This window comes from Quercus lobata, chromosome 9 (assembly GCF_001633185.2).
Source record: "Quercus lobata isolate SW786 chromosome 9, ValleyOak3.0 Primary Assembly, whole genome shotgun sequence".
Lineage (NCBI taxonomy): Eukaryota > Viridiplantae > Streptophyta > Magnoliopsida > Fagales > Fagaceae > Quercus > Quercus lobata.
Window position 1 is genome coordinate 47177298 of NC_044912.1, and position 72089 is coordinate 47249386.

General features: G+C 33.4%; 1 protein-coding gene across 1 annotated transcript; it reads right to left on the reverse strand.

The window, feature by feature from the left end:
• Window positions 1–24463: 24463 nt before the first annotated feature.
• LOC115962226 (UPF0481 protein At3g47200-like) lies at window positions 24464–29887 on the reverse strand. The gene is made up of 2 exons (XM_031081126.1): window positions 29729–29887; window positions 24464–25992 (listed from the first exon to the last, which is right to left on the reverse strand). The coding sequence occupies exons 1-2, from the start codon at window positions 29744–29746 to the stop codon at window positions 24682–24684; spliced, it is 1329 nt and encodes a 442-aa protein (XP_030936986.1). The 5' UTR covers window positions 29747–29887; the 3' UTR covers window positions 24464–24681.
• Window positions 29888–72089: the final 42202 nt, after the last annotated feature.

A 72089-nucleotide genomic window follows, 5' to 3' on the forward strand; every position in this document is an offset into this window, starting at 1 on the left:
TCTAAAAGACTTAGCAAAAAAGACTGTTGGGTTTGAAATAAAAGTGGTAAAAACTTTGAGAAGACTTACAGGTTCAAAGGAAGGACCTCGGACAAAGTACGATTATTTGTAGTCGCCAAGAAAATAACAAAAATAGAGAAAGGTAGGTTTAATGTATGAACTTTGGAACCACGTAATCATCGAAGGCAAGGTACAGGGTTAATTTGAGAACGCTTTTATAGTCATGTGAGGATTGTGAGCTGTAAAGTTCCCGCTCACAAAACAAGGGAGGCCCTCTGCCGTTTGATTTAAATCTCACCGTCAAATGTGGGAGACAAGGGCGTTGCCAAAATTTAATGCTGCCAAAATCGGGATGCTGAAGCGTCAGGGGTATGCCCCAAAACACGCATGGCTACGGGCTTATGACGTCAAAATCCACCTTCTCTCCCGAGGAGTCGAAAAGTAGGATTTTGAGGGGCTATTATGGGGGTCAGCCAATCAACAGGCCCATTAAGGTCAGGATCGTTGGGCCTGTGGCCCATCCGAGGATACATATCCGTTCGAGGAGGCCAAGTCAGGTCGTGAGGGTAATTACTGAAGGAGGGTGGTAGTCAATATCACGAAAGTAGAGTTCCGTGTTCGTCCGAGGATGCCATACTCCTCGGCAGTATGCATCCGAGGACGATTAGGATGTGGTCTTGTTACAACCAGACCTTGGAATTACGCCACCACTGAAGATGGAATAACAGACCAAGGGTAAGAGAGAAAAAGCATACAAATATCTATAACTACAGCTGCCTCCGCATTAATTATCTCTCAACCAACTCTCTGGCCGCATTAATGTGGATGTGATACCTGAACAGTAAGGAGGCAGCCTTACAGCTGCCCATAGGAAGTTCCAGGAGGTGCTAGATGGGACGGAAAGAAATCTCCCGAACTCAACCTACACGTGTGTGGTGAGTATGGAACACAGAGAGTGGTATATAAACTGAAAAAAGAACAAGCAAGAGGGGGGGGGGGATCGGAACGTAAGAGAAAGAAAAAAAAGCATAGACTGAGGAAGAAGAATGAAAAAAGAAAAAGAACTGTATCGATTACCAAAAGAAAACGATTGTTGTGCCAGCTCTGAGCCTTCAATATACGTGAGGGTGAATCTTTTCATTCCACAAAAGTTAATCTAGTTCTTAACACCCACGCTCTACAAATTATATTGTTTGGGCCTATTTACGTACGATCCTAGTATCGCTTTGGGTCATTCCAAATCATGTCCTTACAACTATATATATAGTTTAAATAAAAAAAAAAATAATAATTAAAATTTTACTAAACTAAAATGTAAATAGTTTTTGATATATATGTGTGTGTGTGTGTGTACAAACACACTAGTGCACACGTGCCACCTCTTGAGTAAGAAAATTAAGACAAAATTTTTATTTGAAGAAGTACGAAATTATGTACATAAAAAAATGTATGTCATACAAAGTTAATCTCATTTGTATAAAAATTTTGATACCTATTTGCTAAAGGCAATATCCACTCATTAAAAACTTTTGAGAATGATAACGAATATCATCTTCCAACAATAAGAAACTGAGTTTTGCTAAAACTTTGTCAAAATATTTAAATTTTCATAATGAATGATGTTATATGCTACAATTAAAACTCTTCATCAAATACCTTCAACCATACACAATTAAATTTTTTTTCATTCATATGTTCTTCTTTATCATTTTACATGAGTCTAGGTGCAGTCTTTAACTTAATTAGTTTTTATGAACACCCACTTTAGGCAAGAAAAAAATATATAACAAAATGCATGTGTCATCAAATTTTTCATTAGATAAATTATAAGTTGCTAAAATTTAAATCGAGAAAATCAATGTTCTCTAGGTATATTACCATTCAAACTTTTTAAGCATTACTGCCATTTAAAACTCAAAATATGTGAATAAAATTTTTGGAAAGTTAAAATTTAGTGGGAGTATTTTAGCCACTACACATTGCAATATTTTAAGAATCATAAGCTTTCATTAGAGTTTAATTGAGAGAATAACAATATAACATATTTGCTTTATTCCAAAATATTAAAGAGGAAATTGCTTGATTTTAAAGTTTTAAAGAGAAATTGTGAACTACCCTAAACATAAAGGATGAAAATTATAAATGATGAAAATTATTTTAAGCCTAAGTGTGTGAAACGGTGTGTTTTTACTTAAAATGGTGGTTGAACAAAAATTCAACCCAAGAAAACTGTACGTAAAAAAACTGTATGTGAAACTGTGAATTTGGCTCAACAAAAATTGACTAATAAAAAAGAAAATTTTAGAAACACAAATAATGACACAACATTTTCATAATACTTTTACAACTTTATTATGTTTTACTTTGATTTGTAAAGAATTGACATTTCAACAATTGTGAAAATATTGTGACGACAACAAGATTTCTTAATATTTTCACAAGAGAAATACTATGTATACAACATTTTCATTACAAATCATAAGTCGTAGATTATTACAAGTTATTATTAGTACCTAAGATTTATTATTAGTGGGTAAAAAAGTAATTTCATTGATAAGTTTAAATTAGAATAACAATTTACTTCCCAAGATTTATTATAAAAATATTATGAATGTAACACTTTTTTCTTTTTTTATAATACCTTTATTTTTTGTTGTGATTGGATTCTAGTATGATATTTTATTATTTTATAAAAATTAACATCTCATGTTCTCAACATTTACGAAAATATTGTAAAAAATTGTTGTAATAATATTTTATTATTATTATATATGCAAGTTCAGCGTAACTGTTGATAATGGATATTGAAAAAAACCGAAGTAATGTAGCGCAAGCACTATAATAAAATAAAAAAGAAAAAGAAAAAAAGAATGGATCACTGTAGATAAAACCAGTACTATAGAGAAGGAAAACAGTGGATCTAAGAGCATCCACATTAGTGGATGTATAGTCTTCTAAAATACAAAAACCTACTCATTTTACACATTTTGGCCAAAAAACCTCCCCCATCAGCTCATGTAAACCTGTGTAAAATCATCTAAAAATTTCCATGAGCTACAGTAACCGTGCATATATACACGGTTACTGTAGCTCGTCTATACATTATTATAATAATTTCTAATTTCGCTCGTTTTTTTCTCTCTCTTCTCCATCTGCACAACCAACACCACCATCATCATCAACTGCTTCTTCCTCTTATACACACACTCCCACAATCAAAATCAAAAATCAACCACAAAAATAAAAAATCAACCATAAAATCAACAACAAAATCACCCAGAAACACCACAAAACCAAACACACCCACACACGGACACACCAACGGAGACAGAGAGAGTGGATCGGAGTTCTTCTCGCCAGATCGGCGTGCTTGGATCGGCGTTCTTCTCGCCGTGCTTGGATCGGAGACAGAGAGAGTGGATCGGCGCTTGTGGCGGATCGGCGTGCTTGGATCGGCGTTCTTCTCGTCGTGCTTGGATCGGAGACAGAGAGAGTGGATCAAAAGTTCTTCTCGGCGCCATGCTCCCTGCTTGGATCGGAGACAGAGAGAGTGGATCGGAGTTCTTCTCGGCGCCGTGCTCCCTGCTTGGATCGAAAGTTCAGAATGTTTGGATTAGAGAGGAGTGAAAATCTTGGAATAGAGAGGAGTTTCACAGAAACTCTAGAACAGTCTCGTGAGTGGAGAGTGGAGAGAGAAAGAAATCAGAAAGAAAATTGGTATGGAGAGATAGAAGAGAAAGCGCCGGTATGGAGAGGGAGAGACCGGGTAGAGAGAAAGAAATCAGAAAATGGGTATGGAGAGATAGAAGAGAGAGAGAAAGATATCAGAAAATGGGTAAATATGATAGAGAGAGAGAGAGAGAGAAAGCGTGTATAAAAAAACGGGTAAAAGGGTTAGGTGAAAAATAATAAAATAATTAAGGAAATTGATTATTTAAATAAGAGAAGTGATAGAATAGATGAATTGATGTGGGTGTTTTGTAAAAATGATAGTGTAAAATAGAAAAAGTAGGTTTTTGGTGTAAAATAGACGGAATATTTTAGACGAGCTGATGTGAATGCTCTAATGGTGGGGTAAATATAAAAGAAAAACAGAAGAAGAAAGAGACATGTCGGAAGGTGCTATTTACAAACACCAATCCATCCTTATTTACAAAAATACCAATTTGGCTTTACGTTTTTTTGGCTAAGCAATTTGTCTTTACCCTTTTAAAACCAATTACATTAGATTCATATTTTAAAAATAATTATAAAAAAAGAAAGACAGAAAATTCAGCAGATAATTGTTGTATGGAAACAGCTTATGAAGATTTCAGTATAAAAAAGAGATGATTTTCGGCAAGATAAATAACGAGAAATTAAATAAATAGGTAGATAGACATGGAACTTAAATAAGGAGGAAATATCATATTATTAAAGCATACCTCAGTTGACATATTGTTTGCGTAGCACTACTGCACTAGCAGCCAAGGGAAAGGTTGGAGTTCCGGACCGAGATGCAATCTGTGGGAAAAGAAACAAAGGAAAAAGATGAGAGAGGGCTTTTGAGATTGTGAGATACTATAAAGTATAAAGACCACTGCAACTATTACGTCATTCCGCGACCTTTCGTCACATCTTCTCCGTGACCTTTCGTCACATCTTATCCTCTCTTTTTTTTATCTTCTCCGTGACCTTTCGTCACAGCTTATCCTCTCTCTTTTTTATTTATTTTTTTTAACCAACTTCACCCAGCCAGCACTCTGAACTCTTAAGGTTAGGTATAGCTAATATGATCCACTTCTAGATCTTGCTAATAACACGATGAAGGTATAGTTTTTTGTTGAAATTTTTTTACTGAAACTATTTTAAAGTATACTTATCATTTGAAAAAGTGAAATTTTTTTTTTTGAAAAGTGATACATAAAAATTAAAAGCAAAAAACTGAGCTTATAAGCTAATGTATTGTTTACAATTAACATTGTTCCCCTCTTTTTAATTTTAATTTTTAATAATTTTATAATTTGAAGTATTTGAACTAATTAAGTTACATAACTCTTAATTTAATTTGAAAAACAAATAGTCTTGTATTGATAATATGATTGAAAAATAGATACTTTAAAAATTAAATTAAATTACAAACCTTTAGACATAAAAGGAGGAAGTAGGCAAATAATTGATAATAGCAAAATAAATTAAGTTTTTAGGAATCTATTATGAATGTGAGGAGTTCATATGATGAAGAGTTTTTTTTAGGAGAACATAACTGTTTTAATATGAAAACCTAGCAATATCAGCTAAGATAACAAGAAGTAAAGGTGGTGGAACATCCTCCATCTACACAATAAAATCTAAAATACATAAAGCATGTCGAGCTAAATTATGAGTAACCTTATTATCTTCTCTCTTAACATGAGTGTAATGTAATTGATTAAAAAACCTAGCATTAAGTCTAATATCCTCAATTAACAAGCCATTTGAAGACAAGAAAATAGTGTCATTGAAGAGGGCATTCACCAAGACTGGTGAATTGGACTCAAGGACAACACGAGTAAATCCCATGTCCAAGGCAAATTGTAGTATTGTTGATGCTATCATTGCTTCAATCTCCAATGGGGTATAGGCCTGAGGTAATTGCTTAGAGAGTGAACCCAATACCGAGCCAAGGTTTTCTCAAATCACCACCCCAATGCCCGATTTTTTCTTGTCGGCAAAAATGGCTCCATCACAGTTTATCTTCACCACTCCCTGCATTGGATGCTGCCACCGAGACCATGTTGAAGAGGGAGCAGAACTCATAGGTGGTGCCTTAAACTCAGCAAGGTGCTCTTTTACCAGTGAAGCAATCGAGTGTGGGCTGCTGCTGGGTTTGTTCAATCGAATCTGATTTCGTTGGGTCCAAACTAACCATGCCATGACCGAGAATAACTCCAGGTGATGCTGGTTTGTGATGAGCCATGATAGAAGCTCCTTGAAGTCAATGAAGGTATTTGTTCGACGGCAGTTCCAAAGTGAGTTATCTTCCCATACCACATCCAGTTCGGTACAGGACCAGAGAGCATGGATTGTTGATTTGGGTGCAAGCTTACACCGGTCACAAACTGAATTGTCGCTTATGGTTCGGCGCAGCAAGTTTTCTTTAGTTGGCAATGAGTTTCGACAGGTCCTCCATTTCAGATTTTTAATCTTGTTTGGACCTGCAAAGACCAGATTCCTCGCCCAAGTGATCTATCCCACTCCAATTGTTCTTCATTGATCTCGGCTTCCTCCTCAGCTTTCAAGAACCGGTATCCGGACTTACTTGTGTATGACCTGTTATGAGTGAAAGGCCAAAATAAGCTATCCTCTACTTCTTGCCGTGACAATAGTATGGTTTTGACTAAATCTGCCTCTTCAGGAATAAAGATGCCATCAATCAATTCATGATTCCGTTGTCTTGTTGTTTCGTCTATGAGAACATCAACCTTAGCACCTGCCATAGAATCAATAATAGGGGATAGTACCTGTGGTGATTTTTTCCTTGGTAGCCAAAAATTCTGCCAAATGCTCACTGATTTTCCATTCCCAATCCTCCATCAGCGTCCTTTAAGCTACACATCCCTCCCATGTAATATGCTAGTCCATGCGTGAGAACCTGCATGTGAATTTTTAGCTTCTATTATTGAGCAAGTTGGGAAGGAGTGAGCTTTGAAGACTTTATAAAACAAGGAGTCTAAATTATGCAGAAGCCTCCAAGCTTGTTTTGCCAATAAGGAATCATTGAACCTGACCATATCTCTAAATCCCATGCCTCCCTCCCCTTTAGCTTTTGTTAGTTCATCCCATCTTGGATTGTATAAAATTGAATTCTTCAAGATCCAAATTCCAGCTTTTTATTTATTTATTTTATATATTATAATTTCTAGCATAATTTAAGTATATATGTGTGTGGCTATTTTCTGGAGATTTGAACTCCAGCCCTTGCCCCTCACACCCCATAAGCATTTATAATTGTGGAGTGATCACCGCACCAAGGATGCGCAGTGGTCCATATTCCTCTTTTTAATTTGAAAATTTGATTATTCAAGATTTAGATTCTATTTATTCTCTCTCATATTTATTCTGGAAAAATGCCCTGACACTCTCTAGACTATGGGATTGTTGTCATGACACTCCATGAACTTTTATTTCAGCCAACTTAATCCCCCAACTTCACACCTTAGCCAAATCACTATATCTGCTAGTCTCCGGTTAATAAACTAACATTTAACTCACATGTAATGCAAAAAAAAAAAAAAAAAAAAAAAAAAAGCCAGGCCCAGATGAACCAATTGAGAGGAAAGAGAAACTTAGGACTCAGTTTTAAGAGAGAGAGAGAGAGAGGATCAAACGAAACCTGCTGTCTGTGGTCTTGCCGGAGCTAATGTCCCATCACCGATTGCACCACTCGTGATTTCAACTGTGCAGTTCGTTTTCTGTCGTTCAACTGCACAAAATCACTAGGTTCAACTATATATTGTTTAAATTGATAGTTTAAGGTTCTTTTAAATGACTGTTGTGGTGAGAAATCTTTGTTTCTTTTGCGTTGAAGTGATTATATTGGACTTCAAATTATTGCAGCATCATGGAGCTTCTTGTAGGTTATTATCTTAATATATATTATTTGATTTGCTTCAACAAGCCATTCAAATCTGGGACCTTAATAAATTTAAGCTTTTTAATGTTTTCATAATTCGGTGATATAATTTACTTTTGTTTCTAAATATGTATGTCTTGTTGTGAAAGGGATGACACTTTTTAGACTTAAACCATTGCCGTTCAAAGTCGGATAGTCACAGAATGCCTTTCAACGAAGAAATTGATAAGATATGCAAGAATTTGATAAGAGTCTTGGAAAGTTTTATGCATGATCCTCTAGACCAAGACCTAAGGCTAAGGACCTCTATCATAAAAAGGCCCCAAAATTTGTAGAATGCTAGTTTTTTTTTTAAGTAATGTTAGTGACACAAATTTTTTCACAAATACTGTTATTAGATTAATGTCACTTTCATATGAAGTCACTATTAACACCATATTTGTTAGCATTGATTAATACAACTACTAATAAGTGTTTTTTTTTTTTTTTTAAATGGATGCATTACTTATATAATTTTATACATTGTTATAGTTGTTTTTGCATAAAAAATTTTTCAAAATAAAAAATGGTAAAAAAAATTGAAAAAAAAAATGTTAGCAAAATTTAAATAAAAAAATTTAATTAGTAATTTTAAATCTCAAATGCATGAAAAATGGTTTTTAAATACAAAATTAAAATCTAGAAAGTTAATTACAGTAAATGTTATTTAATTGATATTAAATATTTTAAAAAATAACTTGAATCGCCTTAGGCCTCAATCTAGATCAAGCTGCCTTAGTTTTATGTCATGTTACCCACCTCGTCTTTCTCTTGTAAGCCATGTTGGAGCATTTTAATATTAAATAATTAAAATGAATGAATGTTATAACATAAATGTAAAGATGTGGGAGTGAATATGGAAGATAAGGAGTTAGTGAAAATGTTTAATCCTACATTGAAAAGGAGAGAGTTTATTTTATTCTTTTTAATTGTGGTGATTAATGGGCTAACATGAATTATCTTAGAAATTGGGCTAGATACGTGCGAAAGGGGGAGGTGAAAGGTAGAGGTAATAAATTGGGTAGTGATTTATCCAATACCGTTTAGTCTTTGAATACATTAAATATCAATGTGAATGCTCCTAGATTGGTCTTTGAACACACTAAATAATACAATTGATTCTTTGTTTTTATTAGTTTTTGCTATTTTCCAAATGTAGGTAAGAACTTTTTGAAGCCTCCTTAATGAGTGTACAAGGATACCTATCAACATAAATCTATCTCAATTTAAGGTCACACCATTTTCTGACCATCCAAATAACAACAACATACAACAAAGGTGAAAGTTCGGATTTGTGCAAATACACACGTGCTTGTTTAGGCCCCCAAATTAAAATTACAGCTAGATAGCTTTTACTCTAACTTATACTAAGTGCGGAACAAGAGTAAAGAAGCGCAAACAACCGTTATCACTACCCTAAGCCATATTCATCAATTATCAACAATAAAAGGAAAGCTTAAGAGTAGGGAAGCGAGATGCAAACACAAGATAACACATCAAAGAGGAAACCGAAGAACTCGGCGAAAAACCTCTCCGCGACCCTCCAAGTCGAAATCGATTCACTAGAGAATAAAGTTGGAGTACATGAATAACAAAAGACCCTCCAAGCCTAGTCTACCCCATATACTTGAGCCCCCCAAGCTTCTGCTACTAATTGGCTTCTCGAAACCTTGTCTTCTTCACCTTTCAGAAATCCCACAATTCAGCCCGATTGCATCCATCAATGAATGGCTCCTTCCAATGTTTCCTAACAACACCAAAATCTCACTTGATACTCAGAATGGATGTGGTAAGTGTTTGGGCTATCAACCTCTCAACGATATAGAGATGGAAAGGTAGGTGTTAAGGAAAATCACAAAAAAATGTGTAGATGATTGTGAGTATAACATCTTTAACTCTCAAGTGTATTTTCTAAGGTTTTCTTTCTAAAAAGCACTCCTTACAATTTGTGGGTAATTATGGTATATATAGTGTGGATAAAGACTTGGTAGAGCAAAACACAACTTTTTTGACAAACAGAAAGTTTCGCGAGTATTTCGTGGGTTGGCCTTAACCGCGAGACACTCGCAAAAACCTCTAAGCTAGCATGACTCTTCATCTTCCAGGCATGTGCTCTACACGTGGCTCTTTCGTGAGTAAGTTTCTCATAAGACACTCATGAAATTCACTTGTTCATCCTTTGAAGCTTGAGGTCTTTACACTCTCTCACACTCATCCCTTACAATTAAAAATTCACATACATACAGGGAAATATGATTGAAGAAATTACAATCAAAGTTGGCATGAAATTAAAACCAACATAAAATAGTTGTAAATTACAACTTTACAATAGGAATCAATAAATTTGGACAAGGATTTTCATTTCTCTTTGACTTTTTTTTTTTTTCCTTAAATTTTTATATTATAAAAGTCATATTTTGGTGACTATTTTTGTAATTACAACTTATCATCTTAATAAGTAACAAAAAATTAAAATTTTGTTTCTGGTGTTTCTTTACTAGCATAGGAATAAGGATAATAGCTAAAGGAAAAGGTTTCTCTTTAAAATGCTTCTCCTCTCCATTCATGCAATTAATAAGGCTAAATAGCTTGCCAATTAGCTATTATGTTGAACTTGGACGTTCTAAAGTTATATTGTGTATTGAGAGTCTTTCCTAAGAAAGAAGCTGAGTTTTGAAAATCAATTCTTAATTTAGGTGAGCCTCATGGGAGTATCTGAATTGTAGTGGCAAACCAAATACTTGAACTTCCAAAATTAGTGGTGACCATAAAGTGCTATTGCCTACTCAATAATTTGTAATCAAAAATAAAAATTTGGAAATGTACAAATCAGGCATGGTATTCTTGGCATACATGGTGCATGATGTACAAATCAAAATTTCCCAGAATCTGTACAAAATATAACATGCTTATTTATTTATCTTGCCTAATGCATAATAAATATTTTATAGATTTTTATTATTTTTTATTGATAAGTCCTAATGCATAATATTTGTTTTTGACTTGCTAATGCAAATGTAGACCCTAGAATAAAAATTCTCATAAAATTCCTTACTCTCTTCCTGTGTAGTTTTAATAGGAAATAGAATATAAAAATTCTAGTACCACAAAAAAATACATAATTTTTGCCACTACTCTTCATGTGGTTGATTGTGATTAGAGAGGAAAAAAAAAATGGTCCACGTGAAAGGGACAAGAAGCCAGTCACAATCTATCACATAGAAAAATTGTGGTAAAAGTTGTGAATTTATTTGTGAGAATAGAATAAATCAATAGAAAATTGATCTAACAATTTTTGTCCTTTCTCCCTGCAACCAATTTGAATCTGATAAAAACCAGAACTCCCAAATAACAATTAAAGTTTCTGATAAATTTTCAAATAAAATTATTATTGTTAAACATGCAGTCTTATATAGAATTACAGAACTCAAAGGATAATTAAACGGATATAGATCATAAGCACTACGCTTATCTAATCCAATTCCAACACTAACACACTCAAAGAGACTTCCTAATGATAAGGATAAACCCTTATTCAAAACAGTAACAACTAAAAACAAAAGATACTTAATAGATTATTTTACTATTCAGCTTATTTTTTGTACTATTTATGGGTCTTTTTGTACTTTTTGGTACTATTCATGGGTCTTACTGTATTATTTCAACTAACATTTACCTTTATTTACAGTACTTTCAGCAAAAAGTTTTCAGTTTCAGCAAAATAAGCGAATCCCAATCAGACGCTTAATGTTTATAAAAATTTATAAAAAAATTTAAATTTAATCATCCTCCTTCATTGTCTTGTAAAGTAGATCACATAAAAGATTTGCAAATATTTTAACTGTATGACAATAGTAATTTTAAATGAAGAATTTTAAAATGGTTTCTTTTGAAACAATAATTAATAGAACAAATAATTTTGGTACTTAAATCATTAATTTCAATGTTTTTTTAATAGATAGTTTCATTGTTAGTTTGATAGAGACATAGAGTAATTAGGGTGTGGCTTACTTCTAGTACTTTTTTTTTTAAAAGGACATGTCCTTTTGTTTTATATATACAATAACAAGTGGTAATGAGTGTTAATCTTCATCTTTTATTTAGTTAGTAAATGATATAGCAGTTTCTCATTAAAACAAAAATAGATTCCAGTTAAAAAAAAGTACTGGAGGTAAACCAAACCTGAGTAATTAAATAGCCAGATTGAATTGTTTTGTTTTAGTAGGTAAAAGAAGGTATTTTTTGATATATTTATCTACATACTTCCTACTTCCTATTACAATTTTTGTTATTTTGATACTATGAAATTTTCTAATGTTTTATCAAAATTTATTCATTATGGAAATATATTGAAAAGGCACAATTTTTTTCTTTTAATGGGAATATGGTGTTGTTTAATAAATTTCTCATTGAAGTTTGTCTTTGTACTTGAGTTAAATTCTAGAATTCTCTGAGAATTTTGAAATCGAGAGTAACTTTAATTAGGTTGAAAGTAGTTTAAAAATATGAGAAAAGTTATCGAAGGCTTTAATGGCTTGGTATAGGAAATATTTTTATAAATTTTTTATGGGAAAAGAAAAAATAACTAATTTTTTTGACAATTTTTTTATGCAAGTGTTAACAGGACCCTTAACATATAAGCGAAATAGAAGTTTTAAAAATTGTACGGATACTTGATATAAAATTTGAGTAGATTGACAATATAATTTAAGAAAAACAAAAAATTAATGTTGATTAGCTTAATTGTTGAACTTTCACTTTAGTTATGTATAGACTAATAATATTCCTTGCAATTTTTTTTTAATTGAAAAAAAATATATAGAAGAGGGTGACCAAAATGATATCAATAGAGTAGATAAACCACATTTCACAACTGATTATCGCAAATAACTTAAAATTCATTAAAAATAATAGTAAAATATAATAGCAAGAAAGTCAATTTCGTAAATGAAAGAATTTTAATAATTAAAAATTTACTAAACTAAATGTAAATAATTTTTGAAAAAACACTATAGATACTATAAATTTTACTGCATAATATTTATTAACTGATGTAATATGGATAATGTTTCAGTTTGGCCGAAATGGCTTAAAAATCTTGTACCGATATATAATTTGGAAAGGTAAGCCCCCTATTCCACCTTCAATGAAATTTCGGCCCATTTTGGAATGTTTTGATTAATACCGGTCGAAATTAAAGATTCAGTTGGAATGAGATTTGGGGTTTGAAAGTTTTTTCATCAAACTTGAAAGAATTTTTCTGGCCCTGAAATATCAACCGTGGATCACAGTAGAAAATAACAGTATAATAGAGAAGGAAAACAATTGATCTAATGGTGGGGTAAAAAAACGGACGAAGAAAGAGACAAGAGGAGAGAGAGTTGTAGAGAGAATGGTGAGAGAGAAAAGTAGTGAAGTATATGAGAGGAGAGAGGAGAAATTGAGAGATAGTCACTTGGGGAATGGGGACAAAAAAGACAGAAAATTCAGCAAATAATTGTTGTATGAAACTGCTTATAAAGATTTATGTCTGTTTAAATTGAGGGGAAGTAGAGTCGAATTGGTTGAAAATTAACCTAATTTCTTACTAAATTTGCTATACTCTACTCTACTCTCTCTTACTTTCCTCCATCCCCTAAATCCAAACAAGTCATTAGTATTTAAAAAAAAATAAAAAAGATTTTCGGGCAAGATAAATAACTAGAAATTAAATAAATAGGTAGATAGACATGGAACTTAAATAACGAGGAAATATTATATTATGAAAGCATACCTCAATTCTTTTTGACATATTGTTTGTGTAGCTAGCATTAGCACTAGCAGCCGAAGGCGTGATAGGACCGAAATGCGATTTGCGAAGAAAAAAAAAAAAAAAAAAAAAAAAAAAAAAAAAAAAAAAAAAAAGAGATTAACAGAAACCGTGAGATTGTGAGATTCTATAATAAAATATAAAGACCACTGCAATATGTACACAGGAGAAGAATGGGTAATAGTTGCAGCTATAGGTCCACTTAAAAAAAAAAAAAAAAAAAAACTTTTTTGTTGTTTAAAGCTAACATTGTCCTCACACCACCACCCCCCCCCCTTTTTTTTATTTTTATTTTTTAATAATTTGATAATTTGGAGTATTTGATTTGATTTGATTTTTTTTTTTTTTTTTTTTTTTTGGGTTAAAAGGATTTGCATTAAACAAAGACCAAGTAAAAAAAGGGGTTTCATGCACAGGCCAGCTAAATCAAACTCTAAAACATTTGCTATATCCACAAGGGGACTTTCAAATAAACTAATTTCTTTCTCTCCCATCCTAGCTAATTTATCAGCACTTCTATTAACTTCTCGTAAATAGTGGCTAAACTGAATTTGGGGAGTTAAAAGCCTATCATCCACCATAGAAGATATATAATTATTAGTGCAGCTCAAAGAAGACAAGACATCAATAATAGATATAGCATCTAATTAAGTTACATCTATTATGTAGAGCCCAATGTTTAAACTATGTATATCAATTAGAAGCAATGAGAAATGCTTACTAATTAAGTACATAATTCTTGATTTAATTTGAAAAAAAATAGTCTTGCATTGATGATATGATTGAAAAATAGATACTCTCTCTCTCTCTCTCTCTCTCTCTCTCTCTCTCTCTCTATATATATATATATATATAAAGCCAAAACTCAGAGAAAATCAAATTTGAATCTAATTGTACGCCATGGGAGTTATTTAATTTTAAATTTTTGTGCCAAGTAAATTATTGAGTGTAAAAATCGAAAAGTTCAAATCCAATTAAATTCTAAATTGGAGTACAATTCTATGCTGCGTATCCACCTAAAGATGTAAACTAGTACTATGTATAATTTCAACATCTTTTATAAAAAAAATGTATAATGCGAGGGTACATACTAGTAAAATTAACTTAAATTATAAACCTTTAAACTTAAAAGGAGGCAATAGGCAAATAATTGATAATAGCAAAATAAATTAAGTTTTTGGGAATCAGTTATCAAATGGAATAAATTATGAATGTGAGTTCATATGTTGGAAGAGTTGGATTGCGTAAAATTCAATTCTTCATGATCCAAATTCCACTTTTTCTTTTTCTTTCAAAGCAAATCTAAATAAGGAACATTTATATTCCCATTTTTAATTTGGAATTTTTTTTTTGGAGGAACAAACACACACAAGGGAGAGGGAATACTCTCTTAAGCAATGTGGGACAATTACCCATTCTTTTTTTAGAAAGTTTTATGCATGATTCTCTCTAGACCAAGACCTAAGGCTAAAAGCATTAGCATCAGGTGTGCCAAATGCCAAATATTTGACATTTGGCGCACCAAACACCAAAAAAACTCTCACATGAGATGTTTCAAAATATTTGGCATGGATGAACAGTATCGTTCCAAATTTAGAATGATGCAGATAAAAATGCTAAAAAAAACTATAATTCATTTTCTCTCTCCTCTTTATGACTTTTTTCTTCCTCACTCTTTTATCTTCTATCACTCTCTCTTTGTTTTTTCTCCTTTCTTCTTCTTTCATCTCAGCCTCTCTCTTTCTTTCTTTTTTCCTATCACTCTCTCTCTCTCTCTCTCTTTTGTCTTTCTTCTTAGACCGTCTCTCACTTTCTTTCTTTCTTCTCTTTTCTTCTTTCTACTCTCTCTCTCTAAGTGTCCCTCGACGAAGACTCACCACTATCTCTCTCTCTCTCTCTCTCTCTCCTCGTCGTGGAGATCGATCGTTGTCATTGTGATTATGGGTAGGGGTGACAATTCATGTTCATATATCGGGTTTGTGTTGTGTCAACTTATGAGTATCTAACTGTATGAGTTAACACTAATTCGACATGTTTATTAAATGGGTCAAGATTCATCAGCTCTAACACAACTCATTTATTAAACGAGCCAGTCGATACGACTTATTTATCAGATTTTATCAAAATGAAAAAAAAAAATTATGGAAAAACAAACAAATATTTGTAATATAAAATTTAGAATTAAAAAGTAACTGCATCACAAATAATCATTCAAAACTAAAGCATATCTTAATATCACAAATAATCAATCATAATATGTCAAAAAAAAAAAAAATACAGCAACTAGTAAGTTCATATACCTAGGGTTTGAAGGGTATATTGGTAAAATGTTATTTAATTAAACAGGTAAATCAGGTCAAATGGGTTCCATCGGTTGAACACTAACCCAACTAGTTTATTAAATGGGTCATACACGTTAACTTGAATATGACACAAATTCATTAAGCCTCAACCCAAAACTTGCTTATTTCGTGTCGTGTCAGGTTCATGTTTCGTATCCAATTTTGCTACCCTTAATTGTGGGTGGTGGTGGATCACATTTGATTATGGGTGAGTTGGTAGAGAAAGAGAAAATTGAATAAATAAATGAATAGAACATGAAATTAGAACATGTGATATAGAGTGTATTGTCAAATGCTATATTAAAGTAGAAAAGGTTTTTGGTGTATGAAAATAGATTTTTTTTTTTTTTTTTTTAAGAGACTTGATGCTAGTGCTCTAAGGACCTCTATCATAAAAAGGCCCCAAAATTTGTGGAATGCTAGTTTTTTTTTTTTCTTTTTTTTTTTTTCATTAAAGTAATGGTAGGGACACAAAATTTTCCACTAATTTTTCATAACTACTGTGATTAGATTAAAGTTACTTTCATATGAACTCACTATTTACAACATATTTATTAATACTAATCATAGAATTGTACATGTTGTTATAGTTGTTTTTGCATAAAAAATTTTTTCAAAATTTAAAATTAAAAAAAAAAATGTTAGCAAAACCTAAACAAAATAATTTAATTAGTAATTTTAAATCTCAAAGGCATGAAAAATGGTTTTTAAATACAACATTATACTCTAGAAAGTTAATTAAATGTTATTTCCCTCTCCCTTGTGTGTGTGTGTTTGTTTCTCTAAAAAAAAAAATCCATGGTTCTAATCCCCCCCTTCCATTGTGACTATTGAATTATCCACAAAAAAAAAAAAAAAAAAAAAAAAAAGGTTGAAATTTCTCCTTCGTAAAAAAAATCCTGCTAGCTTACTAATCTTTCCCTATTTCCAAAAGTTAAAAAATGTTGTGATCTCCCTCCTTACAGTTATTCTGATGCCTTCGTGATATTTCCCTCATAGAATGCGTAAATAATATTAGTCCTGTAGTCATGCAATAGAACCTGACGTTAGGTTTAGATGATTTGAAGCTTTTACTTGTTGGCAAATTAGTTTTAGTTACAAGATGCAATTATGTTGGTAGATAATAAGGTTAATAAGATGAATTTGTTTGATTATATGTGCTTAGAAAGGTTATCCTTTCTGTGCTTTTGATCTCTTTGAGAAGCATCGAACCCTTGTCATGTATCTTTGTTATTGGATGATGCTACTTGTGACATAGAAGGATATGTTAATGGTAGTTGTTCTCTAAAATAATAAATTTTCACTTTTTGTTAAGGTAAAATTTTGTGGAGAGATGCTGCATTGTCAATATACTGCTTATGTTTGGAGTATAAACGAGAGAAAATTTGGTTCAAATCAGCATAATGTCTAGTACCCGCATCAATTCCCCTAGGTGGGAGAGACTTGGTCTTTTGGAGTATAGCTATAGGTAGTACTCTAGGGTCAATTAGCATTGAGCAATCCTCCACCATCCAACCAGAAGGTCATTGGATGGAGTTGAGGAGGGCGCAGGCTTACGCACAAGTAATGGGTTGGGTTTTATTTCTTCTTCCTTTAAAAATGGGTTAGGTTAGGGTAATGGGTTGGGCATTTAATGTGTCAGGTTGATTGAGGGACTGATTTGGGCTGGGCTTGAGCGTTGTTTACCTTTCAAATGAGTTGATTTAAAGGCTTGTGGACATTGGGCCTTTGGGTACAAATCATGCTTTTGTCTTCTTCTTTTCTTGGGTCACTCTTGGCTACAAGGTCGAAGGTTTGATGGGTTTGATGGCAATGGTGGGGCTCACGGCAGGGGCTTGGGCTATGGATTTCGTAGATGGTGGCAGGATGGGTTCTTGATGGAGGTTGAGCTCTAGTGATGGGTTGGAGCAAGGTGATAACTGTGGATTTTGTGCAATTTGAGTCATAGTTTTAGGTGTTGGCTGACTGTGGGGTGAGAGTTTGTGGTGTTTTGATCACTGTGGGTGGTTGGATTTGGGCAGATTGGGTGATTCAAGGTTTGTGGGTATGGATGCAAATTGGTTAATATTGTTGGTGCCAGTGATGGTGTCTTGGATAATGGTGTGGAAAAACAAGATTGTGATGGATTGAGGTTTGCTCTGATACTAAATCTGATGCAGCTGGTAGATACACAAATAGAAAATAAAGGGAAACAAGGGAAATGGGCACAAACTCTAGGCTTCAACTACCAAGGACTGCTTGGAATCACCACCAAGCTATAGAGGAAACTCAACTGAGTATTTTTTATCCATTGAATCATTCAAAATTCAACGTCCCAAATATTTACTGGAACATCTTTTAATAGGGTTTTCAAGCTTACATCAACAAGGAACGTTATAATCATGCCATGAATACAATCCCATAAAATCCTCGATCAAAATAAAATCAAAATTATTCAAATTTCAAATAAGCACAAATTTGGTTTAAATCAGCATAATATTTGGTGTCCGCACTACGGAACCTCTTTTGTTCATATATCATCTTCATTTGAGGCCTTTTTTTTCTTGTTTCTGTACATCTTGAAATCTTTAACATTGTTAAAATGAAAAATTTTCTGATTACCAAACTATTATTTTCTTTAATGAAGGCCTTTTTGAAGCATTATTAATGCTGTTTATGTTTAGATTTCTATAAAAGATAATGATATCTTTGAATGAGTATTAATTAGTCATCTACTGAATAAGATGCTCAAAGTTCTAGATGCTTGAAGAAAAGAAGGCATCTACAGAATAATATTGGTCAATGTTGTTAAAAGCGCCTTGGTGCAAGTGTGCAGAGGGTGAAACTCTAGGAGTGAAGCACTTGTGTTGCCTGAATGAAGCACGTAAGGTGCACTGGGAAAGTTCAACTTTCAAAGTATATGAATCAATTACAATTAACCGTTGGATCATAAAATTAGTTATTGGATTATAAAGAACACTATTCTTAGGCTGTGCTAACTACAAACAAAAAAATTTCTTATTATATATATCAAAACCTACAGGATAAGATTTAGAAGAAAATAAAAGTTTGTTGGTTAGCAGATAACTCTTTAAAGTGATTTACTTGCAAACCTCAAGGGATTTTTTTTGTATTATTACCCAAAATATATTGCTATTTTATCATTTTTTTTTTTTTTTGAAAGGACTATTTTATCTTTGAATTAAATGTTATGAATATTTCTCTAGACTTTAGATTATATATTAAAAAATGTACACTTTAATTGAATCAGGCATGCCCCTGCGCTTTGCATTTTCTGTCTAGGCTTTAGGAGGCATTTGCATTTAAATGCACCTGGAACTTTTAACACTGAGAATGGCTGGAAGTCAATGATTTCAAATTTGTAGATTCTGAAAGCTTGGAAAAGCCGTGGCTCACTCTTGAGATATTAATTTGTTTTGTGAAAAAGGTTAGCGAAGTCCTGCAGACCCTGGAACAATGAGATGATTTTTTATAGCAGTCAATCATTTAGCTTTTCCACTATATGAATAGAAGAGCAGGAAAATCAGTGGCATTGTCTTTTCAAAGTCCCCATACACATAAGAAGATGTTAGTGCTTTGAATCTTTTAATCCACTATCATTATAAAAATTGTTGTCCTTGACAATTATGTTGGATATTTTCCCTGATAATATTTCCTAATAGATAATTGAAGAACAAAAATATTAATATTGTTTCCCTCTCTCTCTCTCTCCCCTCCAGCAAATGAATTCTGACCTTGAAATGGGTACCTTAATTGTTATGATCTCTTTGATTTGATAATTTGATTTTTCGAGCCATAAAAAATACATTATATTTTTGTTAGAAAAAAGCTTCTTTACATTTTACTATCAATATGTTTTTAGTGTTGTTGATATTTCTTTCAGGATGAGAAAGATGTAAAAATTCGAGAATTGACTGCTGAGTTACAGCGAGAGCGAAAGCAATCTGCAGCTTTTCAAGAACAACTTGATATGGTTCTAAGAGATATGGAGGAACATTCGCATCACCTATCTAGAAACATTGATGACATAGTTCAAAGTGTGAGGGAAATTGAATCAAAGAGGTTAGCCCTTTCAGATAGCTAGTGGCTGCAGTAGATGTTCAGTTTGATTTGTCTCTGTACAATTTCTTTGATTATGTATCATTTATTTTCAAGATATAAATTTTAGTTGTAGGTTTTTCTTTTTAGTCTGGCATTGTAGGTTGAACTCCTCTTATTGTATAATAAATAAGACGAATAAAATTTGGTGAGGTGTTTAGCGAGTTGGTGCTGGTTTTTTTTTTTTTTTTAATAACTCTAGTCGTAACATTTCCACAACTATTGAGATGGCAAGTTTATTATAGTAGACACTTAAATGGTGTTAGTGGTGGGTCGGTATGAGAATCAATAACAACTTACTAACTCAGCAGTTGTGAAAGATATTGTGTTTATAGCATTACTCTTTTGTTTTTGGTTTAGGTTTAATAGGTAGGATTTGAACCTAAGAAATCTACTAGGCATGCAAACTAGTTAGGTATAGGAGTGTGAGCATCTTTTGAATTTCTTGTTCCACTTTATGATCCCTGCAAACATAGAGCCAAAAAATTTAAAGGACATCAAACATCAAGATGAAGTTAGAGCCAGAACTTCAATTTGAAATTTTCCATTTTAAGCTGTATTTTCACTCTCTTTGTTGAATTCTTTTGTGTTCATATTGTTGGGGATTGGAAGTCTATGACTCACAAACGAGTTTTGCCTAAAAGGTAATACTTGTTGATCCAAACCTTAGGTACTAAAATCTTGTTAATCTTCCAATTATATAGTATTGTTATTTATTCTTCTGATATGCTAGTAAGGTTGGGCATCAATATATACAATTCGTTTTTGAATCCACAAATATATTCTTGGTGCTTTGACTGAAAGTGTCTTTAGCATGATTTGTGGCATGGCTACTGAAAATGAAATCTTCATCATTTTTTTTATTGGGGTTTCTTAGTCATTGTGATTCAAATCTATGAATTTGTACCTGATTTATTGTATTTACCAATGAGTAAAAACTGAAATGGCACATTACGACTCCAAATAGTAAAACCAGCCATATATAAATAACCAATACAATTTCAGGCCCTCAGCAGCGGTATTTTTACAAAATAAGCATATTCAAGTTTCAACCAACCATCCTTGCTGAATGTGGGGCCTTCAATAAACTTTGCACTTTGCAGTTTGGTGCTTGCTCTTCCAATTCATGGCATAGCAGAAAAACTTTGATTAGCAAATTGGCCATTAGTAGATGCTTGATAATCATATTAAGAATCTAAATGGCCGGCTGGTACTTTACATAAAAAAAAAAAAAATGATGTGATCAACTGATGCTGTATGAATTCTAATTGCGGGGTATTAAGCAGCAAATAAACTCTGTTTGGCATCACCACTTTTTATTTTTTTGAAAGTAACTTTTCAATTTATTTGTTCATATGTAACTTTTTAATACCTCACTTTTTCCGAATATAATTATTTTTTAATCAACTTTCAGCAAATTAACAAATAAACTTTCAGTAAAAATCTGCATTTGAAGGCACTTTAATCACCACCAAAAGCACATTAAACAAACAATAGAGGAATCCAGTTTCTACAGGGAAAATTTCAGATTGTATGACACCAAATGCATAACTTTTGATGCTTACTAGGGTTTATACCTACAAATTTGCGCTTAATATTTTAAGGGTAATTCTAGATTAGTATATTTTGGTCATCCTTCACTCTCCTCGTCTCCTTTATCTTCTTTCGTTTCAAACATACTAGAATCTATGATATTTTTAAAGAAATGAATAAATAATGCTTTACCCTTTAATTGATAACATTCTGACTAACTGATTGCATTTGCATTATCCTAGTAGAAGATTTATAAATGCCAACTTTTAGCCATGACCACCATTATCAGAACAATGTAAATAGTTGAGTTGGACCTTACTCAAGCTGTGAATCGCAATGTCCCTGTCCAAGCAGAAGTAGACGCGATTTGAAAATGCAGTTTACATGGCTATGCATTGCAACCTGGTCACGGTATGCATAGAGGGTGATTGCAAAACTTGTATTCAAGCCTTCTAGGGCTATCTTCGTGTGTCATTGTTCCTTGGGAGAATTGTAAGCATTATAGCTGAGATCAAAAGTTTAGTAAACTTTAATTATAATAGACCTATCTCTTTTGATTGGGTCCCAAGAGTTGCTAACAGGGCTGCCTATATATTGGCCCACTAGTATTTGCTGAATAGCATTTTTGGTTTCTTTGGCCCAAGCTCAGCTCCTCTGAATCTTCTGAATATAATTTTGGAAGATGTTGGTGTTGTTTCTCAACTCTCTTCATAATAAAATTTTTCCTTTCAGCCAAAAAAAGAAAGAAAGATGCAAACTCAAAAAAGCCACCGAATGGATAACTCCAAATTAGTTTGATGATTGTGGCAACTAGCTGGTTGGAGCATCATGCAAGAATCTTCTTTGAATCAAGACACAAAATTTGAAAGGGTGTCAAATATCATACCACGAAGAAGTGCTTTTCCCATCTCCAATTTTTAGATCTTTTAAGTGCAGTATTATGATCTTCTTCAAGACTAAGAACAAGACTTCTTCTTCTTGTCACTTGCAGATCATAAAACTCTCCTAGTTCTCTTCAATATATTGCTGAACTTGCCTAGGATGCATGGAATCATTGCGGCAGAACACTTGCTACTAGCTGAATGAAACAGTCTTGTTTTAGTTGTAATAAACCAGCTAAAGAAAAATTCTTCTTGTTACTCCAAGAGAGTGAAGAAGTATAATGGGTAGTGAGAAATTGAATGATGTATCAATGAGTCATAATTAATCCCCTTTTTTTTAGAAAATATTCCAAGGGAATTGCAATTACAATATTACTAACAATTAAGACTTGACTAGGACCTAGCTAAAGGAATCACATTCTAAAAAGAAGTGCCTTTAAGCATTGGGGACCTTGATAGAAAACATGGTGAGCATGTTACACCTTTTATTTGATAGTCACTTTTTATCTCACAAAAAAAAAAAAAAAAAAAAAAAAAAAAAAAAAAAAAAATATGCTCACAGTGCATTAGTTGGTGGTAAACACTAGTTAATAGGTCTTTTTAAAAAATAATAATAAAATTAATGAACAAAAAAGATAGGAGGAGCACCCACTAAAACTGAATTTCATAATACAATTGATTCTTTGTTTTTATTAGTTTTTGCTATTTTCTAAATGCAAGTGAGAACCTGTTGAAGCCTCCTTAGTGAGTGCATAAAGACATCCGTTTACATAAATCTGTCTCAATTTAAGGTCACACCATTTTATGACCATCCAAATAACAACAACACACAACGTAGGAATCAATAAATTAGGGACAAGGATTTTCATTTCTCTTAGATTTTTTTTTTCAAAAAAATTTTTATATTATAAAGTTCATATTTTGGTGACTATTTTTATAATTTAAACTTATCATCTTAACAAGTATCAACAAAAAAAAAAAAAAAAAAGTGTTTCTAGTGTTTCTTTACTAGCATAGGAATAAGGATTAATAGCTAAAGGAAAAGGTTTCTCCTTAAAATGCTTCTCATCTCCATTCATGCAATTAATAAAGCTAAATAGCTTGCCGATTAGCTATTATGTCGAACTTGGAAGTTCTAATTAAAGTTATAGTGTATTGAGAATCTTTGCTAAGAAAGCAGTTGAGTTCTGAAAATCAATTCTTAATTTAGGTGAGCCTCATGGGAGTATTTGAATTGCAGTGACAAATCAAATACTTGAACTTCCAAAATTAGTGGTGACCATAAAGGGTCCATTTGGATACAACTTATTTTTACTAAAACTGAAAATACTGTAGCAAAATAATTTTTAAATATGTGAATAGTACTGTGGGACCCTTTTTTAGTATTTTTAAATGCATGAACAGTGCTACTACAGTGATAATTGTCTCCTGCACAGTAAATCTATGTGATTTTACTGTTCATGCGCTGAAAAAAAAAAAAAAAAAAAAAAAAAAAAAAAAAAAAAAAAAAAAAAGGAAGGAAACGTGAAATAGAAAATGTAGACACACAATAATCTCTATCCAAACCGGCACAAACTGCTATTGCCTACTCAATAATTTGTAATCAAAAATAAAATTTTGGAAAGGTACAAATCAGCCACAATGTTCTTGGCATACATGGTGCATGATGCACAAATTAAAATTTCCCAAAATTTGTACAAAATATAACATTCTTATTTATTTATATTACCTATTGGATAATAAATATTTTATAGAATTTTTTTTTATTGATAGGACCTCATGCATAATATTTGTTTTTGACTTGCTAATGCAAATGTAGACCTCAGAATAAAAATTCTCATAAAATTCCTTACTTATATCCCTTTGCAATGGACAATACTCTCTTCCTCTGTACTTTCAATAGGAAATAGAAAACAAAAATTCTAGTACCACAAAAAAAATACACAATTTTTGCCAAAATTATCTATGTGGTTGATTGTGATTAGTGAAAAAAAAAAAAAAAAAAAATAGAGGGATGAGTCAACGTGAAAATGACAAGAAACCAGTGACAATTTTGTCCTTTCTCCCTGCAACCAATTTGAATCTGATAAAAACCAAAACTCCCAAATAACAATTAAAGTTTCTGAAAAAATTTCAGATAAAATTATTATTGAAAAACATGCAGTCTTAAATAGAATTACAGAACTCAAAGGATAATTAAACAGATATAGATCATAAGCACTATGCTTATCGGATCCAATTCCAACACTAGCACACTTAGAAGACTTCCTAATCATAAGGATAATCATAAATCAACCCCTTACTCAAAACAGTAAAAGTTGAAAACAAAAGATAAAGTGATCCACATCTAATATGGATGAGTGCCACTGCACTGCTGCATATCTATCACCAGATAGTGGACTTTAGAGAGCATACAGTTTGTGCGAGCGTGAGCAGCAGAAGGATAATAGCAGCACTGGTAGAAGCAGCTCTCCAAGGAGTGCTAAAATATTGACGCCATAACGTTGCCCTCCATTTATGCCAAGGTTTCTTATAGAATACATTTAAATCTTCACATATTTTCGAGTAATTGGGGTTCATATAATCCCATAAGATATTGGTGTTAAGATTGTTGATAGCTGATGCTGCTGCGTTGCTGTCGCCAAGGTAATTAACAAGGATTCCCTCCTTACAAAGTAAATCTACATCTTTGGAAGTATCAATAAGGAAATCCAAGATGACAAAGAAATCAGTAACATATGCGTGCCCCACATAAAGGGATTGCTCTAATGCACTAATGTTTCGAATAAGACGTATTTTCTCAGCATTTAACGTAATGCATGGGATTTCCAACACTCCATTCTTTAAATCGAACCTTAGGTCAAGGAAGCATCTATCCCCTCCATAACGTTTTGTTGCCACCTCAAACTTGACTCCCTTAAACTTGACTCCTGCCTCATGTAGCTGGGTTGCGGAGTATGGCAGTTTAGCCCCTCCAGATATTCTATTCCGTAATTGACTTACATTAAGATGAAACAATCTGACCAGATCTGTGAAGTTTTCTATTCTCGCTGCGATATTCTCTAGGGACATCTTTTGAAAGTTGTAACATTGAAAAAATTCAAGCGCAAGTTCCAATAGGGCCTCTGTCTTTAATTCAGCCGAAGAGGTTGCTTGATTGAACAGCATCTCTAAAACAGAAAAGGGAAGCTGATTTTCAAGTAATACCATGTCAAGTTTCAAAAATGGATGCATCCAATCCGGTATCATACCGTCCAATTCACTAGTTAGGTAAGATTGTTTGTAGAAGTACCCAAGAATGAACATCGCATCCACTAGGATCATTGCCACAAAATCATCACTGCTTATGTCGGACAAAATATTCTCCGCATAGTAAGAGCGAATTTCTTTTTCACAAGATCTAACGCACCCTACTAAATCCTTCAAGTCCATCTTAGTCCATCGCAAGAAAGACTCACAAAACTGTACTTTATACCTTTTCGTGGATTGTAATTTTACATTGGAGAGGTGAATAGGGCCAATTGAAAGAAGCAAAGGAGTGAAGGCTTGCTCATCCAGTTTGCGAAGGTGATCTGGAACACTGATCAAACCCAAACCCCCACCCCCAATTGAGAATTGTTGCCTCGAACTTTCAAACATTGCTTTGATGTCAAGTACCAATTTTTCATCTATATTTGCAGTTGAAGAGCCTCCTATCTGTCAAGATAAGAGCCATTAGGATCAAAAACACTAGGTGAGGACCCGTGTAAAGTACAACACGCTATAATTTGACTTCAAAGTTCATCCTATGGCACTATCTTATAATATGTTAAAATTACAAGAATAATGATCATTTTATATTTAATCATTTATAAAATTTTAATTTAATCATCCTCCTTCATTGTCCTGTAAAGCTGATCAGATAAAAGATTTGCAAAAATTTTAACTAGATGACAATAGTAATTTTGAATGAAGAATTTTAAAATGGTTTCTTTTGAAACAATATTCAATTGAACAAATAATTTTGTTACTTAAATCATTTAATTTCATTTTTTTTAATAGATAATTTCTTTGTTAGTTTGATAGAGACGTAGAGTAATTAAATAGTTAGATTGAATTGTTTCATTTTAGTAGGTAAAACAAGTTACTTTTTTATATATTTATGTACATACTTTCTACTTCCTATTACAATATTTGTTATTGTGATACTATGAAATTTTTTAATGTTTTATCAAAATTTATTCATTATGGAAATATATTGAAAAGGCACAAATTTTTTTCCTTTTAATGGGAATATGGTGTTGTTCAATAAATTTATCATAGAAGTTTGTCTTTGTACTTTAGTTAAATTCTAGAATTCTCAGAGAATTTTTAAGTCGGAAGTAACTTTAATTAGGTTGAAAGTAGTTTTAACATATGGAAAAGGTTATTTGATGTCTAAGGGCTTGGTATGGGCAATATTTTTAGAAAAATTTTATAGGAAAAGTAAAAAGTATCAAATATTTTTAACAACTTTTTATACAGGTGTTAACTGGACTCTTAACATATAAGCAAATTGAAAGTATTAAAATTTGTATGGATACTTTTTTTGACCTCGAATTTGTATGGATACTTGATATAAGATTTGAGTAGATTGACAATATAATTTAAGAAAAGCATAAAATTAACGTGGATTAGCTTAATTGTTGAACTTTCACTTTAATTATGTAGATTAATAATATTCCTTAAAGATTTTTTAATTGAAAAAAAAAAATAGAAGAGGGATACTGAAATGATATCAATAGAGTAGATAAACTATGGGTATGTTTGGATAGAACTTATTTTGCTGAAACTGAAAACTGAAAATAATGTAGAAAAATAATTTTTAAATGTGTGAATAGTGTTGTGGGACCCATTTTTAATGAAAAAGTTGATAAAAAATAAAATTTGTGGAATCCGTGAACAGTGCACAAGTGCACTATTTACAGCAGCCCGGGTCAACAGTTGCGGCTGGGAAGAATAAAAAAAAAAAAAAAAATGCAGAAGGAGGAAACATAGACTGGCAAACGCCCTATCCAAACTGCACCTACATTCGACAATTGATTATCACAAGTAACTTAAAATTCATTAAAAAAATTGTACAATATAATAGCAAGGAAGTTGATTTCGTATTAGAACCGTTTTGGATTTATAGCTATATATTTTTATATATATAGTTTAAATAAAAGAATTTTAATAATTAAAAATTTACTAAACTAAATGTAAATAGTTTTATATATATATATACTTGCTATCTCTTTTAATCTTGTCCACTCATTGTCTGCACTTTTTACATTTTATCATTTTTTCCATCTTTTTTTTTATCCCCCTCCACATGTACACTTCAAAATCTCAAATGGATTTTACTAATGTGTGCCCTTAGGGTACACATTAATTTCCATTTTTGGAAAAAAAATTTATCGATAATTGAAAAAGTAATGACAACTTTTTCAATTCCCAAAAAAATATTTCTACAAATAAAAAGCTTAATGTGTGCCCTTAGGGGCACACATTAACCGAACCCATCTCAAATTTCTTTAGTCCAATGTTATATGGATATGTTCTGTTCGGGCTAAAACAGTTGAAAAATCTCATACTGGTATAAAATTCGGAAAGGTAAGCCCCCTATTCCACCTTCAATGAATAGGGCCTTTTTTGTAAATAAGTATGGATTGGTGCTATTTACAAACACCAATCCATATTTATCTTGACGAAAATCATCTCTTTTGTTAATAAACCATAATAAGAAAATTTTAACACCACTTTCATGAAAAATATTAAAAGTTATCAACAACATTTATTATTTTATCATTCCTCCTATAAAATGCTTCTAAAAATAGCTTTTAAACCAATACTTCAAAGGCATTGATTAACATTTTTCCCTTAGAAAAATACCAATTTGGCTTTACCTATTTTTTGCTAAACAATTAGTATTTACCCTTTTAAAACCAATTATATTAGATTCATAGGGTATTTAAAAAATTATTTACTTGTACCATATATAAGAGAATTCACCTCTTTCCACTGGACTTTTGTGTGGTTCATAAATACCCCTAATTCTTAGGTGAGAAAAAATTTAACAACCCGGTAAAAATATATTTCCAACTCCACTTAAATTGCCTACAAAATAGGACGCCCCTTTCAATTTAAATACACGTTCATTTCTATAAAAAATATATATTCAAATACACACGTTAAAAATTTTTATACCTGATAATGCATTCCAATTAAATGTCTGTATTCCATTTAAATTCGAATACTAGGCCTTAACCTCCTTCACGTAAAAAAAAAAGCTCTTATCCTTATTCTTATCTCAATCTTTTCTCTATATCTCTATATAATATAGATTCCTACGATCCAACACACATGTTAATCACCTTTTCATTGAATTCAAGTTTTTAATCCCTCATCTAAACAAAAAAGAGGAATTTTTCAAAAAAAGAAAAACTTAAACAAAGACACACGTTAAAAATAAATAAACAGCTCCCTAACTTCTTTTACATAAAATAAACTTCCTCTTAATCTCCTAATTTTTAAACTTACCCACCAGTGTATCATTGTTATTTTTGGGGGGAAAAAAAAAATACCACCGAAAATCCATCCACCATTTTACATATGTACAACATTAAATGCCCCATTATCTAGCATACATTCATTTGATCACCTATTTTATTTGAATTCAAATTTCATACTCCCCCTTCTAATCCAAAAAAACAAAAATTGGTATCAGCTACTACGAGCTTTAAATACCTTACTCTATTTGTATATATTTCACGTTTCAGCTTTACTTTCTTTGCACAAAGACTTGGTTTCCTCAAGTTCTTTTTCTAATTCATCACCATCTCTTCATTTTGCTTTGATATTGTTTTAATTATACTTTGTATTTTTCTTTTGGTTGAACTAATCTCATGTTTGATTAAATCTCCTATTATTTATTGCCTTTTCATAACTTTTATCTCTCTTTTCCAGGTTCTTCCTACAACTCTGCTGATTTTCTCTAATTTTATTTTACTTTACACCATCTCTTTTTTAGGAAATTATTTACATTTATTATTATATTATTTTCTTAATAAAATATTTTTAAAAATAGACCAACCAATATCTCAAAGGCATTGATTAACATTTCACTTACAAAAATACCAATTTGGCTTCACCTTTTTTTTGCTAAACAATTTGTATTTACCCTTTTAAAACCAATTATATTAGATTCATACGGTATTTTAAATAATAATATTATTATTATTATTCAAAGATAAGACATGTTGTCTGTTAATAAAAAAAATGATAGAAAATTTAGCAAATAATTGTTGTATGGAAAGATTTAATTAGTATAAAAAAGAGATGATTTTCGGCAAGATAAATAACAAGAAATTAAATAAATAGATAGATAGACAGTTGGAACTTAACGAGGAAATATTATATTATGAAAGCATACCTCAGTTACACTTTCCATACTGTTTGTGTAGCACTAGCAGTCAAAGGGCGATAGGAGTGCGGGACCGAGATGCGATTTGTGGGAAAAGAAAAAGAAAAAGATGAGAGAGGGCATTAGAGATTGTGAGATACTATAAGGTATGGACCATAAAAGATGAGAGAGGGCATATTATTGGTCTCTGATCCCCCTCTTCCGCCTTAGTTTGCTGGTTTCATGGAAGTTTCCTTTTGATCAAATAAAAAAAAAAACACTATAACAGACCACCGCTTGTGGTCCAGCCAATAGAAAAATATCACATCAATAGAAATTTGGCCGACATCATTTAATGAGTATAGCTCATCAACAATGGTAGCACACTCTTGAAGTCCCCAACGTTAATTCTCAAAAAAATAAAAATAAAAGTTCCCAACGTTAGTCAACAGTTAACGTTAACATTAACATTATTATAAGAATAAAATATAAAAAAAGGGAGCTAGCCAGTTGTATTCTAATGGGGACTAAGGACAAAGAGAACTTTTTAAGTTTCTCACTAAACGAAATTACAATTTAACCAAGATGGGCTAACTATCTAGTTAGTAGGCGTGGTTACCAAAGTATTTTACATATTAACATCTCGAGTCTTAAAGACTCGATTTTGGGACTATAAATCGAGTCTTTGAGGCTCGGTTTGTATGTTTGGATCAGATCTGATGTAACTTATTTGCCACTTGGCATTTGCATGGAAATCGAGTCTTGGAGACTCGATTTTCACGTTTTGCCAACATGGATGATCCATGTGGAAGCCCCTAGAAATCGAGTCTTACAAACTCGGTTTCCAATAGGGCTTTTTCAAAGTTTTCGTCTCTATTCTCTCTCTCTCACTCACAGTCTCTATTCTCCCGCTCTCACTCACAGTCACACCCTCTCACTCTCACACAAACCAGAGCACTCTCACTCTCATAGAAAGCGACCCACTCTCACACTAAAAACCTGTCACCGACCCACTCTCACTGTGTCAGCCTCACTGACGCCTCCCGTCACTCACCCTCTCACTCTCTCAGCCTCACCGACCCTGGCCGTCGCTTACCCTCTCACTCTCTCAGACTCACCGAAGCCGACCGTCGCTCACCGTCTCACTCTCTCACTTACCAACCCAGTCTCATGCCTCTGTCAGTCACCCTCTCCACCATCACACAGATACCCTCGCCAAAAGAACAGAGATGTATGAAATGGTGATCACAGAGCTTTGAAGTCCTTAAGTCTACGCGGTCTCTGAAGAAGAAAAAAAAAAGGTGAGTCCCTTTATGCAAAATGCAAAGTGTGTTTCACCATGTGTATGCTGAGAAACAGTGGGAAAAATCAAAGAATCTTTTGTGAAAGTTTGTTTCTTTTTTTCTTTTCTTTTTTGGTTTCTATTTTGAATTTCTAATAGAATTGTTAAAAAAGATTGAAACTTTATTGTTTTTTGAGTTCGGATTATGTTTCTGGGTTTGTTTATATTTTGGGTTTGTTTAGGGTTTAAGGTATTGAGTTTTGGATTTAGATGGTTATTTAGATGTTAGGTATTGAGTTTCTTATGAGCAATATACAACTTTTTTGTAGAATTTTGGAATGTTGGTTACTAGCTTATGATTAGGCTTAATTCTTGACACGTCTATGAGTAATAATGGTTGTTTTGATGCCTCCTCCCCACCCCATCTTTGATTTGTCTATTGATCTGTTTCATTGAGCAAAACGTTTATGGTTGGGGTGTGCTTGGAATTTTATTGAATATGCATGACATAAATTTGATATGCATTGATGTGTTCGTAGTAAATTCCCCACAATGAGTGAGAGTTATGATTATTGGTAGAGCTAATTTTAACAAAGGTTGATTTTGAAATGGGAAAGAACAATCTAGTGTTTGTAATACATGGAAATGTTTCCTGATACATGAAAACAATGTTTGCTTCATTAATACTAATAAGTAATAGGAAATTATTATTTCTATTAAGTGAATAGTTACAATCATGACTATGAAGACTGACTATTGCTTGAAAGTTGGCTGTTGTAAATAGACAAAAAAAGGTTATTGATATCTCCAACTACTACTACTACTGTTAAGGGAAGCATAACTTGACCCACCTTGAGTCAATTCAGTCACAACAAGGCAACTAATTTCAGCATAGGTTGGGTTGGGTGAGGGCTAAAAATTTCACATATTGAGCTGTGCTCGTTAGGGATGAAAATATCAAATCATGTTGGAAAAAATCAAGTCACAAACTACTACTAATACATTAAAACATACATTCACATTCAATTGCAAATTTCATCATCAAATTGAATAAAATAATACTAAATGTGATCAAAAGAATATATTAAATGTTAATTAGTGGCGTACCTACTATTACCAAATCTAACAGTGTCTTTTTCTATAAGTTCATAATAGCGTTGAGGTTCAACGGCATTATCCTGCAAACATAAGAGAACATGTTACACAAATGCATTTCAATTTGTGTGTGGGGCATTGGGGGGTTAGAGTTCTACATGGGGGGGCTTCTGACTTCTATTATATTATTGTCCATGTTCTCTTTCTTCTTCTTCTTCTTCTTCTTCTTTTTTTTTTTTTTTTTTTTTTTTTTTTTTTTTTTTTTTTTTTTTTTTTTTTTTTTTTTTTTTTATGGTTATACTAATTAGATACGCTTAATAGAAAACTTCTCATTGAATCTCTTCATTCCTGGCAAGTTCATTTGTCCCCCATAACTTTTGAAGATTTTTTTATGAAGAAATTATGCAATTTTCTCAAAAATTGCTGATGAATTTGACTTTAACACCATCTTTTCTTGCTTGAATTGCAATATGAAAGTTGTAGTATGTTTGTAATGGAGATTATGGAGCCTATCTTGCAATTGTATATGGTACTTGATTGAATACTCTCTTTCCCAATTTCTCTTCCTTACTGCAATAATTTGAAATTACATGTAATTTGCTTTGTATAGGAAGGTGGACCCTCCAATTCAGTGCAGATGACATTCAACTCTCTTTGGCTGAAGTCAAACTTGCTTGGATAGTGCATATTGTTGCTGCCATTCTTAAGACTTACTAAATTTCTTGCTTCAGGTTAAATTTTTATTACTGATTAGGATTATAGCTTTTAGGAGAGAATTGTATATCTCATTAGACCCATTTGCTTGTCTATTCCAGTGGAGAATTGGAAGAAGTATTTGATGCAAAACTTTCAGCTCGTGTTTGGCAGATGCAAAAGTCAACCCTTTACAAAAATGCATCCCATCTTCCCAAGTAGAAACAAATGGTATCTAAAGACGTGAAGGATCAACCATATCTTCACAAGTATTTGCGTAGAATGAGTCAGCAGAAGGTCTGTAGCCAATGGTCGTATTTCTATTATGCTGGACACCAATATCATCATCTGCATCACCTTCATCATGGTACTCCATATTTTCTTCTTCAAAATTGGGAACGACTTCATGGTCATCCACATCGTTCTCAAAGTCACCTTGCTCAATTCTCTCTTTGTACTCATCCACAACCTCAACATTTTCACCATCAGTCGCAGCATGATCTTCATCTTCGTATTCGTCTTCCTCCTCTAAATGTGTCTCTTGAGGATAGAGGGTTTCACTAATATTGGCAACATGATCTTGAGATGGGAGCGTATAACCTCCCATTGTATACCTTCCCATTGTAGTGCATCCATCATCTAGGGCTGTAAATTGTAAAGCCATAGTTGTTTGTTGCACCACCTCAGTAGTGTTGTCTGCAAGCACCTCCAAACTTACATATAACTCAGCAGCATTTACTTGGGGCATTTTCTGGATCCTATTAAACATCATCTTTACATGTTTATCTTCTTTGATTGCCATATACCCATAATTTATCCGTTCATGAAGGACTTTTTATGGGTAACGATAAATAATCTTGATGTCATACCAAGTAGGGTTTAAATTCAATTCCTCCATAATTTTCCTCTTCAAATCATTCAACGTCTTCAACTTATATCGTATCATCATGTAGTAGCATTCAATACCCTCCCCTCTAAATGGTGATCTGTCAATCCCTCTAGAATTGTCAAGGGGTCCACCAAAGTATACATTTATATCAATATTTTTTAGAGATTGAGAACCTATTAGAAAGTCAAGTATAATATGTTAGTGATAGATAACTTCGAAATCTAAAGTAATAATGATAAAGCCTAATTATGCAGCACAAGATTTGGTAACTAAGTTAAAACTCTTGAAAGGAAAAACAACTCTACGGATTCAACTACTAAAGGTTAAAGGCTTAAGGTGTTGTCAAGAATTCTAATAACTTTTTTTTTTGGATCACAGCACATAGATGAGTTTTTTTTTTTTTTTTTTTGCCAATTTTTTTTTTTTATTTTTTGCTTCTATTGTAGGTAAGAGAAAGGCTTCAACATCTTCATTTCGTGACTGCCCTCTCTCACCAAAAAGTTGTTGTTATTGTGCCTTGTATAGGTTGTTTAGATTTTCTACAAATGAGAATTCACAACCTAAAAATTTACATAGTCAACATTCAACAAGAACATTTTACTCAAGTGAAAATCTTGAAGATAATATAGTTGTTCCAATTTCAAACAGTCGCATTTCACTTATTTAAAATCCAAATTGAATCAAATTATATTCGTTTTGAAGTCCTATATGCCTACTTTTCAATGAAATAATTTTCACTGCAAAATTCATTATATAAAGATGGTGAAAAAGCTATGAACAAAAAATCATCAACTTCTCATATTTTGATAGTTTTGTCATCTTTTAACAGCTTTCGAACTAGACTTAACCTTAACAAAATGATATTGATACAACACAAATTTGAACTGTTTAGGCACTAGGATTTGCCAAGATTGAATAAGAGAGTAAAAGAAGAAAATCTCTCTCCATATTTCTCTTCATGCATGTCTGTTCCATATTTCTATGTGGATGGACTATTAGTCGGTGGATTCGTGTATCTTTCTCTAATATATATATATATATATATATACTGGCTATTTAAATAAATATATTTATATATATAATTTTTGAATATATATATTTATATAAATATATATATAAATATATAGTTGTATAAATATATATATATATATTTATTTATATATATATAAATATTTAAATATAAATATAAATATACATATATATATTATCAAGAAACAAATATAAATATTTAATACAAACTAAAATATTTTATCAGGAAATGTCATGACAAATTGAATGCAAGCAACACTTTCTAAGGCAGTTATATACACTAAACAACCAACTAGAGAGTGAGGAGACCCTTACCTGACATGAGAATGTGTAAATGTACTACTGAGATTGTATGAGAGTGAGAGGGGGAGTGAGAGAGGGAGACTACAGTGAATGTTGGGCTTGTATGAGAGTTAAGAGAGGAGCAACGTTTTGCTGCTGAATGTATATGAGAGTTGTGAATGTATATGAGATATGAGAGTTGCTGAATGTATATGAGAGTTTATGAGAGTTGCTGAATGTATATGAGAGTTTATGAGAGTTGTATGACAGTTGAGAGAGTTTTGTGAGAGTTGTTGAGAGAGGAATCAGTCAAAAGAATCTCTGAACCCCGACTGACTGGACCAAAATGATGGGACCTGATGGGAAACAGAAATGACCAGCCCACATGGAAGGTCTGACCCCAATTAAAAATCGAGTTTCTAAGACTCGGTTTTCACTTTTAGTAAATTGAGTCTCAGAGACTCGAGTATTAGATGATATACATGGCATCCAGGTCCACGTGGGGTCTACGTGGAACTCGAGTCTTTGAGACTCGAGTTCCACGTGGCATCAGGTCCACGTGGTGTCTACGTGGAACTTGAGTCTTTGAGACTCGAGTTCCACGTGTACTCCACATGGACTCTATGTGGCGTTTTTGCCAACTCAAATCAAACAAACCGAGCCTCAAAGACTCGGTTTACAGGCCCAAAATCAAGTCTTTGAGGCTCGAGATGTTAAAAAAAAAAAATTCTTTCAAAACTGGACCTACTAACTAGATAGTTGGAAAATTAGGGCTAGTTATCTATTTTTCCCTTTCTCACTCTTGTGAACAAAAGCCACAAGGTCTTACTCAATGCCGACAAAAACCAAGTGCACAGTATGACCACAGACAAATGTTACATTTTTAGTAAAATCAAGTGAAAAGTTTTAGCGTAAAGAGACAAAATTTTGTTCACATAAGCATGGAAGAACCTAATTTTCAAAGTAATTGAGGTATAATTTATTTTGTCTTCTTGTGTTTTATTTCATTTTTTAAAGAATGTATTATGATTTGTTGTGATATGTTTGCTCCTAAATAAAATAGGGTAATGCTAACGAGTGTCCTTAGGGCACTCATTAATAATCTATTTTAGGAAAGTTTTGATACTATTTTTATGGGAAATGAAAAAAGCTGTCAAAATATTAATTACTTTTTTTTCATTTCCCATAAAAACTTTCTTTAAATGGATTATTAACAAGCACTCTAAGGGCACTCGTTAGTATTACCCAATAAAATATATAGAAATGTAATGAGGTATGAATTTAATGCTTTTTTTTGTGAAAAATTTAATGCTTTGTTGTGATATGTTTGCTCCCAAATAAAACATATAAAAATGTATTGAGGTATGAATTTAATGTTTTTTTTTGGTAAAAAATTTAATGATTTGTTGTGATATGTTTGTTCCCAAATAAAATATATAAAAGTTTATTGAGGTATGAATTTATTGCTTTGTTGTGATAAATTTGCTCCCAAATAAAATATATAAAGGTGTTTGCTCCCAAATAAAATATGTCTAGTGATATATGTTTTTTTTTTGTTATTATATTCTAAATTTACGTGTGTGTATATATATAAATTTATATATATATATATATATATATAATATGATAGGAATAAATAATATGTTCATCTTTATATTGGTAACTATGTTTAATTTCTAATTATATTTGTGCCTAGAAGTGGGGAAGCCTTGTAATAAAGCATACCATAGGCCTTTAAGAACACATAAAAAATTGCACACATAAGATAATTATTGTATTGTAAATTCCTTGATATTTTATTTCTAACATTTATAGTTTTCATAAAAATTATTGTAGTTATTTGCAATTCAAGTGATATTGAAGGAATTGAAGATTGTTTGTTTGTTGAACGACTAGAAAATAGTGATGACAATTTGTTGGATAAGGTGGCATATACTGAAAATGAAGCATACAATTTATACAATAATTATGCATAACGAACAGGTTTTAGTATACGAAAAGGAAAGCCTAAATATTTTAATGGGACAAAGAACGTAAGGCAACGTGAATTTCTATGTTCTAAGGAGGGTTTTAAAATAGATGAAGATCCTTGTGAAGAGAAAAATTGGAAGAAACTAGAGACTGGAACTGGCTATAAAGCATTTATTTGTTTCACAGTTGAAAATGATGTGTAGAGGATTACTGCATTTAATCCAGAGCATAATCATGAACTTGCACTACCATCAAATAGACATTTGTTAAGATCGAGTCGTCGTATTTCAAAACCTAAGGTAGGTTTAATTGATTCCATGGTGAATGCCGGTATAAATACAAAAAATACTTATTTGTATTTAATAGAAGAAGTTGGAAAAAGTGAGAATGTGGGCTTCACTGAAAAAGATTGTTATAATCATGTGAACACAAAAAAGATGTTAACAATTAGTGTTGGAGATGCTCAAAGCCTATTGAATCATTTTAAGAAAAGGCAGATAGAAGATCCCATGTTTTTTTACACGGTTCAAGTAGATCAAGAAAATCGCATGAACCATGTTAAAAAAAGAAAATTCGTCATTTATAGGAGTTTCATGACCTTTCGTCACTTTTTCTCCTATTTTTTTGTATCAACTTCATCCAGCCAGCACTCTGAACTCTGAAGTTTAGGTATAGCTGATATGGTCCACTTCTAGATCTCGCTAATAACATGATGAAGGTTAGGTATACTTTTTTGTTGAAATTTTTTACTTCTAAAGATACTTGCACCTTGAAAAAGTGAGAAAAAATAGGAAAAAAGTGAGATTTTAAAAAGCTGTACATAAAAACGAAAAACTAAATATTGGGCTTATAAGCTAATGTATTGTTTACAACTAAAGACTCAACTATTATGTCATTTATTCTCCATGACTTTTTGTCACATTTTCTCCTCTTTTTTTTTTGGGTATCAACTTCACCCAGAAAGCACTCTAAACTCTGAAGTTTAGGTATAGTTGATATGATCCACTTCTAGATCTTGCTAATAACACGATGAAGGTTAGGTATAGTTTTTTGTTGAAATGTTTTACTTCTAAAGGATACTTGCGCCTTGAAAAAGTAAGAAAAAAGTGAAGTTTTAAAAAGTTATACATAAAAACGAAAAACTAAAAACTGGGCTTATAAGCTAATGTATTTTTTACATCTAAAGACTCAACTATTACGTCATTTATTCTCTAAAGGTTAGGTATAGCTGATATGGTCCACTTCTAGATCTTTCAAATAACATGATGAAGGTTAGATATAGTTTTTTGTTGAAATTTTTTACTTCTAAAGGACACTTGCACCTTGAAAAAGTGAGGAAAAGTATGAAAAAAAATGAGGTTTTAGAAAGCTATACATAAAAACGAAAAACTAAAAACTGGGCTTATAAGCTAGTGTATTGTTTACTGCTAACATTGTCCCCCCCCCCCCCCCCCCCATTTTAATTTTAATTTTTAATAATTTGATAATTTGGAGTATTTGAATTTTGAATATATCAGTTAAAAGTAGTAAGTGCTTACTAATTAGGAGTAAGTTACATAATTGTTGATTTGATTTTTTTTTTTTTTTTAAGTCTTGTATTGATGATATGATTGAAAAATAGATACTTTAAAAATAAAATAAAATTGCAAAACTTTAAACTTAAAAGGAGGAAGTAGGCAAATAATTGATAATAGCAAAACAAATTAAGTTTATGGGAATCAATTATGAATGTGAGGAGTTCACATGATGAAGAGTTAATTACAGTAAATGTTATTTAATTGATATTAAATATTTTTAAAAATGGATAATTACAGTAAACCCACTTGAGGTTTGGCTTGTTTGTGCTTTGCCTACCTGTGGTTCAAAACTTATCACTTTGCTCACCTGTACATCAATCTGTTATCCTCCTATTACCCATCTCACCCTCAGACGATAGAAAAACACCCTTTTATGCCAAATTAGAACATAACACAGATCAAACAACACAAACTCACTCTTTTTTCCTCACGAGCCCTAGAAACGCGAAAAATCCATTCTACATTTGATATTGACATATTGTTGCAAGTGTAAACTTAGACAAGCAACGAGTTGTTTGAGGGTCTAAAATCCTGGTAAGAAATCAGTCACTGTTTGGGTTTTTAGTTTGGGCTTGTGGTTGTTTTATTGTTTTTTGAGTAATCAATCAATGGTCAATGTTACATGTAATGGAATGAGAATATTGGTTGTGTTTGTCGATATTTATGAAAAATGTGACACCTGTTCTTTGAATTTGTGTTTGTTTATGGGCATTTTGTCTATCGTGGTCATTGTGTCTCATAGTGAACCCAAGTTTCTATTGGGTTTAAATTTTAGTGTTTGCATGTGCTATTTAGTAAAACAAAATCAAAAGAAAAGCAGAAAATGTGGTCCCTTTGTGTGCATTGCATCCCAAAAGCAAAACAGAATCATGCAATTATTTATTCTTTTGTTGTTTACAATTCTTTAATTGTTAATTGTATACGTGTCAATTGGTAATTTGTTATTGCAAATGGGTGATGAGGAAGTGAAATTAGAGGTACATTATGGGGGTGCTTTTCTGTGGAACCCTAGTTTAGAATGCTTTGATGGGAAAGTTGAAATAGTGTATGGGGATCCTGATTTGCTTAGTTATTTTGAAATAAAAGGTATATGTGAGGAATTGGGGATTGATGAACTGTGTAGGGTTCATTATTTAGGTCCTGGGGGCAACTTGGAGCAAGACTTGAGGCTCATAGAAAATGATCAAAATGTGGTACCCATGTGCAAGCCTAATGAGGGAGGGCCAAGAGACACCATCATATTATATGTGGAGAGTGGTAATGGTCTACTTGCAGTTGAAGTTCCTAATGGTGCAGGGGTTGGTGTAGGAGTTGGTGCAGGGGCTGCTATAGGTGGTACAGGGGTTGGTGTAGGGGGTGGTGCCGGAGCTGCTACAGGGGGTGATGGTTTGGAGGAGGAGTTTGATTGGTTGAATGAAGGTCTGGAAGGAGAAGACTTTGTTGATGACATTTTTGGTGAGTCTTCTCCACCTCACATAGTGCCACATAAGCCTAACACTATTTCAACCACTGATACACCTCATCCAAACACTGATACACCTCAGCCAAACACAGATGTGCTTGGCCCAAGCAATGTTCCTCATCCAATCATAGATTTAGATGAAGAGTAGGCTGAACCAGCTTTAGAGGATGATATTGTAAATGTGGATAGTTCTAATGATGAGCAGGAGCCTGGCAATTTAGAGTTCAATGAGAGGACTGATATGGAAAGTGTTAGGTTGGCAAAAGGGATGAAGTTCCCAAACTCCAAGGTGTTTAGGAAGGCTTTGAGGGAGTATGTGATTCAGCATCACATTGATGTCAAGTGGAAGTTCAATGAGAAGAAGAAGATTTCTATTCATTGTAAGAACAATTGTGGATGGAGGTGCTATGCCTCAATGGTGACTGGAGAGTGCACATTTTAGATCAAGATACTTTATCCTAAGTGTACCTGCCCCCTAACATTTAAAAATAGGCAAGTTACATCAGCCTACGTGGCAAAGAGGTATTTGGAGGATTTTGGTGAGAATCCTAACTGGGAGGTCTCAGGTGTTAAGCACCATGTGATGCAAAAGATTTCAATTGATTTAAGTCTTAGTCAGGTATATAGATCAAGGAAGGCAACTAGGGGGCTGATTATTGGGAATGAAGAGGCTTAGTATAGTCTACTTAGAGATTATGCAGAAATAATATTAAGGACAGATGTAGGAAGTAGGGTGATTCTGCAAACAGATATGGAAAATGAAAATGCAGAGCCCAAGTTTAAAAGGATGTACATTAGATACAATGCTCAGAAGGTTGGCTTTCTAAGTAGTTGTAGACCCTTTGTTGGGCTGGATGGATGCCACTTGAAGAGTAGGTTTGGTGGGCAATTATTATCTGCCACTGCTAAGAATGGAAATAACAATATATTCCCAGTGGCAATGGCTATGGTTGATCAAGAGAACAAGGATAGCTGGACCTGGTTCTTGGAGCAGTTTGCAGATGACATTGGCAGGCCAGAGGAGCTCAATCTGGTTTTCATTAGTGACAGGCAGAAGGTATTATCATCTAGCTCATGTTCATGACTTCATTACATGCTTACCTTTTTACATGCTTACTTGCTGACATTGAATGCTTACTTGCTTACTTGATTGCAAGACCTTCTACTTGCAATGGAGACTCTATTCCCAATTGTGGAGCACAAGTATTGTGTGAAGCACATATACAACAACTTCAAGGTTAACTACAAGGGCATGGAGTTGGAAAGTGTACTGTGGAGGTGTGCTGGCACAACATCAGCCAGGGAATTTGAGAGAGGGATGGACCATCTTAAGAGTTTGGATGAAGAAACTTGGAAGTACCTGGCTGATATAGAGCTTGCACAGTGAACCAGATCCCACTTTTCTTCGAAAGCTTTGACAAATTGTATGGTAAACAATCTGAGTGAGAGTTTTAACTCTATGATTGTGAAGGCTAGAGACAAGCCCATCTTATCAATGCTGTAATGGATCAGAGTTAGGCTTATGAGTAGGCTGTATATAAAGAAGATTGACATAGAAAAGTATGGTGGCAAGTTATGTTTAAGCATACAAAAAAAGTTGGAGTAGTTAAAATTAGAGTGTAAGAGTTTCTGTGCAATTCCTTCTGGGAGGTTTATGTATGAGGTTGACAATGAGAGGGAAAGGCATGTGGTGGATTTGGTAAATAGGACATGCAATTGTAGAGTATGGGACTTGACAGGAATCCCCTACAAGCATGGAGATGCAGCCATTTTTGTGAATCATGAGAAACCAAAAGACTACACCCATCTATGCTACTACAAGGATGCTTATATGGAGACATCCAAGACACCCATACCTCCCATGCCTGGCCAGTCCGAGTGGATGTCAAGTGGTCAACCCAAGCCTGTTGCATCTATTGTCTATAAGCCACCAGGCAGACCACCCATGAAGAGGAAGAGAGATTCTGATGAGCCGAACCCTTATAAGGTGTCTGGAGCAAATAGGCTAGTGAGGTGTGGAATGTGTCAACAGGAAAGGCACAATACAAGGGGATGCAAGGCCAATGTCACTGGTGAGACAACATGGGAGAGGTGGCAGAGATTGCAGAAAGGGAAATCTGTAAGTTTTTACAATTTTTTTTTTATTCAAATGCAAAATGCCAATAACTGACACTATAAAAACATGCTCATATTTGGTTGCAGGGAAGTGGAAGGCCTTCTACACACAGACAAGGATCCTAGGCCCCATATTCATCACAGACCCAATCCTCAGCTCAGCCCCTACCAACACATCAGCCTTACACTATGGCCTCATCCTCATCCAACTAGGCAGTAGGGTCACAGCCACAAGCTCCAGCTCCACAGCCACAAACTCCATGGTCACAGAACCCAAGTCAATGGTACTCTTCAGACTTTAGGTACACAGTTAGAGGAGCTTCTTAGTTCTCTTCAAGCCAGCCAACACCACACACCCCTGTAGAAACATGGGACAGTTGAGCACTATCATCATAGGTACTGTAGTGTTAGGTTTGATGTTTTATTCATAAAACTGTAATACTGGTAGCTAACATGTGAATTCTTGTACTTTATAGCCTACAAGACCACCTGCTACCAGAGGAGCTGCTTCGAGAGGAAGGGGTGATGTAGCTAGGGCTCAGAAATGTAGAACAAAAGGTGGAAAGGCCAACTATGGTGGGAGAGGCAAAGGTAGGGGCAGTAAATAAAGACTAAGTCAAGACATTTTTGTTGCTATGTATAATGTATTAGGGTTATGTAGTGTTAGGGTTTTATGTAGTTTGTAGACAATGGCAGAGCAGACAATGGCAAGACATTTTTTTTATATAGTTGTTCAAAAACTTTTTGTATTTTTGTAAGTTTTGTAAACATTGGACAACTGCAATTGTTTTGGTTGTTGTACCAAATGCCTTATAATTACTGGTGGTTCATGAAAAACTATTCAATGCCACCTTAAAATATGTATACAATTTCCCAACTTAATGACAGGTGTTCAGCAGTTTGTCATATGAGTTATTATTATATGAGTTTGTTTATGTGTGCAGGGTGTATGTGTTGAATAGCACGTGTATGTGTTGAATAGCAAGTGTATGTGTGCATTTGTTGTCTTTTCTTGCAAGTTGACAGATTGTCATGCACTTTAAATTCACTTTCAACACAATTGTCTTCACATAATGCACTTTATGCACAAATCAACACAACTCACAACATCCAACAAAATACCAACACCAACAGCTCACAGCTCATAAGTAGCCAATTCACTTTAAACAAAAATACCAACAACATCTAACATAAATAACACTTTATCTTAAAAAGGCTTATATTATTAAGTGGCTTCAAGCCAATAGCATCTACCACCTTACATAGTTCTCATTATCAAAAAATTCTTTCATACAATTGAGGACCAGCTTATATTACAACCCATCAGGCAGACTCAATTTCATCATTCTAACATTCTCACTTGAGTCAAAACATGAAAACAACATAACCAAAAAAAAAAAAAAAAACCATGACAGAATTAGTGCAATTCTGCACTTTCTCTCTTGCTCTAAAGCTCTCACTGCTATCTTCTTAGCTTGAACAGAGGAAGCTCAAAACTTTCTCTCCCTCTCAATGGCTTTTGCTGCCCTGTCTTGAGCAATTTCTGCCATTTGGGCAGCTTCTGCTGCTGCCTGGGTAGCTTCTCTTTCCCTTTCATGTGCAAGTTGCAACTCACTCCGCAGTAAATCCAGCTTTTGTTGCACCAAATGGGCAGCTTCATTCCCATGCATACAAGTGGGATTATCAATCCATTTAAAGAAAGGGCACTTGGGACCAATCTGTTCATAAATTGAATTTAACACATTACATTCCAATCTCACGTGAATCAACTAGATTAAGTAAAAAGTATACTTACCTTATATCGGTTACAACCCAGAAACCTTCTCCCAAAATTATCTACTGTCAGACTTATTCTCAGCACACAAGTCTCATATGTACACATATGCCCATTTGAACCCAAGTAATTTCCACTCGAAGGAGACATCGATTATCAACTTCTTGTGAACCAGAGCTACCATCAAAACTTGAAACCCCAACTCAAAACCATAAAGCAGAAATGTCGTACCTAGTAATAATCTATCTTCGAATATTCAATGCCTCAAGACAACCCAAAGTTAGAACCTCACCCTCACACGAAAGCACGATCAGAAAAATCAAAACCCCAGCTCAGTTATAGGGATTTTTCGCGTTTCTAGGGCTCGTGAGGAAAAGATAGTGAGTTTGTGTTATTTGATCTGTGTTATGTTCTAATTTGGCATAAAAGGGTGTTTTTCTAACGTCTGAGGGTGAGGTGGGTAACGAGGGGGTAACAAATTGATGTACAGGTAGGCAAAGTAATAAGTTTTGAACCATGGGTAGGCAAAGCGCAAACGGGCCAAACCTCAAGTGGGTTTACTGTAATTATCCCTTTAAAAAATAACTTGAATCGCCTTAGGCCTTAATCTAGATCAAGCCGCCTTAGTTTTATGTCATGTTACCCACCTTGTCTTTCTCTTGTAAGCCATGTTAGCTACATCTATCTAGGGTTGTTCAATTTGAACCAAACTTCCTCAACCTAAGCCCATTCGATCCTAAATTCAACCGATTGTAAAAGATCTAGTGCAAAATGTTGAGACCTAATGATATTGGATTAAAAAAAAAAAATCATACATTGAACCATAACTGCAAAAGTAACCTTGAATAATCTTTTTTTTATCCAATACCGTTTGTCTTTGAACACATTAATAGTCTGTTTCACAATAATTAGTTTGGCCAATTTATTTTACTATTCAACTCATTTTTGCTACTATTCATAAGTGTCACTGTACTTTTTAGTACTATTTATGGGTTCTACTATACTATTTCAGCTAACTTTTATCTTTATCTACAGTACTTTCAATAACAAAATTTTCAATTTCAATAAAATAAGCAGGCTCCAGACCTATAATTGTGTAAAAGTTATTCACAATATCATTTTGCATATAGTTTTTTTTTTTTTTTACATGTTTTGATGATAAAAAGAAAAAAAAAAAAGTGAGTGGAAGATGATTATTGTGAGAAGAAAAAAAATTTAAAAATTAAGAAAATTTTATATGTCAAAAAAATTATTATTAAAAGAACATGAGTATTGAGTAGAGCTGAAAATATATATAAATAAATATATATATAAATATATATATATATATTTATTTATATCTTCCGTATGTACTTGGCAAAATATTGTAGCAACATTGATGTGATTTGAGAGGAGAGTTGTGTATATCACGTGACTAGTTTGTGTTATCTTATTCCCATGTCTAAAATATTAAGACTTATTGGCCAAAGTCTGAGTGGGTGACAGAAACTAGAGGACCACATGCAAGTGAAAGCTTCCGTTGGGTTGATTTGAGGAAGGATAGGAAAGGATGAAGGAAAATAAGAGAGAAAACATTTATTTGGATTATTTGGTTGGAGAAAAAAGGAAAAGATTTTGGCTTGGTTCAAGCGTTCTTTTCCTAAACCCACAAAAAAATCAACCCACCCATGGATAGACATATGGAAAGAAAACTAGATTGGGTTAGGACAGAGGAAAAATGACTGAGAGCATCTACCCTGTAACATGCACGGGTTGGTTGTTTAATCATGTTGTTTTGTTTTTTTCATATCAAACAGCAGTTTTATTTTATTTATTTATTTTTCTTCTGCCGGATGTTTTATTAGTTGGATTGGTTTGTAAATTTGTAGTAATTAAAAAAATTAATTTTTATAAACTATTAAAAAACTTGTTTTTTTTTTTTAATGTAATTGAGCCATGAGTGTAAATTTATACAATTGACTGTTTTTCATTTCTTCACTTTTTAATCACTCTGACTAAACACATGAAAAACTAAATTTATTAATTTTTTTCACTTTTCCAACCTCTCACTATTTTTTCTCCTCTTACTGATTTATTACATAACTTATTGAATTACTATTAATACAAAGAATAAACTTTAACCCATACAAATATGCTTATATGTTATTAAAAAATGAATTTTACTAACGTGTACCTTAACCTTAAGGCATATATTTAGCGCCAATTTAACACTAAATGTAATTGATGCATTCGCCTAAGGCCTCAATTTTTTTTTTTTTTTAAAAAAAAAACCTCAAATTTTAATTTAATTAAGCCCAAATATTAGCCAATAAATAAAATTTTATTTTTTATCAAATGAAAAACAAGAAGAAAAGAAGTGATAGAAATGTTGCATTTACAACACTTTTACAACAAATTCTAAGTAGCAAGTTGTTATATGCTGTTATTGATTGCAAAAAAATAATTTCAATGATGGGTTCTATTGTGAATGTAACACTTCTCAAAAATAAAAAAGAGCAATACACAAAAAAAATTCACAACATTTTCACAATAATTAAGTTGGCAAATTTTTACTAATTCTTACTTAAGTTCACTACTAATATTACTCTTTTACTTACCACTATCATTCTACCACATCAATAGGTGTGAAAAGTTTTGGTAAATTTTTTATATTTATAAATTTTCTATAAAAAATTTTTCTAAATAATTCGTATTAATTAATAATAATTTTACATCTAAAATAAGATAAGAAAGTTTAAATAATATTTAAGACTTTTAAAGTCATATTTAAATATATAAAGGAGCCTCAATTTCTATTTTCGCTTTAGATCCCAAATGTATTAAGCCCCCCAACATATATTTGTAAACAATTTTAGAAATTTTTTTTAAGAAAAGGTGATTAATTTTTTGACTGTATTTTTAATTTCTCTAAAAAAAATTGCAAAATTAATTATTAATATATATATCTACCATACATTAATCAGAAGATATTTATTATTAAAAAAATATGAGTAGGGACTAAAATTATATATATATATATATATATATTTATATATATATCTTCTGTATGTACCTGACAAATGATTCTAGCAACATTGATGTGACAAGAGACGAAACCTCAAAGAAGAGCAAGAAAGCTCTCCACCTATCGTACATCAAGTGACCGGCTTGTAATGGAGAAAAAAATATATCTATTTGGTATTATAAAAAGTTATTTTACCTACTTATATGCTGCGGGGATTTTAGCTTTTTACTCCTATTTTTTAAAATATTTAGCAATATACCCTTGTTTTGAAACTATATATGATCGTGCCCTTGTTTCAAAACTCAATTTTATTAAAATCGAGTTTCAATCAAAAAACTCGATTGGTAGAAAATCGATTATGGGGCGATTAAACTTTAAAAAAAAAAAATTGTATGTAACTCAAGTTCATGGAGCTTGAGTTCCATACCTATAACGGCGTTTTGGAAGACCTACAGTGGCGTTTTAAAACCCTATAATGGCATTTTCATACAATTTTATTTTATAAGTTTGATCGCCCCATGCCAAGTTTAGGGAACCCTATAGTGACATTTTCATGTAATTTTTTTTTTTTTTTATAAGTTTGATCGCCTCATACCAGGTTCAGGGAGCCCTATAGTGACGTTTTCACTCAAATTTTTTTTTTTTTTATAAGTTTGATCGCCCCATACCAGGTTCTGAGAGCCTTATAGTGGCGTTTTAAATGAAACTCGAGCTCCATGAACTTGAGTTCCATGCTTTTTTTTTTTATATATATATATATTTGATCGGGCATAACTCGATTTTAAACCAATCAAGTTTTTCATTGAAACTCGATTTTGAGAAAATTGAGTTTCAAAACAGAGGCATATTGCCAAATATTTTAAAAAATAGGGGTAAAAGGCTAGAATCTCCCACATACTGCAGCAGTGGATTTATTTTAGCTTTCAACACAATAAAATAATATAAACATTACAATAAAATATTATATCTACTACAATAAAATAATATATTCACACAAACATAGCAACCCACACCCAACACAGCACAAACATCCACCACCACCACGAGTCCACGGCAGAGAAAAGAAAAAAAACAAAGAAAAAAAAAAACCCAAATCCTCAATCTTTTTCCTCAATCCAAACCAAACAAAATCATCAACCGGAGACAAACCCAGTACAAATCGAAGACAAACCCACGCGTCGATGCTGCCCATGTTGTCAACATCCTTGCCGATGATTTGGTTTCCGATTATGCTACATCTCTCTCTCAACTTCGATCTCATCACTCTACCCGTGGGTCTGAGGCGGATGGCGGATCGGCCGCGTGGGTCTGAGGCGGATGGCAGTGTGGGTCTGAGGCTGATTAGCGGCTTGGGATGGCTGGTGGGTTGGTGATGTTGAGCTTCTATTACGGCGACGTTGATGATGAATCGAGTCGGCGACAGTAAACAGAGTGAGCTTGAGAGACCGAGTTAAGAGAGTGAGCTTAAGAGAGATGAGCTTTAGATGAGAAAGAGAGAGAGAGAGAGAGAGAGGGGCACGATGTAAAAAAAAAGAAAAAAAAAAAAAAGCAAGTTGTATTATTTTAATCCTGGCTAGAATATTTTTTTTTTTTTAGCTCTTAGTTACAGTGCACATATATCTATAGATTTACATTGTAACAATGAACCTAAAAAAAATAGCTATAACTCCACTGCTAGATGATAATTTTTTGTGTTTTGATAGAGCTAAATAGCTATTTAGCTTCACTGCTATAAGTGTTCTAAAGCAACCATTTCGCTTCACCTAAAAAAGAAGAATGGATGGAATGGGAGCCTTGAACGTTAGTTTGCTCACATTTTGAAAGACTTTGCATTCTCTGACAGAGGACTGCCGTAGGTAGTGCCTTAAAAACTCGTTGATCCGACTTAGATCTCGTCTGATAGAGGAATGGCTGGTGAAGAAATTAGTTTTGGGGGGGGGGGGGGGGGGGGGGCCAAAGGTCAATTTAATGCAGCTGCGGCAGCTGGGAATGGACAAGTCATGGATGTCTCAGAATTCAGAGAAATTTAGACTTGCCCACGTGATGCACGGATTGGGAGTGTCTTTTCCCGAACCCAACTTCTAAACACTATCACGTGCAAATCAAGTCCAAGATATGATTCTACCTTCTTCAGTCAAAAAAAAAAAAAGTCCAAGATATGATTTTTTTTTTTTTTTTTTTTTTTAATCCCACGTAGAAAGGTGAACCTAAAAGCATTGCATTTTAAACTAGAAAAACACTGTATTTTGCACAACCGACTCCCCCAATCTCTCACATTAGTTTATTTATATTTGTGTAAAATTTATTCACAATATCATTTTGCATTTAGTTTTTTTTTTTTTTTTTTACATGTTTCAATGATAAAAAAAAAAAAAAGAGTGAGTATATGATGGTTGTTGTGTAAAAAAATAAAATTAATAAAATTTTATATGTCAAAAAAAAAAATTTATTATTAAAAAAATATAAGTAGGGCTAAAAAAAGGGGGTGAATTGCAAAGTATACCCCTAACGTTTGAGGGTGATTGGATTTTATACCCCAACATTTCATAACTTTGATTTTACACTCCAACGTTTGGTTCCGTTAGCAAATCACCCCCAGTTAGTTTCTGCTGTTAACTGCCATGTCATCTTGCTGATTTTTTATTTATTTATTTATTTATTTTTTTGTTTTGTTTTGAAGGAAAAGAGATTAGAAGTCAACTCTCTAGGGACACCCCCAAAAAGGAAAGTCAGCAAAGAGCTTTTAGGGAAAAGGCATCAAAAGAAGAAAACTATGAGAAAATGAGGAAGGGACCAGCCACCAAAGTGGTTGGCACGACATAGGCACTGGTACCCAAGGGAACAGGGGGGGGTATCAGTGGTACCCCAGAACCTTAGAATGACACTAAAAGGGAGAAGCAACCAACATTGGAGGGACATTCAGCAATAGTGAATCATAACAGAATCATTGAGAAGACTTTGTCAAAAACTCAAAAAAAGTAGTAAAAGAAAAGAGAAATATCGTTTGGTATCCCAAAACAGTCACTATAGAACATACTTGGATTCAAAGGGATTCAAACTTTGCAAATCTTAAAGGTTTAGATAGCCATCTAAATCTGTAATTTTTGAACTTATTTGAACCTTGTGACACGTCTTAGTGAGCACATTGTAATTTACCACTAAGAAAAGTAATGAAATATTTTAGAGTGTTTTAAGGATTCTTAACCATTATTTTGTCTCTCTCTTTATTACATTGTTCCTTTACTGTTTCTTGTTGTTCAATACATATATATATTCTTGCCTGCTAGTGTTTACATATTGTTGGATTCTTGTTCTGTGCACCACTTGGTTCGTAAACAACCTATTTAGCTGTGGTAAATCAAACCCAGTCCCTTTAAACAACAACTAAAAGGTCCAGGGTCCTTGCTTCAACTTGGACCTGGACATTGTCCAAAAAGGACTCTCACAAAAGGTCTTACCCAGTAGAACTCACACTGAAGTCAAGTGGCTAATACTAAACATGGGAGCAGCTCTTTGGCAAATGACATCCAGATTTTAATGTGTCATTTTCAATGTTTTTCATGCCTTCCTCATCCCTAAATATATCAATCTGCAGTTGCGTCATTGTTGCATCATTGTGTAGTTAAATTTCAGTATTTAACATATCCCTCTCCTTCAATAGGAGTTAACAATGCAAGTTCTTGTTTTATGGTGCATTAATTGTTTGAATTGATTTTATCATGACAGCTTATAGTTATATACACATCAATAATACATTTCCCAATTCTTGTAGGACCCAATTTATGCACATACCCTAATGCACAGTTCAACTCTTTTCACCATAACTAACACAGCAAAAAGTCCCAACAACTTAGATAGAAAAAACTACAACAATGAACATAGAACCACCAAAAATTTGTCAAAGAAAGAGAAAGCAAACCACAGCTATGAATCCCCAACAAATCCAAATCCAACAATGACAAGAAAAAACAAAATCTAAAAAGAGAGAGAAATAGAGCTAGAGAGAAGAAAAAGAGTCTCATTGTGGCTGCCTCTGTGGCCACCGTTGTGGTTGTTTTGGGGCTTATTTGGCAAAAAAAAAAAAAAAAAAAAAAAAAAACACATCAGCAAGATGACATAGTAGTTAACAGCAGAAATTAACCAGGGGGTGATTAACATTGGGGTGTAAAATCAAAGTTCCAAAACGTTGGGGTGTAAAATCCAGTCAACCTCAAACTTCCGAGGTGTAATTTGCAATTTACCCTTACATTTATTTTGATTTAGTGAACATTTTAGGAAGTTTTATGGGAAAAGAAAAAAAAAAAACTTATTTTTTAGTAATTTTTTTCTATTTCATGTAAAAGTGATATCAATTTTTTTTTATATAAATGATTCATTAACAAATATTCTAAAAGCATCTCACTAACTGGACCATTAAAATAAAATGATCAATGGCTCTGTTAGGACTTAATGTGCCCAAATCAATTCCCTTCCATGTATATGCATTTTGTTGAACTGGGGCACATTGGATATTGATCTTTCTAGGCAATTTGACAAAAAAATTCTGCTCTTACATTTTTATTTATTTATTAATGAAACATATGATACAAAGAGGCTTTCAATGACCAATCTCTCTACAACAGGAACTCAGGAAGACCAAAACCTGTGCAGCAACCCGTAGCAGGTCCATGGCAGATCATTTTGAAAATTGCAGGAGCAAGATGTAAATGGACTAAAGGATGCTCTTTTGCCTATGAAGCAGTGAATATGCGGGGAGTTAGTGGGTTTTTTGGAGTTGCTAGTTGTGCAGCCAGATCAAAAGGTGGGGCAATGTTTAACGCAATGGTGGATGCTACCATCAGAGCAAAACATCATGGATTTCAGTATATTTTGTTTTTGGGTGATGATAGAAGGGTTGTCCAAGCTTTTAGGAAGAAAAGATCAACTGATTGGTTAGATAACACTAGATTAGCTGATCTTAATATCCTTGCGCAATCTAGACTCTTCTGTAATATGCTTTTTGTGCCTCACATTAAGGTCAAACATGTCTGGTATGTAGCTAAAAGAGCAACACAGGTACCTTTGAACTACTGCTGGTACAACCCAGCATTTGTATAACTTTTGTAATTATCTCCCTTTAAATGGTATCAAAAAAAAAAAAAAATGAGACATATGATAGAATATATGCAGCACAATTTTCTTTTGCAACTTCAATTTCTTTATAGGCCACTTTTAATCTACTTCTTAATTTTTGTCTCTAGGCCAATGTAAAGAAAATAATAATAATATTTTGACTAATTTTTATATACCCATTCTTCTTATTCTTTGAATTATTTGACTTTTACTAATTTTTTCATATTCATTAACAAATCAAAGTAATTAAATCATGCAAATCTAATAAATATGGTCTTTTAGCATAAGTAGTAATTAACTCATGCAAATCTAATATTTTCTCAACTACATATATTATGAATTTGTAATTTTATGACATTTTGTAATGTGTGAACTATATGAAAGGTGGATAGAAAATTTAGTTTCGAATAGAAAATTATGACAATGAATTAAAAAAAAAAGTCTCATCACATGCGCAATTATTATTCAAAGATAAGACATGTTGTTGTCCGTTAATAAAAAAAAATGACTGAAAATTCAGCAAATAATTGTTGTATATGGAACAGCTTATGAAGATATATTATAAAAAAGAGATGATTTTGGCAAGAAAAATAACGCAAAATTAAGTAAATAGATAGAAAGACAATTGGAACTTAACGAGGAAATATTATATTATGAAAGCATACCTCAGTTTTACTTGTTGCCATATTGTTTTTGTAGCACTAGCAAGTAGCAGTATGGATGGCAATTTTTCCCCGCCTTGCTTAACCCGCCCCTCCCCGCTTCGCCCCATGCGGGTTTTCCCCGCCTCGCAAAGGCAGTAGGGCGAGGATGGGGCAAGACTTTTAGACCCGACCCGCCCCACCCCGCCCCGCATTACTAAGGGTTATAATTGTAAATTTTTCATACCCTAAAACTCTACTATTCAAACAAACATATTAATATTAGCATATTTTATTCTACCCAATGTGATTCTCTGTCTTTATTTTGTTATGTGTTATAATATGCGATTTTTATTTTATTTTTATGATTATCTTGTTAAACACTTGGATATATTATTCAATTTTTTCTAAAAATTGATTTGATTTGATGGGATAAATTTGTAATTTCAAGTATATTTTTATTAATGAAATAAGTTTCATTAAAAAAATTGTACTATTTGTAGGGTAAATTAACAAAAAGTAGAGTTTTACGGGAGGGGGCGGGACTTCGCAGGGCCCCGAGGAGCGGGAATGGGGTGAGAAAATATTCCCCGTCATGCGGGGCGAGGCGGGGCGGGGCGAGGCGGGAATGGGGCAAGACAAAATCATGCGGGGCGGGGACGAAGACCCCATCCTTCAGCCCCGCCCCGCCCCATTACCATCCCTAGGTAGCAACTAAAGGCAATATAGGAGTACCGGACCAAGATGCGATTTGTGGGAAAAGAAAAAGAAAGAAGATGATACAGAGATTAACAGAGAGGCACGGTGAGATTGAGAGATACTATAACAGACCACTGCAATATATATATATATATATATATATATATATGGGAAATGTTAATGAGCAATGAGCACCGTGCGATACTTGTTAAGGTTTCCCTAATGTGGATTTTACATAATATATAAAAAGATAAATGAAAAAAAAATACATAAAAATACTTATAAAATTGAAAAAAAAATGACATAAACCTACAAAAAAAAAAAAAAAAAAAAAAAAGTCAAAAAAAGTTGTTGTTAAGAGCACTTTGTAGTGCTGGTTAACGCAAGCCATACTTTTTTTTTTTTTTTTTTTAAGACAAACGCTGTAGGGAATTAACTCGAAATTTTCAACCTGTGAGAAAAAAAAAATAGAAAAAACTCATGCTAAAGAAAAACAATCATACGTACAAGACAACATTTACGTGATTCAGCAATTTGCCTACATCCACAAAGTTTTAGAGATTTTATTATTATTAAGAAAAAATACAAAGTACGGCAGTACAGTAGCCTCTGCTCCATGGATTAAGCCTCAGAAAATCTCCCATTAAAAATCACGCAACATTATTTTGGGTCAAATCGGGTCGTCAACCGGATCAAAATAGAACTAAACTCCACAAAGCCTAACAAACGCAACCCATACTTGTAACTAGATTCACGTGCAAGTAAATTATCCTAGCTACTAGTGCTGCAATCAATTAACATTTTATTTTATTTTTTTTTGCATGTTTATCCAACGTCATCATGTAATCATGTGGTATATGTGAAAATTATGTGGGTCTCGCTTGAGAGCGGAAAGCATTTGGAAAAACTGAACTGCATTTTCCCTACCATGTTCTATCCTTTCAGTTAAATAATCACGCATGAAAAGTAGCAAGTTTTATGAATTATTATTGTATCCTTAATTTCCACAAACCTAACTGGTGCCCATCAGCAATAAAAGTCTTACATGAGTCATGACATTTTTCATTTTAATTTTTGAGTTGGGAACTGTATTTTCCATTTTCGAGTAAGGAGTTATATTATTGATTTCTCAGATAGACCGTTCCCAATTTATTAACTACCCTTAATAACTTATATGACCTCGATAATTGTGATATTTATGGTAAAAAAAATGCTGATTGCGTTCAGATTCAGGCAAGAAATTGTATTTATTCTCCCGATGATTTCCCTCTAACCGCACCTATATCAAAAAACAAAGAATATATTATAGAAAAGTCAAATTTCACATCCACTAAATGTTAACAAGCGTGCACCACCGCCACTTCCAGGCGAGTTGGCACCCAATTTGTAAGTAACTTATTACTCGGGTGTTCAAGCCCCCGCATTTACCTAGCAAAAAAATAAGTGTCAACAAGCTTGTTAAGGTTTGAAATATAAGGCCACTGCTATTATTACGTCATTTATTCTCCTGTGACCTTATATTACATTTTCTCTTGTCATATTGTTATTATATTTTAGGGTCATAGTCAATTTAATTCCTATACTTTCGTAACAATCAATTTAGTCCATATTATTTTCAATTTGCAATTAATTTAGTTTCTATCGTTAGCTCACTAATAAAAAATGTCTATGTGGTAAACAATATGCACTGTTGGCGCATTTTAAACTTATGTGGTGACTAATAAAATAATAATAATACATGCCACATCATTTGGAAAAATTTTAATTTATCAGTTTTTAAGAAGAAAAAAATCAGATTTGAGAAAAACGTGAACCCATAAAAATTTAACCCAAATGGACTTCCAGCATATTCTTTAAGCAAATCCAAAAAAAAGATCAAACAAATATCAAATGGTTAGGAAACAAAGGCTTAGAAAGAAGAGATGAGATTTTTCTATATTGCTCAAGCACACAACTCTCTCTATTGTTCAAAGAGCCAAGAGCGAAAGAAACAAGAGAGAGGTTTTTCAACCTACATGCTATCACTATACTGTCAACTCTGTGTTTTTCGTTTTGGCTAAGGTGCTGCAAGGAAGAAAAATATCTTAGTGCTCTATTGTTAACCATTTGATATTTGTTTTATTTTATTTTTGTATTTGCTTAAAGAATATGCTGGAAGTGGATTTGGGTTGGATTTTTCTGGGTTCACGTTCTTCCTAGATCTAATTATTTTTTTCTTTAAAATTGATAAATTAAATTTTTTCCAGATGATGTGATATGTAATATTATTATTTTAGTTGCCACATATGCTTAAAGTGTCACATTGTGTGCCATGTAGGCGTTTTCCATTAGTGAGTTAACAACAAGGACCAAATTGATTTCTACGAAAATGTAGACTAAATTGCTTGTGACCTTAAAATGTAAGTACCAAAATGGTATTTTCGCCTTTTGTATCAACTTCACCCAACCAGCACTCTACAAGTTGGGTATAGCTGACATGGTCCACTTCTAGATCCTACTAATTACACAATGATACACTTAGGTGTTGTTTATAGCTAACATTGACCCCCCTTTTTAAAGTTTTTAAATTTTTAATAATTTGATAATTTGGAGTATTTGAATTTTGAATATATCGGTTAGAAGTAGTGAAAAATGCTTACTAATTAAGTTACATAATTCTTGATTTAATTTGGAAAAAAAAAAGTTGTCTTGCATTGATGATATGATTGAAAAAATAGATACTTTAAAAATAAAATTAAGGAGTTGGATTGCATAAAATTCAATTCTTCAATATCCAATTTCCACTTTTTTTTTTTTTCCCTTTTAAGGTGAATCTAAATATGGAACATCCATAGACATGGCAAACAATCTAGTTATTCGGGTTGCAGGCCAAAACAGGCCACTTTAAATATGTTGAAAATGGGTCGGGTCAATCGTGTTGCGAGTCGGGTCGGGTTGGGTTGGGTTGGCCTATATTTTTCACATAAAAAAAAAAAAAAAAAAATCAATGCCAATTTTTCAGAGAGAATGAATCAAATCAAATAGTTGGACTATTTGTTACTAATTTACTATTATACATGTGATGTGAAGGGGGAAAAAAAAACCAGACAAACCAAAAAACATAAAGATTTTCATATCCTTGCAATTCAAATAGTTTTGACTTTTGAGCATGACTAAAATTCTTTATATACTTCAAATTCAAAGTTCATTGATGATATCATTCCCACAAAAGAACCAAAAATAATAATAATAATAATAATAATAACAAAACTAAATGTTATGGACCATGTTATCGGCCTTCTTAAGTGCACAAATCCATGTTGCATTTAAAATAATAATAACATTGGATTATATAGAAAGATAAACTAAATGTTAAAAAAAAAAAAAAAAAACTTTGAAAATAAACATAATAATTTAAATAAATAAGAGAATAAGTAAATAATTTATAAGAGTTATATCTCAATTTACTAAACATTGGTAGTAGATTCAGTACTACAAATATTTATATTTGCAAATTGTAGCTCAAGTTGGCCAATTCATACCTAAGAAAGAGAAGGGAGACGGAGAAGAGAAGCTACTGAGCTGAAAGTGAGAGTGAGAGATAGAGTCACAATAGAGTTATTGAGTTTTTTTTTTTTTTTTTTTTTTTTTTGGCTTTTTGGCCTTCTGATTTAAGTCACCATTGAATTATTTTGTTTTCGTTTGTTTGTCACTTTGTCACTGACTCACTGTGTCTGTGGGTTTGTGGGTTTGTGCTACTGCTAGTTAGATACTTAGATTAGATATATATTAGTATATTACATTATTACTATTAATACTATATTATTATTAAATAGACAAACTTGGATTAAAAAAAAAAAAAAAAAACTTGGGCATGTTGTTAGATACTTAGATAGATATTAGTATATTACTATTCCTTTTGTATCCCTTTTCTGTAACTCTTTGTTTTTTTTTTTTTTTTAAATAGGGGGCAGAACATCCAGCGCACACAAGTTCTTCGTGCGCGTTTTATAATAATGTTATGTGCCTAGGAATAGTCTAGCACACCTTACCATAATGCCATATATTTTTTAGGGGGAAAAAAGTTTTAAAAAAAAAAAAATGAGTGAGCCGCGGGTCGGGTCGGGTTGGCCTAAAAAAATGGACGGGTCTCGGGTTGGCCCATATTTAATTCAGAACAAAATGCGCAAGTTTGAGTAGGTTCAAAATGGGCAGGTTCGGGTTGAGCCTGCAAATTTTAGCTCGTTTTGCCATGTCTATCTATATTCACCTTTTTAATTTGGAATTTCTTTTTTGAGAATGTTTTAGATTTGGAATTTGATTGTTCAAGATCTAGATTCTCATTATTCTCTCTCACATTTTTTCTAGAGTAAATTATGAATTTGGTCCCTAAGTTTTTAGGTGTATTTCAATTTATTCTTTGACCTTCAAATGTATTAATTTGGTTTCTAACCTTTTGGTAATATGTCAAAATGATCTCCGCCATTAAGTGATGAATAGAAAATGCTGACGTAGCTAACAGTCAAAATAAAGTATTAATTTTTTTTGAGAAAATAACAAAGTATTAATTTAATGACACATAGATGGCTATTTGGACTGCTATTTTGGATTTTGCGTTTGTCAATGGGTTTGGATTTTTGGGGTTTGGATTTATTGGGTTTGCTGGTTTTTTTTTAATCATGTTTTTTAGGTTTTTCCTTCTCAAAAAAAAAATATTTGGGTTTTTGATTTCACATTTTGACACCCTGTCATTTACAAATAACATGCCCAAAAAAAAAACTCCTAGTGGATATATTTCTTTTTCCAAATTGTTTACGTAAAGACTCTTGTTGGAGACATAGACTTTCATGTGCAAACATATATTTTATATTGGTATACCCAACAACATCAACCACCATAGCAGCAACTAGACAAAACAAAAGCCAAGTTCTGGTTATTTTACTGATTTTTAATTTTGGTGTGTGAGCCTCATGGGTGATTGAGCTTTATGTATAGTGTAAAATAATGGACATTTTTAATTGGTAAATTGACCATGTGCAATAGTTGTGGTGCAAACATACAGGAGGCACAAAGCACAACGCAGGGATCACTATTGGACCACAACCATTGATGTGTGTGCAACGTCCAGGGGCGGTGCACTTGTACATCGAAGGGTTCAAATGAACCACCAGATTTGAAATTTATATATATATATATATATATATAGTAATATTTTTTTTATTAATTTCATTACTCTTAAAAATATTTTTAAATACTCTAACTTAAATCTTACACACTCTGTTCACAAATCAACTTAGTTCAAAATCAAACAACATAGATCAGTTCATTCCAAAACTAATTAACAACACAAATCACTCTCCTTTTCTCTCATGAGTCTCATCTCACCTCTCTTATTTATATGACTTTCTATGTATCTCCAACTAGACAAAACAAAAGCCAAGTTCTGGTTATTTTACTGATTTTTAATTTTGGTGTGTGAGCCTCATGGGTGATTGAGCTTTATGTATAGTGTAAAATAATGGACATTTTTAATTGGTAAATTGACCATGTGCAATAGTTGTGGTGCAAACATACAGGAGGCACAAAGCACAACGCAGGGATCACTATTGGACCACAACCATTGATGTGTGTGCAACGTCCAGGGGCGGTGCACTTGTACATCGAAGGGTTCAAATGAACCACCAGATTTGAAATTTATATATATATATATAGTAATATTTTTTTTATTAATTTCATTACTCTTAAAAATATTTTTAAATACTCTAACTTAAATCTTACACACTCTGTTCACAAATTAACTTAGTCCAAAATCAAACAACATAGATCAGTTCATTCCAAAACTAATTAACAACACAAATCACTCTCCTTTTCTCTCATGAGTCTCATCTCACCTCTCTTATTTATATGACTTTCTATGTATCTCCAACTAGACAAAACAAAAGCCAAGTTCTGGTTATTTTACTGATTTTTAATTTTGGTGTGTGAGCCTCATGGGTGATTGAGCTTTATGTATAGTGTAAAATAATGGACATTTTTAATTGGTAAATTGACCATGTGCAATAGTTGTGGTGCAAACATACAGGAGGCACAAAGCACAACGCAGGGATCACTATTGGACCACAACCATTGATGTGTGTGCAACGTCCAGGGGCGGTGCACTTGTACATCGAAGGGTTCAAATGAACCACCAGATTTGAAATTTATATATATATATATATATAGTAATATTTTTTTTATTAATTTCATTACTCTTAAAAATATTTTTAAATACTCTAACTTAAATCTTACACACTCTGTTCACAAATCAACTTAGTCCAAAATCAAACAACATAGATCAGTTCATTCCAAAACTAATTAACAACACAAATCACTCTCCTTTTCTCTCATGAGTCTCATCTCACCTCTCTTATTTATATGACTTTCTATGTATCTCCAACTCTAATAGTAAAATGTGAGTGTTTGTGAGTTTTAAATGTTTCTCATAGCCTGTATGTGACTGGTTCACCTCTCTTATTTATATGACTTTCTATGTATCTCTGACTCTAATAGTAAAATGTGAGTGTTTGTGAGTTTTAAATGTTTCTCATAGCCTGTACGTGACTGGTTAGAATTTACACCTGAAAGGTTAATACACATATATCTGAACCATGTTTAACAAGTTGTTGACGAATAAGTTGACAAGGATGAAGGTAATGAAGGTGTTGATAAGCATGAGTTTCTTAAAGAAGTTGATGAAGGGGCTGGAGGAGATGACAATTTTTTTTACGAGGACTATACCAATTTGGTAGGTGACAGTGAATTTGATAGATATGAAAGACCATCCTCCCCTACTGACCCATCAACCTGCATTGTCTCATCCACCCACATTGACCAATCCAACCTAAACCCTTATGAGTATAACACGTCAAATTGGGTACCCACTTGCTTTAATGATGAGAAGCATAATATAAAAAGTGGGATGAATTTTTAGGGCTGATGTGGATATGTCAGACCCGATTTTTGTGAAGGGTATGTTGTTTAATGACTACAAAGAGTTTAAGAGGGTCATGCAGTCGATAGAATCAAGCATGGATATCCATTATTAATTATTAAGAATGAATCTTGCAAGATGAGCCACAAATGTGAGAATTATGAGTCGTATATTTGTTCCTCATGGAACCGTCAAGAAAATCTTTGCTAGTAAAAAGCTATCGGGGAAAACATACATGTTCAAGGGATTTTCTTAGTATGATAGTGTCTGCAAGGTGGATTGCAGTTGCATGGCTAGAGGTGTTCAGAGGGAAACCCAACATCAAGATTGCTGAGATAAAAGAAGGTATAAAAAAATTGATTTCAAGTAGACATTTCCTTGGATAAAACCTTTAGGGCTAGGTAGATTGCATTAGAAATGCTTGAAGGAAGGTTTGCTAACCAATTTGAAAGAGCTAGAGATTATTGTGAAGAGTTGAGATCTTCTAATCCAAGCACCACAAAAAAAATTAATCTACACACACTCACACTTCACTTCAAGAGAACATATGTGTCTAGTTGCTTGTAGAATTGGATTTAGGGAGTAATGGAAGCAAATTATCAGTCTTGATGCTTGTCATTTAAGAGGATTTTTGAAAGGGCAACTATTGGCAGCTACTAGGATTGATGGGATGTACCCAACAGCGTTTGTTGTTTGTGAGGGTGAGAACAAGGACAATTGGTTATGGTTTTTGGAGTTGCTATTATTTGATATTAGTCCTATAAGGGATCTTGGTTGGACTTTTACTTCTAATCAACAATAGGTATGTAATTTTTTGTGTAAGTTTAATGTTATATTTGTTGTATATATTTAAATTTAAATTTAGTGTTCAAATTATTTAATATCTACTACATACTAACCAATTTATTTATTTTTGGTTTTTACTGTAGGGCTTACTTCCTGCTCTTGCAAACATTGCTCCTGAAGCACATCAAGATTTTGTGTTAGGCATCTATATGCCAACTTCAAGAAGGAGCAAAAAGGCAAATTATTGAAGGATTTAATGTGGGTAGCAGCAAGGGAAACCGCTAGACTCGTGTTAGGAACCCACATTTGGGTATAGAATGCATTTAGTTAATTAGTTGGTTATTTAGTTACAATCTCAAGCATGTTAATCACATTTAACACATGTTGGAATTATTAATGCACATGGAGAATAATAGGACCATTAGGATAAAAGCTGTATGAGCCAATAGAATAGTTTTATGGTTCTATAAATACCTACTTGTAATCACATTTCCATCATTGAAGAATAAACCAATTATTTAGTGCATTAGTGCATGTCTCTCTCTTAATCTCTTTCTTTCTCTATGGAATGTGACTATCTCGAATTAAATCAATTTCCCTACAATTCCTATTCGTCTCCATTAGGAACTACCGGGTTCCTAACAAGTGGTATCAGAGTCGTCAAGCTTGAGACGAGCGATTGTGACTGAAGTTTTTTTTTTTTGAAAGAATATAACAAATGGTGAACAAAGTTTCAAAGTATGTCAAGGATATTTCAAAAAAGGTCAAAGCTTTGGCTAAATCTAAAGAGGCCATGAAAGAAGAGCTCTCAAGATTGCAAGAGGATCTTGAGAACACGACAAAAGAGGAGTTACAATCTTTTGATTTGATGGAACTCGAAGAACAAATGAAGTTCCAAGAATCTACTACTGTTGTTACAAGCCGGGACGTTGATTTTTTGTGTTAAAGTGGATGATGATATCCATGTACACGCTGCCCTTGAAGTTCAGTCCAAAGAACCAACAAAAAAGTTGATGATGATCCAAGAATCTACAATGCATGAAGTTGTTGTTTGTGTGGATATGAGTGATCCAATTAATGGTGTTTGATTATGGTCAAACTCACATTTCAACAAATGGGGTTGCTCATGTAATCAAGTATGAAGACATAAAATTAACAGTCATTAACATTGGTGACAACGCAAATGAATTTGAACTAGATAATTCTTTTCTTGGTGGTTGTTGTGGAATAAATAATGGGTTCCATAATTGAGCTGTTCATAATTTTTATAAGGACTTGTGTGTGAGTTGGAATCTTAAAGGTTGCAAAGATATAGAAATTGCTCGCAAATCTCCAAGGAGTGCTAAAATATTGATGCCATAACGTTGCCTTCCATCTATGCCAATGTTTCTTATAGAATGCATTCAAATTTTCACATATTTTTTAGTAATCAGAGTTCATATACTCCCATAAGATATTGGTGTTAAGATTGTTGACAACTGATGCTGCTACACTGTCGCCTAGGTAATTAACGAGGATTTTGTTATCATAAAATAAATCTACGAGAAATTATTAGGTCCATCAGGAGGATAATAGACGTGGTCCTCCTAACCTCTCAACCAATAAAATGCTGTTATTTATATAAATGTGACATTATCTGGTAATTTTTATTTTTTATTCCTTATGCTGATTAGGAAGCTCACACATGCATTTGCATAAATGGCCTCATCTCATTGGTCAAGAAAGACCACATCAGCAGTCTTCCCAGTATAAATAATAATTTCTCATAAATCTTCATCTTTGGAAGTATCTATAAGGAAATCCAAGAAGACAAAGAAATCCATAACATATGCGTGCCCTACATAATGGGATTGCTCTAAGGCAATAATGTTTCGAATAACACATATTATCTCATCATTTAAATCAATGCATGGGATTTCCAACACTCCATTCTTTAAATCAAACCTTATGTCAAGAAAGCGTCTACCATATTCTTGACTCCTGCCTCATGCATCTAGGTTGCAAAGTATGACAGTTTAGCCCCTCCAGGCCTTATATTTAGTAATTGTTCACTTAGATAAATGAATCTAATCGAATCAGTGAAGTGTTCTATTTTCACATTGAAATTCTAAAGGTCCATCATTTGAAAGTTGTAACATTGAAAGAATTCAAAAGCAAGTACCCTAAGAGAAAGGGGTTTTAACTTTAAGTCATCCGGAAAGGTTGCTTGCTCGAACAGCATCCGTAAAACAAAAAAGGGAAGCTGATCTTCAAGTAATACCAAGTCAAATTTCAAAATTGAAGGCATCCATTCTGGTATCCTTGTTGTAGGATCATTCCCTACCAAATGTGGGTTAGATTGTCTCAAGAAGTACTCAAGAATGAACATCCCATCCACCAGGATCATTGTCACAAAATCATCACTGCTTGCTAGACAAAATAGTTTCTGCATAGCAAAAGTGAATTTCTTTTTCCTTCTCTATTATTTTCTTTACTAAATTCTTCAAGTTTATGTTAGCCCATTCAATAAAACCCTCACAAAACCGTACTCTACACTTTTTCATGGATTGTAAATTTGTAATTTTATATTGGAGCAGTGAATAGGGCCAATTGAAATAAGAAGAGGAGCGAAGGCTTGCTCATCCAGTTTGCGAAGGTGATCTGGAACATTGATCAAACTCCCAGGTGAGAATTGTTGCTTCGAACTTTCAAACATTCATGTGATGTTAATTACCAAATTTTCAATTCCATTTGCAGTTGAAGAGCCTCCTATCTATCAAGATAAGAGCCACTTGGATTAAAAACACACCCCGTGTGAAGTACAACACGCAATAATTTGACTTCAAAGTTCATTCAATGCCACTATCTTTCTTTCTTTCTTTTTTTTTTTTTTTTAGGCGAGAATTGAACCCCAGATATCTTATACAAGATTAGAGATTTTACTAGTTGAGCTAATTGAAACCCACTATACCACAATCTTCTAATATGTTAAAACGCACTGATGTTACAAGAATAATGATCATCTTATATTTAATTGTTTATACAATTTTTTTTTAAAAAAATTATATTTAATCATCCTTCTTCATTGTCTTGTAAAGCTGATCACATAAAAGATTTGCAAATTGTAAAGCTGATCACATAAAAGATTTGCAAATACTAACTGGATGACAATAGTAATTTTGAATGAAGAATTTTAAAATAGTTTCTTTTGAAACAATAATCAATAGAACAAATAATTTTGGTACTTAAATCATTTAATTTCATTTTTTTAATAGATAATTTCATTGTTAGTTTGATAGAGGCGTAGAGTAGTTAAATAGCCAGATTGAATTGTATCATTTTAGTAGGTAAAAGAAGGTACTTTTTGATATATTTATACATACTTTCTACTTCCTATTACAATTTTTGTTATTGTGATACTATGAAAATTTTTAATGTTTTATGAAAATTTATTCATTATGGAAATATATTGAAAATACACAATTTTTTTGGAGTAATGTTACAGGTACAAACTATTTTATAATAATTTTACAAAATGTTAATGTAGCCAACTTTTTATTGGTTTTCATCTAAGTCCACCATTAATATCATTTTTTCATTTATCAATAATCACTCACCATATTAATAATTTGTAAAAAATTTTGTAAAATAGTTTGTATATCTAGCGTTATTTTTTTTTTCTTTTAATGGGAATATGGTATTGTTCAATAAATTTGTCATTAAAGTTTGTCTTTGTACTTGAGTTAAATTCTAGAATTCTCAGAGAATTTTGAAATCGGAAATACCTTTAATTAGGTTGAAAGTAGTTTTAACATATGAGAAAAGTTACCAGATGCCCTAAGGGCTAGTTATAGGCAATATTTTTAGAAATTTTTTATGAGAAAAAAAAAAGTAACTATTTATAACTTTTTATACTATGTTAACTGGACCCTTAACATATAAGCAAATTGGAAGTATTAAAAATTATATAAATACTTGATATAAGATTCGAGTAGATTGACAATATAATTTAAGAAAAGCATAAAATTAATGTGGATTAGCTTAATTGTTGAACTTTCAATTTAATCATGTATAGATTAATAATATTCCTTGCAAAAAATTTTAATTGAAAAAAAAAAAAAAGCAGAAGAGGGAGACTGAAATGAAATCAATAGAGTAGACAAATCACATTTGACAATTGATTATCACAAATAACTTAAAATTCATTAAAAAAAATTGAAAAATGCAATAGCAAGGAATTCAATTTCGTGCCAAAACTGTTTCAGTTTTACCGTTATATATATTTATATACATGCTCTCTTTTTTTCTTTAAAATTTAATAATTTCATTCATCATAATTCTGGATGGTTGCATTCTTCAATCGTAAAAATTTCTAAAGATGTGATAAGATTTATCTGTTTGTGAGTGAAATAATTTTTTTTGTATAAATTTTACTAAACTCCAAATTATGATGAATGAAAATTACTAAACCCTTTTTTTTTGGGGGGGAGGGGTTGTGGAATAGAAGAGTGAAAAAATAAAAATTTATTGAATAATGAAACATTTGTCCAATAAGTTGAGGCTCAAATAAGTCTGCTGATATTGTGGACCGGTTAATCTCATTCGCCAGAACTGGTACACCTTCACTCAGTTAATCCCAATGTGGTTTCCAGTAAATGGCAGCTTCACCCACATGGTTGGATCAAGATTAACGTTGATGAAGCTACCACAAAATCCCTCACAGTTCTAGCAGCCGTAGCAAGAGATGAAAATGGCATTGTCATCAAAGTCTGGTCGAGAACACATCACATTTGCTCACTCCCTCCAAGCCGAAGCTACTACCATCCTGTGGACTCTGCAACTCGCAAAAATTGAAAGATGGAGCCATATTATTGTTAAGGGTGATGCCAAGTCTTGCTTTGACTCATTAGCCTCGCCCGTGTCCGCACCCGGTTGGTCCATTTGCAACATTATCAGTAATATTCTATATTTTTAGAAAGTTTTTTGCTGGTTGTATTTTTCTTTGGGTCAAGAGAGACTGCAAGTTAGCTGCACATGCAGCGGCTAAATTCTTTCTTAGAACTCCAGTCTTCTAGAGGCTCTTGCAGCTGCTTGTAAGGTAGACTGCTTTCCTTTCCCTTCTGAGTAATAATACATGGAAGCTCATCCACAAAAAAAAAAAATAAACAGAGGAGGCCAGACGGAAGCACTAGACAAGAATTTGCAGCTATTCCTGGTTACTGACTACTCAAAAGTGCTGACCGATCTGTTCTCTCTCCTCAAAAACCCAACATTCTCACTACCTCTATTTCATTGATGACTCAAATCCAATCCTAAGTTCCCTATTCATACCTCAATCCAATATTTTTATGGACCCAAGTCTTTCTTACTGTACTGTTTAGTCATTCGAATTAATATTTTCGGTTGCATTAACTAAAGTTACGGAGCTTCTTGACTCATGCTGAGATTAACCAAGGACATAACTTTTTTGATAATTCAATTGTCACAAGAAGTGGGGGTAGATACAACTCATTTTTTCCTGAGACTAGGCAATATCATTTAGCTACTCTATGACAATAAATAATTTAAGAAGGCCATCCCTGGATGAAGAATACAAAACTATTTTATAATTAACCCCCATATATGTTACTTCCCATCATCCACCATGCTCTTGAACAGCAAGATCATAATGCAGTTGCTGCTAGATTTGCTATGCCAATAAAAATAACCAAGGCTAAGAAGTTTGAGCAGTAGGAAATGAGTTCAATAACATCTAGGACAACTAGGCATTCGTTCCAATGATCTAAGTAAAGTTGTCATATATCTTTGGGGGTGTTATGATAGATACGAATAATATAGATGATGATAATAAAGATATATGGCATAACCAGGTAGAACCCTGTTACTTTAGAGCAACTTCTGGAAACACAAATATGAAAGGCCAGTATAAACCATCCAATAGCCTAATATTTTTTTTCTAAAATCAGTTCCCAAGTCCTCTCCACAGTTTGAACTAGACCCTCACCTAAGAAACTTCAGAAGCACATAATTGCTCAGCAAAGTATTTGATCAAGCCAGTTTCAACAAAACTCAACTGGCTAAGTAAACCAAGTCCACCTATTATGTGTTATTATAGAAAATAACCTAATTATGCCATGATCATCATTCCATCACTTACTGCTTTCCTAGTTTCTGCATAACTGTGGACTTCACTGTGAGAGGGAAGACATTCAATAATACCCTCTTGCCCTTAACAGAGCAAAAACACCATCCCTTGTTTCCTTGAGTTGCCTTGACCCCAATGAACTTGTTTTTCTTGAGTTGACAAGTAAACAGCCTATTTCTTTGCTTCCAGGCTTTGTGCTCTAGACTTGAGATGGCTTCTTTCCAAAAAAATAAAGAAAACAGGTGGCTTCTTTCAAGCCATTGCTACTACATTACCTGTGTTCTGGAAAATGAAATTTGGTAGAAGCCTAAAAGCATATGAAAAAAACCATCAGGGAGAAATTCAGGGTTGGCAATTTACTCAGAGACCTTTTTTTTTTTTGGTCACTGGGAGGCAGAGGAACTCATGTTCATTCTATCAAGTCCAGTCATGTAAATGTTGCTTCCAGAGCAACCTCAAAGTTATCAATCAAATTAATGAAAATTTTCTTTTACCCTCAGCAATAGGGAGGCTAATAAGGTCAAATTGCAAAGAGAGAACCATAGATATCACCTGTCTGTCTTCAAAGGCCCTCCTATTTGTCCCATAACTTGAGGTTCAAACTTCAAAGGGACAAGGACTCCTGGAGACACTAGTTTCATATTCTTGGTGACTGACTACTCCAAGCAATCACCCCACCCCACCCCACCCCCCACCCCCCTCTCTTTCTCCCTCTCTCTCTAAAACCATAGATTTTCCTACCTCTTTTTCATTAAGAGCTTAGATCAAGAAAGACTTGAATCCAATCTTTTATGGATTCAAGTCTTTCTTCACGTCTTTTTGAGCCATTAAAATCCAATCTTTTCTGCTGCATTAGCTAACAGAAGGCATGGAGCTTTGAGACTCATGACATATTGAGATTGATCAAGGACTTAACAAACATTTAAAAAAGGCCTTCCTGGGTCAGGTAACCAGCTAGAGACGACTTCAAGAAAATCTAGGACAACCAGTCATTTGATTCATTGGCCTAAGTATAGCAGCTATATATCTTTGAGGTAGTTATCATAGATACCAGTAGCATCAATGACAATAATGAAGGTAATAACCATGTAGAACTTAGTAACTTCAAAGGAACTTCTGGGAACAGAGACATGTAGAGTCTCTGGATGAGATAGTCTTCCTAAACCTTGTTAAGGCCAATATAAACCAAATTCACTAAGCCAGATAATTATGTAAAAAAAGTTTTAACCAAATATTGTCAGCCAATCATCCAATAGCCTAATAGTTTTGGTCAAAATTGCATAAGATCAATTCCCAAATCCCAAGCACTGCACAGTTTGAACTAATCCACACCCAATAAGCTTAGTAAACAAAAGTTCAGCAAAGTATTTGATCAAGCTAGTTTCAAAAACACTCAACTAGCTAAGATAACCAAGTCCAGCCAACAATGTTTTTCTCCAACATGTGTAATAGAACATCACCATCCACATCGGTACAAGGGTAAGTCTAACCAACATTTAAATGTGATACTACAAAGATAAATTAGCAGTAAGGTCAACAACATATCTAATCAAGGGGTAAAACTAAAGCTAACCAAGCTAGCTGATTATCCAAGTAAAAGCTAACTCATTTGCTAATCAATTAAGAAAATTAAAGTAATACTTCATATTGATGAGGAAGATTCTAAAGTATAGGTTGAATTTAATGCGGGAGCCGCAAGAAGATTTTTATTTAGTATTATTTATGTTTGCAAGTCCATTGTATTTTTATGTTTTAGGTCCTAGTAATTTATTAAGCTATTAATATTTTAATTTGGAAGCAAGGTTATTTTCGTAATAAGGCAATTAGGGTTTCCTAGCCAATTAGAACTAGGGTTTAGTAATCTTTTATAAGCAACCTATTGTACTCCTTGAGGAGATAGTTGATATTTAGATGAATGAAAACAATGGCCGTTTGGTCTTTCTTTAGTCTAGTGCTGACTCCAGGTCTACCCTAGGTGCTGACTCCAGGTCTACCCTAGGTGCTGACTCCAAACAAGACCTAGGTGCTGACTCCAAACAAGACCTAGGTGCTGACTCCTAGGTCATATCTATTTATTTTATTGTTGTTTCAATTTTGTTCTGGTTGTCCTGCGTAGACGCAAGAAGATTTTTATTTAGTATTATTTATGTTTGCAAGTCAATTGTATTTTTATGTTTTAGATTTTAGTAGTTTATTAGACTATTAATATTTTAATTTGGAAGTAAGATTATTTTCGTAATAAGACAATTAAGGTTATTTTCATAATAAGACAATTAAGGTTTCTTAGCCAATTAAAATTTTTTTTTTTGATAAGTAAGAAAGATATATATTAAAAGCTACCTCATGAAAACACAAGGCAGAACAGAGAATACAGAGAAGGAAACAAACAAAAAGAGAGGAGAAGAAGAAAAAAGAAAACAAACGGAGACAACAAAAAGCAAATTAATTACAGAGAAGAGAACTAAGGAACATAGGGATAGAATCACTACAGGTGAGTCCCTAAGCCCTAGACCAATCAAAAAGAGAGCCACTAAAGTAAGCGAGCAACTGGTCATCAGACTTGTCCCTATCCTCAAAAGTACGCCAATTACGCTCCCTCCAAATACACCGCATTAGGCACAACGAAGCTAGATTCCAAACGCCAGAAGAATGCTTTCCAAACCAACTCCACCAACCTAAAAGCATATCTACAACCGATCTTGGCAAAACCCAAGAAATCCCAAAGGATTTAAAAACCATGCTCCACAACAAATAAGCTTTGTCACAATGGAGAAGCAAATGATTCACCGACTCCCCATTACAACGGCACAAAATGCACCAATCTACAAAATCGAATCCTCTATACCGCAAAATATCCCCTGTAAGAATCTTCTCCCAAGCAGCAATCCAAACGAAGAAGGAGACGTGAGTAGGAGCCTTAGCCTTCCAAATACCTTTCCAAGGAAAGGTAATAGGCAGGGAGCTTCGGAGCTTATTGTAGAACGAGCGGATGTCAAAAACCCCTTTCTTCGTCAATTTCCAAACCATGCGGTCTCCTTGCTCAGATTGAGGTAAGTTAGAACCCATGATTTGAAGGAAATCATCCACCACACCCGTCTCCCAATCATTTGGATTCCAAAGTAAAAGAACCTTCCAACTTCTCCGTGCCTCGGTCCCCAAACGTTCAAGAGACGAGGCCACCGAAGCCTCTCTATTAGAAGCAATCCCGTACACTACCGGGAAAGAAAGATGGAGTGGTGAGTCCCCACACCAATGGTCCGTCCAAAGCTTCACTCTATCCCCCACCCCTACCTCAAACCGGATGTGTTTGCTAAACACCTCCCATCCTTTTCGGATACTTCTCCATAAGCCACACCCATGAACACCCCTGCCCAGTTTGGAAGACCAACCCCCCCACTCTTCCCCAAACTTCAGAGCCACCACCCTCCTCCAAAGACGAGTCTCCTCAACCCCAAACCGCCATAGCCATTTTCCTAGTAAAGCTTTGTTAAACGTAGATAACTTCCTTATACCCAAACCACCATTAACCTTAGGAGCACACACCATGTCCCATCCCACCAAATGAAGCTTGGATTCCCCCCACAAGAAGTCCCTCTGAATCTTCTCAATCTTATTAGTCACATGCGAAGAGATGGTAAAAAGGGATAAAAAGTAAGTAGGAAGGTTGGAAAGCGTGCTCTTAATCAGTGTCAATCTACCACCTTTAGACAAATATAACTTCTTCCACCCGGCCAACTTCCGACTAATTTTTTCCAAAATAGGATTCCAAATAGAAGGGGACTTATGGGCAGCCCCCAACGGCATACCAAGATAGGTCATAGGCAAAGACCCAATCCGGCAACCCAGGATCTCTGCCAAGGCATGAATATTGTTAACCTCCCCTACAGGAACCAACTCGCTCTTTAAGACATTAACCTTCAAACCTGTGACAGCCTAGAAACAAAGGAGAAGCATACGCACATGAAGGATCTGCTCCACATCCGCATCACAGAAAAGGATAGTATCATCCGCAAACAAAAGATGCGAGACACACTCCCCTACACCTCGTCTGCCTATAGCCTGAAAACCCCTGATCAATCCAACACCTTCGACTCTTTTCATCATCCTACTTAAGACCTCCATCATAACTAAAAACAACATACGAGATAGCGGATCCCCTTGTCTTAGGCCCCTCGTGCTCCCAAAAAAGTCAGCTGGAACCCCATTAATCAAAATAGAGAACTGGACAGTTGAAATACAAGTGCAAATCCAACTACACTACTTCTCCCCAAAGCCCATTCTCTTTAAAAGATCCAGAAGAGCCTCCCAATTCACATGATCGTAAGCTTTCTCAATGTCTAGCTTACAAATAACCCCCGGGATCTTACTCTTCACACGACTATCAACACACTCATTAGCAATAAGAACTGAGTCAAGAATCTGTCTGCCTCCCACAAAACTATTCTGAGACTCAGAAATTAATTGATCTAAGACCCGTTTCATACAGTTTGCCAAAACCTTAGACAAGATCTTATACAAGCTCCCCACCAGGCTGATAGGACGGAAATCTCTAATATTAGAAGCATTGATTTTCTTGGGGATAAGAGCTATAAAGGTAGCGTTCAAAGATCTCTCAAACTTACTGTGCTGAAAAAATTCCTCAAAAACTGCTAGAACATCCCTTTCCACCACTCTCCAGCAATGGTGGAAAAAAGCCATAGAGAAGCCATCAGGACCTAGAGCTTTATCTCCAGCCAGCTCATTAACGGCTAGAAGAATCTCCTCCTGCTCAAACCTCCTTTCAAGCCAACCCCTCTCCAACCCATCAAGCTGATCAAACTCCAAACCTTCCACAAAAGGCCTCCACTCCTCTGACTCCTGGTACAAATTTTTATAAAAATTTACTACCTGAGCATTCTTAGCCAATT